Source organism: Balaenoptera ricei, chromosome 16 (assembly GCF_028023285.1).
Source record: "Balaenoptera ricei isolate mBalRic1 chromosome 16, mBalRic1.hap2, whole genome shotgun sequence".
NCBI classification, from domain to species: Eukaryota; Metazoa; Chordata; class Mammalia; order Artiodactyla; family Balaenopteridae; genus Balaenoptera; species Balaenoptera ricei.
In genome coordinates, this window is record NC_082654.1 from 111,815,515 (window position 1) to 111,885,354 (window position 69,840).

The 69,840-nt window shown below is 43.9% G+C and overlaps 1 protein-coding gene across 4 annotated transcripts; it reads left to right on the plus strand.

Moving 5' to 3' along the window:
- The first annotated feature begins 4,188 nt into the window (after window positions 1-4,188).
- On the plus strand, window positions 4,189-56,847 carry EDARADD (EDAR associated via death domain). Of its 4 annotated transcripts, none has more exons than XM_059900225.1 (6): window positions 4,189-4,329; window positions 14,836-14,894; window positions 18,219-18,258; window positions 23,897-23,955; window positions 44,462-44,507; window positions 56,138-56,847. In XM_059900225.1, the coding sequence occupies exons 1-6, from the start codon at window positions 4,266-4,268 to the stop codon at window positions 56,518-56,520; spliced, it is 651 nt and encodes a 216-aa protein (XP_059756208.1). In that variant the 5' UTR covers window positions 4,189-4,265; the 3' UTR covers window positions 56,521-56,847. The 4 variants fall into 4 exon arrangements, with proteins under 4 accessions (XP_059756208.1, XP_059756209.1, XP_059756210.1 ...); XM_059900226.1 differs by having other exon boundaries at window positions 23,900-23,955; XM_059900227.1 differs by lacking the exon at window positions 4,189-4,329 and adding an exon at window positions 5,080-5,427.
- Window positions 56,848-69,840: the final 12,993 nt, after the last annotated feature.

The following is a 69,840-nucleotide window of genomic DNA, read 5'->3' on the forward strand; positions in this document are numbered from 1 at the left end:
CTATGGAGAACAGCATGGAGGTTGCTTAAAAACCTCAAAATAGAGTTACCATATGATCCAGCAATCCCACTCCTGGGCATATATCCAGGCAAAGCTATAATTCAAAAAGATACATGCACCCCTACATTCATAGCAGCACTATTCATAATAGCCAAGACATGGAAACAACCTAAATGTCCATCGACAGATGAATGAATAAAGAAGATGTGGTACATATATACCATGGAATACTACTCAGCCATAAAAAAGAATGAAATAATGCCATTTGCAGCAATACGGATGCAACTAGAGATTATTACACTAAGTGAAGTAAGTCAGAAAGAGAAAGACAAATACCATATGATATCACTTATAAGTGGAATCTAAAATATGATACAAATGAACTTATCTATGAAACAGAAACACACTCACAGACAGAGAACAGACTTGTGGTTGTCAAGGGGGAGGGGGGTTGGGGAGGATGGACTGGGAGTTTGGGGTTGGTAGATGCAAACGATTACATATAGAATGGATAAACAACAAGGTCCTACTGTATAGCACAGTTAACAATATTCAATATCCTGAGATAAACCATAATGGAAAAGAATATTTTAAAAAATGTATAAGCCTGCACACCACAACTACTGAAGCCTGGACGCCTAGAGCCCAAGATCCGCAACAAGAGAAGCCACTGCAATGAGAAGTCTGTGCACCGCAACGAAGAGTAGCCCCCGCTTGCTGCAACTAGAGAAAGCCCACACACAGCAACGAAGACCCAATGCAGCCAAAAATAAATAAAATTTAAAAAAAAAAAAGAATATATAGGGACTTTCTTGGCAGTCCAGTGGTTAAGACTCCATGCTACCAATGCAGGGGGCGCAGGTACGATCCCTGGTTGGGGAACGAAGATAGATCCCGCATCCCACGTGCCACATGGCGTGGCCAAAAAAAAAAAAAGAATGTATATGTGTGTATAACTGAGTCACTTTGCTGTACAGCAGAAATTAACACATTGTAAATCAACTATACTTCAATTAAAAAAAGAACTATTTCTGCTTAAACAAATGCACCAGAATGTTGTGCTCCTGTCAAACAGTATTCAAAGCAGCAAAAATGATAATATTTTCCTTAAGTTTTTCAGTCTCTCTATTAATGTTTTTGAATATATCATTTTTTGTGCATATATGCAAATCTACAAGGCAATCAATTTGTGTGAGACGGTGAATGCTTAAAAAGGCCACAAAAAGACATTTTAAAAGTTCCGATTTGAGTTTCCCTCACATTTGGACAAGGATGTAAATTCAACCCTGAAGTAAATTACAGTGTATTGTAAAGATGAAATGGTCTCTTGGCCTGCATTCTCTCCTCGCCACATCCTATCCTACACACAGCTGCCATACTAATCCTCCAAAAACACCAATTTTCATATGCCACTTTTCAAAAACTAGCTTCCTGGCTTCCTGTTGCTGAAAAATAGTTTCACATGCTTTTGTATGGCATTCAAGGCTCTCCAGGATATGGACCCTCCCCAACATTTCAGTCCTGCTCATTTCTTTCACCATGCACAGGCCCATCTCCCAGCCATCCCAGCAAAGGTACCATGCATCTCCTAGGCTTGTTGGCTCATTCAGCGGTATCTGGAAAGGCTACTCCTGGGTCGCTTGCCAACCCCTAGAGTCAGGAGGCAGGGGTGATGGTGCCACGGCCTGATCACATGGATTGAGAGCGGAACGATGGTTCTCCGGGAGTACACTGGGGCATTACTATGAGAAGTTATGTGGCAAAACAGCAGAGACCCACTACCACTGCCTTAACATACTCTAGACAAACGTTCGCAAATATCTGTTCCAAAAAGGAGACAAATGAACTTACTAACTCTCATTTGCGCCTCTTCCACAACACAATTCCCCAAGGGTATATCAAGCCAGTTCAACTGAGGGACTGTCCCATTCTGGAACATAAGGAGTCTCCTATAATCCTAAATCCATACGCTATCATTGCAGGTCTAACCAGTTTGCTGGGTTCATTTACACACAATGTACAACAACCCTTTGAAATAAGGAAGTATGTGGTTCAACAATATAACTTTTTATCTCAGGTTGCATAAATTTAAGGAACACCCAAAATGATGTAAAATGAACAAAAACAACATACTTCAATGATGAATCAAATAAACTATGTTTTGAGTTGCTGTTTTCCCCATTTGAAGATAACATTTCTGATCACCGTCATTGTCTGTGAAAAGACACGAGACCAACAGTTTTCCCCCCACTTAAGGCTTTAGCCATAGTATCATAAACGAACGTCTCAAAATTTGCATGAAAACTTCCATGGCAAACTGTCAGTCTGAGGGTGGTCACCACCAAGCCACTTGGCTTCCAGAGGTCTTTAGTCCCTTTCTTCCACACATACCCCTTCCTGTTTTAAACTTTCATTATCTTGGTTCTACGGTGAAAGAGTATCTGCAAATCTCTCTTGACCACACACTCCTAAAAGTCAGGGACTTCTCACTTTGGTTTCCCAGGGCTTGGCATTTTGTTTGGGGCATGAGGGGGCTATCAATCAATCCACTGATCCATGCTGTGCACAAACCCTATAATAAATACTGGTTCATTTCTTATAACAAAGGCAATAGGAGCTTCTCATAATAGACTAAATTCCAAGGAAAGAATGAAGGCAGGAAAGTAGTTGGTTTATTTGTACCTACTATAAGCCAGGCACTTTTAGGTAATTTTATATATGCAATATTTCATTTAACTTTCACAATCCTACAAATTCTTACCGACTCAAGAGTTTTGAGTAACAAAACTTTGTGTGCTAAAGTGTGCACACAAAGTAGCACACTAGTAACTTTGTGTGCTAAAGTAACACAAACTCATGGTGACAGGCCTGTGAGTCAAATCCAGCACATCTGACTCTTTGGTTACCAATCCCCATTTATTGTGATTCCGAGATTCATGAGTTAATTTAGGTGCTATCAGGAAAAGTCAAAAATGTCTATTTTAAAGAGTGTTTTAAAACCCTCTTTGGGTAGCAGTAGAAGGAAAAGCAGAAGGACACAGTATGACAGCAAATAGATTGTATGGTAGCCCTTTGGCAACTCCAGTGGATGATAATTGTTTTTAAGTGTCCATCAACAGATGAATGGATAAAGAAGATGTAGCAATATATACAATGGAATATTACTCAGCCATAAAAAGAAACGAAATCGAATTATTTGTAGTGAGGTGGATGGACCTAGAGTCTGTCATACAGAGTGAAGTAAGTCAGAAAGAGAAAAACAAAACTGTATGCTAACACATATATATGGAATCTAAAAAACAAACAAACAAAATGGTCATGAAGAACCTAGGGGCAAGATGGGAATAAAGGCGCAGACCTACTAGAGAATGGACTCGAGGACACGGGGAGGGGGAAGGGTAAGCTGAGACAAAGTGAGACAGTGGCATGGACATATATACACTACCAAATGTAAAATAGATAGCTAGTGGGAAGCAGCCACATAGCACAGGAAGATCAGCTCGGTGCTTTGTGACCATCTAGAGGGGTGGGATAGGGAGGGTGGGAGGGAGGGAGACACAAGAGGGAAGAGATATGGGGATATATGTATATGTATAACTGATTCACTTTATTATAAAGCCGAAACTAACACACCATTGTAAAGCAATTATACTCCAATAAAGATGTTTAAAAAAATAATTGTTTTTAAATTAGTTTTTTGTAAATTAAAAAAAAAATTCCACTTGCATTACACTTTAGAGTTCACAAAGCACATGGGAAAAATAAGGTAATGAGGGCTTATGGTTGCAATTCAAAAGTAGGTACAAGGAAAGGGAATGAAAGGGAATAATATATATAGTCAATTTTCTTTTAAAAAATTAACGTTGAAGTGTGTTTCTGCCACCCATCTTCTATTTGATATAATAAGAGTGGGAGTGATAAGACAATTAATTCAGGGTTTTGAAAAGCAAACCAGCTTCAGAGCAACGCTTGAGCTTGTGTTGCCGACTTGCTATGTGGTTCCTGACAACCAACCTCAGAAATAATTCCATCATCATGGGAAGTACAGAAAGAACCACAAACCAAACCTCAAAATGGATGCTAAGAGAAAACACCGTTTAAAAAAATTTCCCTTCCTATCAGAAGGCAGACCAAAAGGAAGTTCATCCTCCCACCCACAAATTCCCCAGAGAGCTTTCCACCAGAAGGTCGACATCCAGCCGGACCCTCTTCTCTGAGCCTCTAGTTTCTTTCATGGCATATTAAGTGCCGATCTGGAGAGTGCCATGGGCCTCAGGACTACTAAACAGAGGGGGAGAGGCACAAAGCACGCCCGTGGTCGCCAAGAGGGTATGTACACACTTGCTGCTTTCCCGCATTTTTCGGAGCTGAGTTTTTAGCCAGAGGCTGCTCCTTCACGATAAATTGACTAAAAGCTATGTTATCTCTTTCAAATCAATTCCTCTCTTTCAATTCTTATGTGTGAAGACAAAGGTTATTTTAAACCCTTAAGAGATTACTATTAAATTTAAATTGCCTGTAACCATCGTATAGTAATAGATTTATGACTGATGATAGGTTTAGTTAAAATATAACAATCTTAAAAATATTCTTAGTGAAAGATTCCAATCTGTGCGCACGTAATTGGTATAAAATTAAAAAAATTAGACCTTGGCATTTCCGAGGGAGCCCTAAGCTATTTTTCTAGCGCGGCTGTGCGAGTGTGTATCAGGCTTCCTCTTTTCACTCCCTTTGTGTTGTAAGTACCCTGGAGGTCATGTAATAACCAATGCCAAAGAAAAATCAAAATAGAAATTATTAGCGTGTGCCATCATGCAGCGGCGTACTCTGCCTAAAGAGCAGGAAATGGTCTAACATCAGATCTCCGCCAGGCATCTCCGCCCAGGCCTGTGCGCGGAGGAGAGTTGCGGCCGGACTCAGGGCGAAAGGAGGGAGCCAGGAGAGCGACCCGCGACCGGCTTTTAAGGCTAATAATCGCTTCGCAGCAGGTCCCGGGCAGCACTCGCGCGAGCTCCGCGGCGGGACCTGCCGTGGGAGACCTGGGCGCAGGACTGGAAGGGCGCTCGCGGCGGTAGTTGGGGACCCCGGGGCACCCGGGGACTCTCCCCGCGCCCTGGCCCGCTGCACCCGGGCTCCGGCTTGCGCGTCTGGGGGCGGGGGGTGGAACCCGGACGCGCACGGCAGGGGCTTTGCTAATTGCCAAGCAGGAAGTGAGCGCCGGGAAGAGCGGCGGAGACAGGGGAGGAGCGGGCGGAGGAGGGGCGCGCGGAGCCGCCGAGGTTCGCTCCCCGCGCGTCCGAAAGGCAGGGCAACCCAGCCCTGCAACCCGGCTCTCCTCCCCTGTCCCGCCGGCCGCCCGGCCCCACTCGGGCGCCCGTCGGCCCCACCCCGTCCCCATGGCTTCTCCGGAGGACCCTGTGCGCGCGGGTAAGTTGACACCGCGCCGCACCCTCACCCGGAGCGCGGACCGCGGGTCGCTAGATCGCGAGGCGTCCGCGTCTGGGGCGGGGCTGTCGGGGCCGAACTCCCCGCGAGCCCCAAGGGGCGACCTGGGACCACCCTGGACCCTGGCGCCCGACTCGGGGCCGGACGGGGGACAGCGGCGGCGCCCGGTCCCGGAGGGCGAGGTGCGAGGCTCCCCCCGCGAGCGGCTACTGGTGGCGCCCGCCTCCGGCGGCCCCCTGGCCCCAGTCGCCCCCAAGCGTGTCTGAGACGCCCCTTCTCTCCTCTCGCTCTCTCGCCCCAGCCTCTTTGTTCTGCACCGGGGATGCCAGGTTGAAACAAGCCCCTCAAACCTCTCTGGCAGAAAAGAGCGCAAGGGGTGGATTTCTTTTTTCCTCCCGAGCTCTCCCTTTCTCCCCATTCAACGTGCCTTCTCATTTCTCCCCTTCTCTCCTCGTTTCACTTTTATTAAATGGTTTTGTTCTAAATATTGGCCCTCGGAGCTATTTCATAAACTAGTATCCACAAAACCAGGTGGCTGATCCCACCTGTAGAGGCCTTTGGTTAGAATGGCCCCTAGTTCTGTCGTTATCGTTAAATATTGTGTTTGCACCTGAAGCCAGAATCTAGAGTTTTCTTTAATCTCACTTGAATTGAAAAACCGTAAAATACTGTGTCTGTACCTGAGACCAGGCTCTCGATTTTTCTTTAATTTCACTTGAATTGAAAATCTTCCTCAGATTTCACCTTTCAGGAATTCGCTGTCCTTGCTCTCCCATACCCTAGGCTGATCCTCAGCGAATGTTTGTCGAACACGCGAATGAATGAATGATGTATCCCCCAGAGCACACTGGGGCTTTTTCTAGTTTTGTTGAGGCTGGAAAGGCTAGGGAGAGAACCAGATATCCAGAACCATAGATACCTGCTTAGAGACACGTGTTCCCTATTTTATTTCTTGGGCTTGGGCAGGGCCGGAGCTTGAATGTTTTATTGTTCATTTGAGGCTTGAGCAGTTAGGAGAATGAGAAAGTATCTGGAGGTGGGTCAGAAGATTGCTAACTTGGCATTGTGATGTTCTGCGTCTGGGAGAGTTTCCTGGAGATTTTAAGAAAGATCTAAATTCTTCTTCAAGTGGTGGTTCTTTTTTTTATTTATTTTATACTTATTTTTGGCTGTGTTGGGTCTTCGTTTTTGTGCGAGGGCTTTCTCCAGTTGCGGCGAGTGGGGGCCACTCTTCATTGTGGTGCGCGGGCCTCTCACCGTCGCGGCCTCTCCTGTTGCGGAGCACGGGCTCCAGACGCGCAGGCTCAGCAGTTGTGGCTCACGGGCTCAGTTGCTCCGCGGCATGTGGGATCTTCCCAGACCAGGGCTCGAACCCGTGTCCCCTGCATTGGCAGGCGGACTCTCAACCACTGCGCCACCAGGGAAGCCCCAAGTGGTGGTTCTTTAAGTGAGGAACGGTAAACATTTTATCCATGGGAGCTGGAAGATAAATAAATGGTTTGGATATCCTTCTCCTCCCCCACATTCATTGTTTGGAAAAACAGAAGGGGAAATTAAGGGAGAAATCCTACCCCTGCCCCCCAACTCTCACCTCCACATCCACTTCCTCTTCTGAAAATGTAATTGGCAAGACGCCAAGAGGTGTTAAGCTAGATTTTAGTAACAGTGGTTTTGCATCTCATTCAATGATGATGGTGAAGGAGATTCAAAAAGATCTTGATCGGGATCCACTGAATGGGGATACATATAAGGTCTGCTTGGGACCCCCAAAATCAATGGCACCAGAGGAGGTGGGTGCTGGGAAACACAGCTTCATGTATAAAAAGCCTCAGTGAGTCAAGAGTGTGATCAGGCCACCAGGGCAGCTAATAGGATCTTAGATGACAGTAATAGTACCACAGGATCTAGAAGTCCAGTGATGCTACTTAGCCTGTTTGGCCCAGCCAAGATGGAAGCTCACAACCTGGGACAAAGGGACTTGGAAATCCCAGCACATGTGGTGGCATGGGAGACCTGAGGATATGATGATAGGAGGGTGTCATTCAGAAAGAACCTGTCTCCTTGACTTTGAGAGGTAGAACCCAAACTTGTAGGTGGACTTTTGTTGGCTTCCTCCAAAGAGGGGAGAGACCTCCTGAGTAGAGATCTGCCTGTCACTTACAGGGATGTTGAAGAACATCTCCAGGCATCTGAAAGAAACACTCATGTCCATTCCCACTCTGGAATTCTATCCATTAGATGAGGGTTCTTCCAGTTTAAAAAAAGATATATAGTATCTCCACACTTGCATATAGAAACAAAGGGTTGGACAGAAATATAACCCAAAAAATGAGTTCCTCTTTCTAACATCTCATATCATTTCTGTAACCTCCAGGACACATCCCTTCCATTTCTGTAATGAAGCCACAAGTGGTGATAATGTGTAAAACTCGTTAACGTGGCATTTTCATGTCTCCACCCCAGACCCAGTTACCATGCTGTCTCACCAGATTTCCTGCACTCACCTCCCAACTGGTATTTCCACACACACTGTCACCTTCCACCAACCTGTTCACCTAAAAGTGGCCAGAGTGACCTTTTAAAAACAAATCAGATCTCGCCATTCCTCTACTCAGAAACCTGCGCTGACTTTCCAGTAAACCGTCAGTCCTTCAGTGGTGTCCGTGCTCTGTACGTGGGCCTGTAGCTCTCCCTTCAGTCGGCAAGCCTGCTCTGTCTCTTCGTCTGCACTGCAGCAACCCTGCCTGCTCTGTTTCCTTGAGAGCCCTGGACCACCCGCCTCCTGGCCTTTGCACAAGTTGTCTCTGCCGCCTGGAAGCCTCCCTTCCCCTCCCCTCAACCCCCGCCCGTCCAGTTACCTCCTGCCCACCCTTCAGATTTCCGATCAAAACTGATGTAGATTCAGCTCCATGTCACACAACCTTGGTGCACCCTTCCAGCACCTGTCACCCTTTCTAGCTGTGAAGATTTCACCATTGTCTCTCTCCCCCGTTAGACTCTAAGTTCTTGGACAGAGGGCACGTCTGTTTTGCTCGACCGTTTTTCTCCCAACGCCTGGCCCAGTACCCAGCACATAGTAAGCCCTGGTTAAATACTTATCATCTCAGTAAATGAATGAAAGATATAAAATGTAACCACGTGTGCATCAAACTGGGGGCAGAAAAAGCTCTTCCCATATTGGCATCTTAGGAACTGATTCAGTTAGATATGTTAACTGGGTTTACCTTGTAAAGTGAAAAAAAAAAAGATGTTTGTATATCCACGTGCACATAACAAAGGTGGGTATCTATTATTATACCTTATGAACTTAATTAAAAAAACAACTCTTTGCCCTGAGAAAATTTACAGTGGCAGGAAAATAGTCATGCTGGTTACAGTGTAGCCATCTCATTCCGTCTCTACCACTAATAAACCATCCATCGTGGAATGAGTCAGAATTGCCTGTTGAAAGTGAATAAAATCTGGTTCGTGTTCATACAGATATTAAGGACAGAAACAAAGAAAGAGGCTTTGAAAGTCGGGAGAGTTGGGGAGATGGTACAGTTCATTGCTTCGTCGCAGTGAGCTAAGTGCCCTTGGCCACGGAGCGCATCAGCGTATGTTCTGCCTTTGTTCATCCTCGGGGTATTGTTTGCACTGCACACAGGGCTGCTCCCTGGGAGCCCTGGCCCAGGACAGCCGCTTAGGTGGCATCTCACCCCTCATGCACCCCTCTGCGCCCTCCTCCGCGCTGGGATGGGACTGAGGTGGCACCCTCTCCTTCTTGCAAACTCCAGTAGCACCGGGAGCAGAAACGAGGACTAAAGGGGGAACCACTTCGAGCAGCACCCTTATTTGAAAGGCTGGACCGGCCAGTTGGTTCACCACATCCACCAGAGAGTGCTGACAGGCTGCGGTTTTCCTTTCTTCCTTCCTTCTTCCCTTTCTCCTTCCCCGTCCCGTGGGTTTTTCCAATGCCCACTTCATTTCTTTTCCTTTCTTACAATGCCTCTAAGTTTTCTTCTCTCTACCCAAGTATTTCCCCCTTGTCTGCATTCCTCTTTCATCCCTTGGTTCATCTCTTCCCTCCCCTCCCCTCTCCCTCAGCTTGGCCATCATCCAGAGAAGTCGCTCTAGAGGTGCACCTTCTTGATCCCTGGTCCTTTCTCAGCTTGTTCAGCCCCTGCTCTGAGGTGCAGGGATGACAGAGCAGGGCTGCTGCCAAAGACAGAGAAGAAGGTAAACTTAGCAGCGTGTCAGCGCTGCTTGCCCTGAGAGCTTCTGTAATCCTGAATACGGTTAGGACTCTAGGGCTTCCTTAGAATCAGTAGTGAAAACAGCTGTAGGTCAAAAGAAAAGCTAGGGCACAAAAAATAATAACAGAGGAAAAATAAATGAACTCTGAAATCACCGAGTTCAAAGAATTGCCTTTACTTTTTCACTAAGAAGCACAAAAGGCCCCACTCTTCTGACTCCTGATGATCGGGAAAGCCAGGAAGCTCTGACACGCTTCCCTCTTTGTTTCTCTGAAAGGACATCTTTAGAGGAGATCTTTAAACTTCCTTTGAGGAACTGTCTTGAGGAGCTATTGGCCCTTATCTAATGTGATTCATAAAGGGAGATGTCCGGACGTGACCGCGCTGCTCTTGGGCAGCTCACCCGCGTCTGTGTTGGACAATCCGAGATCGTTCCTGGTGGAGAGGCTGCTGGGTGCAGCCCACGGTCTCCAGGGCTCCTGGGGATTCTGATTCAGGAGCTGACGAGAGCTGGGTCTTTGAGTGGATGATGGGTAGGTGAGATTTTGCATTTAGAGTTGATGCCGGAATGATGAAAGCTTTGGGGGATGTCGGGTGAATGTGTTTTGCGCATGGGAAGGACATGAATTTGGGGGCCAGAGAGTGGACTGTTATGGGTTGAACTGTGCTCCCCACCCAAAAAAAATTTGTTGGCATCCTAACCCCCAGTACCTCAGAACGTGACCTGATTTGGGAATAAAGCCTTTACAGAAGCAGTCAAGTTAAAATGAGGTCATCAGAGTGAGCTCTCATCCACTGTGACTGGTGCCCTTATAGGAAGGGAAAATTTGGACACAGAGATCCCCCCAGGACAGTCTGTTCCCCCCAGGACAGTCTGTTATCAGGTGGTCAACGCAGGAACCACTTCAAGCAACCCGAAGGTAGTGGAAAACGGGTAGATTTTGAAGTCAGAAAGTCCCAGATCCAAATTCTGCTGCTTCCTTTGCCCTATGACCTTGGGCACTCAGTATGGATAAAGGAGACACTTGGCCCTCTCTCAGAGTTACTGTGAGGATGAAACGGGGCTGTGTGTAAACCAGGTAGCATGGGGCGGTGGGGTGGGTGGGCGGGGAGGGGTACTGGGTAAGTGGGAGCTCTAATTGTTAACTGGGCTTCCTGTGTCGGAGTGACCTTCACCTGAAGATGCTCTTTTCACCTTTGGGGCCCCTACTTCTCACCACTCGTGGACTTTTAAAGCTGGAAGGGCATGTGGAGGCTCTCTGTCCCCCTGCCCCCTGAATATTACAGATGAGGCACTTGAGGCCCAGAGAAGCAAGTAACTGCAGCTGGCCTCGCTAGCTCTCACCTGGGGCCTCCGGGAGCCAGGCCGGGTGCCCTTCCAGCAGCTGAGTGGCATCAACTCACCATGAGTTTCACTCAGGCCTTTTGAGGACCTCCCCAGAAGATGCTCATGTGAATTAAACATCATTCTCATTGCCATCGGTGAGACCCCCCTTTGGTCAATTACCAGCTAATTTGGGGTGATCTCTGCCTTCTTTAGAGTCACCAATCCAGGAGAATGGAGGCAGCTTTGGGACAGTAGAGCGACAGCCAGGAGCAAGAGGAAGGTCCCCACCCACCCCTGGCTGAGCTGCTGGCCTTGCCACCTCGGAGCTCGCACGATCCCACTTTCTGTTTCGGCTTCTTCGTGCCCCATCTAATACCAGAGCCTTGCCTAGAGGCCCAGCCTGCTGTTACCTGGGGCCTGTAAAAATAAACATTTTAAAGCTTCTGAGTAAACTATTTGATTTTATACTAATAATACTGTAAACATGTGGCTCCAAGAACTCTCAGAAATACTTTAGGACAACTGCTTACTTCTAGACTAGTCTCAAATAACCAGGATCAGCCCTCCTCCAAATAATCTGTCGGTACACATCACGGGCCTGTGAGAACAAAGGTGTTTCTGCGTGAACTACAGCAAGGGCCAGGGGGAAGGCCCGGGATCAGGTAGAACAAGTGGAGCGACACCGTGGGCCTGGGTCTGTGAGCGGATTTGGCAATAACACGTAAGGAAGAACTTCATCCCCAGCCTGGTCTACATCAGAAGCTGATACAGTCACAACCATGCGAATGAAAATAATAAAAGACCTGAAAGTGCCTCTAAGACTGGTCCTAAACCTTTCCTGATTGCCTAAGCCTTTCCTGATTGCCCTCTCACTTTGCTGTTGTGCTTCAGAAAAAAAAAAAAAAAAAACCCCTAAATTCTCTGTGCCCTTCCCATCTTAAATTCCATCTATTCTCAGAGGTTTCAGACCAAAGCAAGAGACTTTGGGCCTCCAAACACTTGTCCTGTTCACCCCATCACCCTCTGAGGTACAGATTCTCAGGGGAATTCGTTCCCAAACCTGACCTGACCAGAATGATGATGATCAGCTGGGCGTGGGAACCAGCCACGTGGACCCCCTCCTGTTGGCTGGGAACACTTAACGTGAGTCATCAAAGGTCATACCGCTAGACTCATTCAAGGTCAGGCCACTAGGTCTCAGCGGTGTGGCGGTGAGGACCCAAGCCTTCTCCTCCCAAGCCCTGTGTGCCTTCCCTTTAACTGTCCTGTTTGCATTCTCACTGCTGCTTTTGGGGTAATTCTGCCTTTCCCAGCTGTCTCCTCCATTTTCTTCCTCTTCGTCTTTTTCCTTCCTCGCGTACTAATGTCTCTGTAGGAAACAGGCCTAACTTGTCATAGACTTGGTGGGCAATAGCTGCACAGGATACCTATTAAAATTCCACCCCCCTAGTGGAGGTAAACTTTTAAAGTATTATCATCCAGGGAATGCCGTGGCGGTCCAGTGGTTAGGACAACACGCTCTCACTGCTGAAGGCCCAGGTCCGATCCCTGGTTGGGGAACTAAGATCCCACAAGGCCGCGTGGCCAGAAAAAAAGTTTTATCATCCAGATACACTTTGGTGAAAATGAAGTGGTTGAGACTAGGCTGTGATAGGAGGGAAAGAAAGGACTGGAGGCTACTCACGGTGGCTTCTACTACCCGCTCCCCAGCCAGGAGCTAGACATGACAAGGATAGAAAGGAAAAACTGGAAAACCGAATGCAGGTGTCCGGCTGGACCTATTTGAAGTATGCTCACGTGTCCCGTTCTTTTTCATCTCTAGGCCTTCGCCTATGCTGTTCCCTCTGCCTAGAATGCTTTTCCCTCCCTGACTTCTCCTGGCAGCTTCAACTCATCCTTCTGGACTCAAGTGTCATCTCCTCTATGGGCTCCTCTCTACCCACTCTTCACTCCCCACCAGACACCCCGGGCTGGGCTTGTGTTCCTCCTGTGTTTCCATATCCTTCTGCATTTCTACTGTCTTAACACCAAGTGCTCTGTATGATAATTGCCTTTTCCTTGGGCAGCAGTAGTTCTGTAAACTCAGGGTGGAGTTAGCAACACAACTTGTTCTTATTGTTCTTTACATTGACTTAAATCCAGGTCTGAGTCCGTAATCTACTGGGCTGGCAGGAAATTCCATTTCAGTCCAAACTGGGGCCTGGCCCCTTCCTTAGGGTCATATAGGAATCTAAGAGGATCATGTGGTGCTTGGAAAAGGAGGGGCCTTGAATTTTTAGTGCATCCGGGTGGGCTTGATGTCCTTGTTATCCAAGCCTGAGAAGACTCTTGAGGTCCAGGAGCCCTGTGTTTCTCTTGCAGACCCAAATCACGGGTTGGTTTCTCTGTGGGGCTGGGAACCCTGGGACCCAGGGGTTAGCCCCCTCCGTGCATTCCCTGATGTGGTCTTGCCACCTCTGGGCTCTGCTAAGGACCACGGCACAGTCCCCGCTCGTGGAGCTGCAGTGTCTGTCCCCTGCTCCATGGGGGGACACTGGCAAAAACTCTCTCCTTTTGCCCCCGCTCCTCTGGGCCACCTCCTTTAATCTCTCCAGTGACTGTAGCCTGTCATAAAACAAAGAGATGTTCCCTTCACACTGCTTCTCCTTCGGGCATTGTCAACACCTGCGCGGAGAGAAACGTGAGAAGTCTGGACACATTCTCGGATGGGAAACATCTAGGGAGAACAAACAAATGATCTCCATAAGTTGTCCTGTTTTGTTTGTTTGGATCCCCCAAGGCATTCCCAGGACCTAGTGCCTGGGCCACAGTATGTACTTAGTGAAGATTTGGGAGAAAAATGAACGATGAGTCTTGACTGGCCCAAGGCTGGCCACTTAGGGTTTTGCAGGTCGTGTAGTGACTGCACAAAATACCGAGGATCCCATTCAGACAGATGTGGTTATCAAGCAAGATAGTTTTCTGGCAGATGTTTCGTAAAGTGTCTTGGAAAGGGGGAGCTTTTTTTCCTAATTTTCTTGCTCAAAGTTATAATCAGATTGTTGCCGACCTGGGTCCTTGGACTCTTTAATCAATAGAAATTGATAAGAGACCAGACGAGAAACTCAGGCAATGCTTTATTGGGACTCGTGCTGCAGCATGAGGGGTAAAAACAAGAAACAGGTGCCCTTGCTTGCTGTCCTAGGGGGGCGCGGTGAGCTGGTCCCTTAAATGGGGTGAGGGTGGGAGCGGATTGGTGGGTCGGGCCTGAGGTGTGGCTTAGGTGGCCTGACCACCCCCTTGGTGGTGCTGTGTGCAGGGGTCACTTGCAGTACCCTGCTTTTGCTCCCGGCACCTCAGGAATGGCGGTTGGTTTGTGCCCTTTTTGTATTCTTTTCTGTATGTTGTTCATAATTTGCCCAACGGCACTTGCATGCAGTTATTTTTAGTCTTTTATAGTTTCTTTGTACTCTGTTGCTTGAGGAGATGTTTGTCCAGGTGCAAGCGCTCCAGTAAAGGGTCCCAGGTCCCAGCCTGTCTCAAAATCCAATATGCAAAAGAGTCATTAATATCACATTCACCTAATTTGTAGTTATTTGTATCTCTGAGTATTTGTAGATATCTGTAAGTAAACTGTTCCAAAATATTTTTTTAATGTAGTTTATTAGTCATAATCACTTTCTTGATGCAGCCTGAACTCATTCTTTCTTATTTTGTCTCCACTAATGACTGAAAGTAAGCTTTTCTCCAAACTGATTGGGGTAGCTTGTGTCTATATGAAGACAGTTATCAAAGGACACACTGTGCTTCTAAGTTAAAGAAAATGCTCTCCATTTGTTCTCTTTACAGATCATTTGACAAAGGAGCCAGTGGAAGACACAGACCCTAGCACTATATCCCTTAATATGGTAGGTTACAACTTTTACATTAATGGTGATGACTCCTGTTTTTCCTTTTTCCCCTTTATTATTTCTTTATATTTTTTATTACTTAGTACTTACACGAAATTTGAAACCCTAAAATAAGGTTTTCCAAGATAAATTTCTTTTTCATGATATTTCTCTGTGACATAATAAACTTGGGGTTTCTCCAGGTTAAAAATGGTGTTAGACTGTGTTCTCATTTTGCACATATCAGAAGTGGTCTTCTTAGGTTACATGAGGTCTTTATCTGCTTGTCTACTTTTAATACTATCTATTTTTAATTACCAGTTCTTCAGAAATCAAAATATCTAACTTGAGATTGAAAGAAAAAATAGGACAACCTTAAAGTAAAGGCGGGCTGCCCATGTGTCAGATGGGCATACAGTGTTGATTTACCTCTGTTACCACTTTTTTTTCTTTTAATTTTTCAAATTTATTTTTGGCTGTGTTGGGTCTTTGTTGCTTCGCGTGGGGTTTCTCTACTTGTGGCGAGCGGGGGCTGCTCTTTGTTGCGGTGCGCGGGCTTCTCGTTGTGGTGGCTTCTCTTGTTGCAGAGCACGGGCTCTAGGCACACGGGCTTCAGTAGTTGTGGCACGTAGGCTCAGTAGTTGTGGCTCATGGGCCCTAGAGCACAGGCTCAGTAGTTGTGGCGCATGGGCTTAGTTGCTTCGCGGCATGTGGGATCTTCCCGGACCAGGGCTCAAACCCTTGTCCCCTGCATTGGCAGGCAGATTCTCAACCACTGCGCCACCAGGGAATCCCCTCTTCTGGCTTCTGATGGTCGTCGGCAGTTCTTGGTGTCCCCTGGCTTGTAGCTGCTTCGCTCCGTTCTCTCCCTTTGGTGGCACGTGGCCGTCTTCTCCCTGTGTGTCTGTGTCTTGTTATCTCTTCTCCTCTTACAAGGACGTCTGTCCTGTTGGATTAAGGGCGTACCCTACACCAGTATGACCTCACCTTAAGTAATTCTATCTACAGTGACCCTGTTTCCAATGAGGTCGCAGTCTGAGGTACTAGGGGTTAGGACTTCGAGGTATTTTTGGAGGGGACACATTTCAACTATAACATTCCTTCCAGGATTGAATACATGGTCCTTGACATGGCAGATGAGGTCCTCCGTGACCGTGTCTCAGCATCCCCCTGATGAGCCAGTTGTGTGTAGCTGTTTGCTGCTCCTCAAGTGCCCCATGCCCTCCCCCTGTCCTGGGATACCCAGAGTGCTGGTCCCTCCCTGCTTCCTCACATACTGAACTCCTGTGCCTCGTGCCACGCAGCTCAAGTGTTATCTGGGAAGGCTTCTCGGCCTTGGGGCCTTCGGGTGCTGCCTTATCCATAGTCCCTACTTTTTATCGCATTGTGTGGGAATTACTTGCTTGCCTGACTTCCTGCGAGGCTGTGCCGACCGTCTTCCCATATGCAGAGTGGGGCACGAAGCAGGCAGCAGTGTTAAATGAGCCAAGCTTCCCGCGATCCTAGAACGGCACCCTTCCTAAATCCCTTCGCTTCCTTTCCAGGGTCTTCCATGGAAACTGGCTCCATTATTTCATGTCCAACCCTGTCTTCCTTTTCCACCTCCAGCATGCATCTCTCCTACAGGCTGGCCCGTCTTCCAACCACCTGGCCTTGCTCCTCCGTGCCCACCATCTGCAATCACCATGCTCCTTTCTCTCGGTCATCTGAGTCCTGGGCGTTCTCTAGGCCCATCTCAACTGTCAGTCTCTCCAGGAAACCTGCGCTTGTTCATTCATGTAGTGTGAACAGAGTCAAAATCTGGGGATGCAAAGATCATGGTCCCTTCTCTTGAAACACTCACAGTCTGTCTGAGGAAATAGACAAATACTTTGAAAAGAGCCTGATAAGCAGTATAGTACAGATGTGTTTTCCATGCTCTGGGGAGCAGAGTATGGAGAAGGATTTAATCTGGGGGAAAAGTATTTGATTTTTAAGTTCTCTGTGATTGATGATTGAGTGATTGATTGATTTCTTTTTTCACTCAGGATTGTGGTTTATTACAGCAAAAGTATTCAGATTAAAGTCAGCCAAAGGAAGTGGGGCATAGGACAGGGCCCAGGAGAGTTGCAAGCATGGAGCTTTCAGCTGCCCTCTGTCAGTGACGTTGTGTGGACAGTGTTTACTTGTCTCAGTAACGATGTGTGATGATACACACAGAGTATTGACAACCAGGGAAGCTCACCCCGCCCTTGGGGTCCAGAGTGTTATTGGGGCTCAGTCATGTAGACACGCTAGACCACCAGTGTGTCTGACCTTAGACTCCAGCCCCTTCAAAGGTTGAACTGATACCGTAAAGATGATTGATTGATTTCTTTTGTGGAAAGGGGTTGGAGGCTTCTAGAAGGTTCTGAAACTTTACTGCCTAGCTCCAAAGAAACTCCAAGGAAAGGCGTTTAAAACAGAATCCCTGGTTCCACATTTGTTTCTTTTCCTCCTCTGTCCAAGGAAGATAGCGATGAGACTTACAGGAGAGTTGGGAGGTACAGCTTTTTTTTTTTTTTTAAGGCTGGAGGACTGTGGACCCAAAGACCCAGATGCAGATGATGGTGGGAACTGAGCCTGGGTCAGAGGACAGGCTAGGGAGATTGGGTGCATTCCCACTCCTCTCATGGAAGTCTTTAGAAAATGACTACATTGTATAATCTGCAGTAGAAGCTTCCAGAAGCTTAGATACCTGCATATTTGTCAGTACCAACAAAGAAATAATGTGATTGTAAGAGCATTTGCTATTTTGAATTCCCTGCAACAGTACTGCCCTCAACTAAAGCATTGGGGAATTGTGCATAATTGTGCATAATGGGTAACTAACTCGTAGATCTTCGTGCAATTAATGGGATAGTTACCTTTTGACTCCTGTCCTAGTCAACCCGTGACAGAGCTCTCCAGTTGTGAGTACTGCCCAGAACACACGCATATTGGCCCCAATGAATGTCACAGAAATGGTGAGAAGAGATGGGTCTGTCCCCATAATTCACTAACAGAAATGTCCCTCAATTTTGAGCTGCAGGAAATAGAAGAGCACTGCAGAAAAGAGAGGAAGTGTGGGTTAGTGGTCAGAGCTGAAGGCTTCTTCTGTTTCATGTTCCAACATTAACTTCTCATCCACCTTGGTTTCATTTCTATAAAATTGAGAATGAAAACAAGCAATGGGTCAGGCGTATTGATAAATCCAAGGCTAAAAACTTGCAAGGATTTAAATTAAAATCATGACTTTCCCAAGACAAAGCTTTCTCTTCACTTTGATCTTATAATTGACTACGGTGTTTAAAAGTAACACTCCTCTTTTGTTGGTTTCTACAGTCAGACAAATATCCCATTCAAGACACGGGACTCCCTAAAGGTATGTACAGTTAATGTAACAATTTAAACTTGTGATTACTTTCATATCTTGAACAAAGCACTAGTCAAAGTAATTTTTCATTTTTTAAAATTGTAAAACAGAAACATACTGATAATTTAGTGCATGATTTGACCTTCTCTGGTATGAATTTTCTTATTAAAAGGTAGAAATTATTTTATAGCAAATTATACATCAAATTCCTATGGTGTTTTTAACATGCATAAAATGAAGAAAGCCAGGACTGTGGGTTGCAAGTGTCAGAAATGTAGCTCAAAGTAGTTTAAAATGACGGGGGGGGGGACTTGGTGGCTTAGAGTCTCTGGGTGCTGCTAAATCCAAGCATTTAAATGATGTCTCAGGCTCAGTCCCCCACCACCCCCATGGCTCTGTCTTCTGTGTTGGCTGCATACTCGAGCAGGCTTTCCCCACGTGGTGGGAAAGATAGTCTCGACACCTCCAGCTTTACTTGGTGCAGCTAAAGATGCCGGGGCAAGAGGGAGCCTTTTCCCCAGAACACATGGCACAATTTTAGGAGCACATCGTGAAAGGAGCAGTTTGGTCGTGTAGCCATCGCTGTATCAGTTGCTGTCGTCGGAGGATGGAGGGGTGACCAGGTCTGAGCCTCGAGGTTGGAGGGCATGAAGTCAGTTCTACTCAAACCACAGGAAAGAGGGTTCTGTTACCAGACAAGGGGCAAGGGATGCTGGCAGTCCCCAAAGCAAAAAGAGCTTGCTTTTATGATCCACAGGCTAATGTGTCAGGCGTGGTGCAGACCATAAAGGCCTGAGCCTTTCCTAATTTCCCCTGGGGCAGCCTGCAAGGCTGTATCCAGTATGGAGGCCGAGCTGCCGCTTATCACACTGGAGCGTTCACCTTGTGCTCTGCTGACCGGCCAGAGAGGAGGGGTGGGGAACAATCAGATCTGAGCAGCTTCAGAGATGGCAGGGGCCCCCCGGCTTCCTGGAGAGGAGGACTTCCCAGCACAGCCTGCTGTGGGGTTCCCGAGCAGCCCCTGTGGTGATGGGTATTACGGGGTTACTGGGCTGCGGGGTTGGGAGCTCCCTGGCAGGGCCCACCTGTGGTTAAGTCTGTAGTTCTGCCAGGTCCCCCTCCCTCATTCTCTACTCACCAGACTCTTCTTCCTGCTCCCTGAAATGACATCATTAGAGTTTCTTTCCTTTTGCCTCCTGTGCACGTCCCAGGAGCGGCAGTGGTGTAGGGAAACGAGGCTGAAGGCCAGGTTTGAGCCCAAATCCTGGCTGTACTAGGGGAGGCTTCTCCCAAGCACACTTTGCCCTTTCCCCTCTCCATGAATGACTTCTCAGTGTCCTGAATTCCCCAAGCTGTGAGTGCTTAGTTCAGCAAGAAAGTGGAAGGTGCAAGCCAGGCCACCAGGACGAATCAGAGGCCGTCTTGGGCCGTGTTCCTTGGATTTTTAGGGTGCAGTGAAGAATTACCTGGGGAGCTAGTTTAAAATGCAGATTCTGGGCCCCGCTACTCCAAAATCATGATGTGGTGGGTCTGGGGTCAGGCCCAGAAACCTGTGTTTTTAATGCAAACCTGAGTGGGTGGGACACAGACCTCCCTTTGAGAGCCTGCCTAAGAAGCTTCAAGAATGTGGCGTGCCACATGTAGGAGACATGTAGGAGAGACCCGAGCTACAGCCAGACCGCCAACTCTGAGAGGACTCAGCAGGTGACCTCATGGCTCAGGGTCCCAGTGTCCAGTCTGCAGTGCAGAGAGGACAGTATTACATCGACCTCCCAGGGGGCTTGTGAGAATTTAATGAAACAAGCCTGGAACAGCACCTGACTCCCAACGAGCATCCGACAGGGGTGGAGGGAAATCTGGCAAAAGAATTGTGAGCAGTCAGGGTAGAGGACTGTTGAAAGCTTTCGTAGCGGAGAGGCAAGAGTGGAACCACCGTTTTAGGTAGACTTGGCTGCAGCAACTATCCAAAGACCTTTTCTATCACTCTTGAACATAATTTCCTGTTTTAAGAGAAAAAGATTGTTGCTTAGCAGCCTGATAATACAGTAACTGTACCGTTGGGTTTCTCCTAGAATTTGAGTTTTACAAAACCTTAATTAAAATGGTGGTGAGTTGACAAGTAACTCCAGATCTTTCCTCTGTCCTTATTCATGAGGGGGGGCGGCGAAGTGTTATTAAGCACATAATTTCTTATCTCCAAGAAATACATCGTCTTCTATGTAATATCCAACATTTGCATTTAATAACAATTTAATGTCTGCAGTATTTTTTTCAAACATACCATAATGGAGCCGATATCATCGTTAAATGCTTATGGTAATTTTCTCATTGAAGTTGTTTTTAGGGAAACAAAGCCCGTATATAACTAGTGAAGAGACTAATTTACAGCTTAAAAGTAAATGTAGGGCTTCCCTGGTGGCTCAGTGGTTAAGAATCCACCTGCCAGTGCAGGGGACATGGGTTCGAGCCCTGGTCCGGGAAAATCCCACATGCCGCGGAGCAACTAAGCCCGTATGCCATAACTACTGAGCCTGTGCTCTAGAGCCCATGAGCCACAACTACTGAGCCTGCGCTCCACAACTACTGAAGCCCTCGTGCCTAGAGCCCGTGCTCCGCAACAAGAGAAGCCACCACAATGAGAAGCCCGTGCACCGCAATGAAGAGTAGCCCCCGCTCGCCGCAACTAGAGAAAGCCCATGCGCAGCAACGAAGACCCATCGCAGCCAAAAATAAAAATAAATAAATAAATTTATTTTTTAAAAAAGTAAATGTAATCTAATTATATTAAGAACAATTCAGACTCTGACACAAGTGAATTCTAGGGGGGCTACTATATTTAATAGAGGAGTCGTTTGTAATTAGCTTGAACCATTTCCATATGATTGAAAAAGTCCTCAAAATGTATTTTCTTAAGAAAATTAGCATGTTTCACAAAATCTTCATTATAATTCTAGTATATTCCTGCTTTTCCCCTGGACAGTACAACATAGTCCCTTAACATGGTCCACACTAGAGTGGTTCTGAATAATGTGCTTTTACCATAAACCAACTGTGGGAATCTAGTGTGATTTCGATAATCAGCACGTTTTTGAGGTGAAACGTGTTATTATACCTGTTTTCTTGTCGGGAACAAATGTGTAGCTTCTGCCTCCCCTGATTTTAGAGATTTCGGGAGATTCATTCTGTCAGGCTTCTGTTATGATAGGTGCTCTGTGAGAATCTGTAGGCACCAAACTCAGGACTAATTTAAGATTGGGGTTTATTTTATATCACAGAATTCCTGTATCTTGTAGAAACTGCTGGCTTGAGGGTTCTGAAGGGAATGTGACTCTTCATATTTTGAGAGAAAAATGTCTTTGGAAAAAGAATTCTGATTTTTGAGGCACTATTCCTAGTGAGGGGAAATTGCACATAACTACCTCATAAAGCAATCAAGATTTTATCATCTTCGTCTTCTCTGGCATTACTGCCCTTTCATTGTTCAAAAAAAATTAAATAGCGGATGTAAAGTTAAAGAGAAGTAGACTGATTTTATTGTTAATTATTTTGAGAAATTTGAACTTAAGCATGGATGATATTTGCAATAATTCGTTAACTAAATGGAGAAGTAGTAGTTCAGTTTGAAAAGGGAGAAAATAAACAAGTACTCAGGAGATCACCAAAATAATTCCTACGTAAAAATGTCTGCCTGAAAACTAGCAGGCCAATGTGTTGTATTTTAGACGATTTCTCATCTTGCCGATTGACTGACAGTATCTCGCTAATAGGTTTCCTTGTTGTAACATGAAACTTAAAAACCCCTCCTTCCCGCACGAGTTACCACGACCTGGTCCCGCTCGTTCCACAAGTTCACTGCCTTCCACCCAGCCATGATGCTGACAGTCTCCTGTTTTAGCAAACCAACCCCTCCCCCAATTACGACACACATACAAAGGTGGCCATTCTGAGAAAGTGTTTTCTTTTATGGAGGGTAGAGGGGTGGGAGAGGGGTACAACCACAGGCGTGCTTGGGGGACCATGTAAGAAAAGTTGCTTTTTAATTTCAAGCTAACATTGCGTTGGGAAATAAAAAGCCCCACTTGTCCAAAAATGCTGGGTGAACAATTATGACACCGGCCATTGTGAGAATTAGTATGACTGAAGTCACATGTCTGTTACTTTTTGCTGTGAAAAATTAGCGTGCATCCGAATTCTGTGGGGTGCTTGTTAGGTGTCAGATTTCTGGGGTCCCTGAGATTCCAATTCAGAAGGTCTGGAGTGGAGCCCAGGAATCTGCATTGTTAACAGGCAGCCCGGGTGATTCTGGTGCAAGAGAGCTGGGACTGTTTTGAGAAACAGAAGGCTAGGTAAGATCTCTACTGCTCCAGCTTAAAAAGATACCATATGGAATCTTAATAAAAGACCGTGCTTTTAGTTTAAATTTTGCAGATAATAATGTTAAGGAAAAAATGACCTTTAGTCAGAATTGTGTAGGCAGCAATAAATATAGCCCCTTATATGAATAAATCTATCAGCCCAGCCTATAATAGGTCAATGAATGTTAAGAAATGTAAAAATAAATAGATGAATTAATCAATCTGTCACTCAGCCCTAACTTTTGAACCTTGAATTAAATGATTCTCTATTAAGGGCTTTACTAACTCTAAAATTTTACATGCCACTAAACATTTCTTTCATAACATAATATATTACTGGCGATTTTCAAGGTTAGAGTGCGATGTTGAATTCTGTGGTTAAAGATTAAAATCTGATGGAACAAAATCAGTTTTTAATGCATTTGTACAATCTTCACCACAAGTTGGGAACTGTGAAGTTAACACATATGTAAGACAACCTAAGGGTGGAATTTCCTTCCTACCAGTTAATTACGAAAGGTGTTAGACATTTCACATGCCTATCATGTTCCTTTGACTTTCACTGGCAATCCGCACTTTAACCATAGAACTGAAGTGGTTTCGGTTTGCTTTTAGGAGGGTGAGCTATCAAGACGAGTATAATCCCACTCTGCTCTCTGAGAGATTTAGTGAACTGTCAAACAGTGAACACCGTGGAATCTGTTGTAAGGTTATCAGAGGGGAACGTGTTTGGACTACCTCCTGTTCACCCTGTTGGTGAGGGAGGGATCCTGCCCTGGGGTTATGGGGATGGCCACACACAGGACACCTGACACTGGGCAGATGAGATTGACAGTAGCTTGTGAGTCACGGATATTCACAGCCTGGGGAGGGAGGACGCTACACGCCATGCAGGGTCGCATGGGGGTTGCACTTGGGAACAGAGTGAACAAACAGGGGCTGTGGGTGACAAGCGCTGTCCTGTCAAGAGGGTGTGTGACCCCTGGTTCCCAGGGAAGGATGTGATGACTTGTCTGAATAATTCAGTCGTCTGGCAGGAAACTGAAACCCACTGCTCAGGGATAAGCAGGGACTGTGCCTGGTCCCCTTGAGAAGGAGCGTTGTTTAGCTGGCGGTCTTATCCACAGGAGCAGAGCAGGGAGGGGGACTTGCAGCTGGGCCATTCGAGGTCCTCCTGGTTTTACCAGATGTAAACAGCACATAATACTGAGTCTTAATTTTAGGCCTTACAACCACAGAGTATGTGCTTTCTTGGTCAAGCTTGCATCTCTTTTTTTTTTTTTAATCCCTAGCAGAGGAGTGTGATCCAATTAGTTTGAACTGCCCAACAAATTCTGATGTGCAACACCAGGTAAGAATAATTTCAGTTATATTTTTACCCTTAAGTACATGCTAATCCAACTAGAATTTATTTAGGAATTGTCTTCTAGAGCTTTAAAAATAAAGAAAGAACAGGATTTTTAGATAATAAGTTTGGAAATGATCTTTAAGCATCCCAGTAATGTAGCATATCTATACAACTTCTGTTACTTTCAGTAACTGGGGTAGCTTTAATCCATTTTTTGGAAATAAATATTTATCCATATGCCAAAAACCATCAGTGTTACTGAGGTAGAAAGGAGAGTTGCTTTCTTTCGTGTGTAGTTGGTATGCTGTGGATAGGAACTTTTTTTAAAAGCCTCAACAAAACTGGGTAGTTTAAAAACATTTTTGTAATGTTTTATAAAACTTTTACTTTGTTCAGATATCAGATGTCAAATTTTAACATATTATTTTAATTGTCGTTTTCCAAAATACATCTATTGTTTTCTGATTATAAAAGACTGTTTGTTATTTTAAACTTCAGATACAACAAAAATGTACCAAAAGGTTGAGAATCTCTTGTCACATTCCATTGTTCACCTTTTGAGGTACATCCTTCCAGAAGCTTCCTTGGGTCACCGTGTGCTTCAGTTACTACTTGTACTTTCCAGCCCATCTCTGTTCACTCACTCAAAGCTCATTAGCAAAACTGCACAATACCTCACATCTGTTAAACTATAGTTAGAACATTAAATGTCTCAAAAAGGATGTCTTGCCTCAAGATAGACTGGTTGGGTCCTGCTCTCTTTATAATATTGATACCAAGTTAATTTTTAGCAAGACAAATTTGAAGCTTTGTTTAGTCTTGCTTTTAAAACATCAGTCAGTAATAAATCATTAATAGTGATATTCTTGGACAATCAAATCATTTTTGTAGTGAAGCAGAGTTATACAATAGTTGATAAAACAAGCAATTTTAATCATAAACACGGTTCTCTTGAAAATTGTCAATGGTGCTACTTTTAACTTTGACTTGGGGGTCTTCAGTCGCCCACTGAGAATATTATTTTCTTATTTATTAATCCTGATACTCAGCATTTTTCTTGGAATTACAGTCTAATGATTGACTTTGACATTGACTGAATTTGAACTATTTTAGTGAACCTAAAGTATAAATTTTTCCTTTCTTGCAATCCTTAATTTGTTTAATAAAGTTTTGCTCCCCACATTTTTTGCAATACGATACAGACTCCTTTGAAGATACAAGAATGTTACATTGTTTGTTTAGTTTTAGGGATTTTCCAAAATCATTTAAGATTAGGTACAGAATATGCATTAGGACACGTTCAGTATTTTTTTCTAATTTCAGTGTTATAGTTCTGGCTTTATCAAGTGGACTGTCTTTAAAGATGAAAAAAGATTTATCAACTAAAAAAAGCGGGAAAAACCTATTTGAGATTTTAATTTAAATTCTGTTTTAAAACAGGGTGTCTTACATTCCTATAAAAAGTAGCACTGTACCTACCTACTGCAGTTGGCTGTTTCTTTGCATAATCTATAGGATTTGTTCTAACTGCTAGATATCCAGAAAGAGTCTTTGAAACCAACTTGGCAGAACAAAGAAAACTCACTAGGGGAGAAATGTTTAAAAAAAACAAAAACAAAAACATCTGCACGCTTCATTTTCTATAGCTCAGACATTAAAAGCAAGTTGAAAATACATTCTTTAGAATATTAACATTTGCTGTTTCATTGATTTTTATAATTTAAAAACTAAAATCCACTTCACTTAAGACTTAATTTTAGCCACCTGTTTTGAATGATGCCACGGAAAAACATTGTGGTGTCCTGGCATCAAAATGGAAATCTGACATGTCATAAAATTTCATAAATGACCCTTTACTTTTAGTAATTTAAAATCAATACCCCATCTATTAGAGCTATCCTACTTCTACAGTTTGTTACAGCTGGTACTTGTCAAGCATATGCTCTGAGACCCGGTATTCTTGGACATGAAATATACCAGGGGGAGTGGGGGGAGGAGACCAGACCCCAGGCAGAGCTTCCAGACCTGGAGAAGCAGTGTACACAGCATTAGATTCTAAATGTGGATATGGTTCAGCTGTTTAAAATTTTTTCATGGTTCTTTTTTTAAAAAATATTTATTTATTTATATATTTATTTGGTTGCGCTGAGTCTTAGTTGTGGCAGGTGGGCTCCTTAGTTGCGGCTCGTGGGTTCCTTAGTTGTGGCATGCGAATTCCTAGTTGCAGCATGCATGCGGGATCCAGTTCCCTAACCAGGGATCGAACCCGGGCCCCCTGCATTGGGAGTGAAGAGTCTCATTCACCCTCATGGTCCTTTATGTTATAGAAAATGTTTCCCAGAACCTTTGTCAAACAATAAAATTTTAACTACAGGCACACATGTATGGCAAATGATAGTAAAGCAAAATTTATTCCAGTTTGTAGCCAAGAATCCATGCCAAGAGGACACTGAGGTAATAAGAAAAACAGTAAATATTAGGAAGCTAAGTTGGAGTTAGAAGTTATGAAAAAAATAACATTTTCTTCTATTTATGCTGTTTTTTTGGTTTTACCAAACTGTAATTTTTTTTTACGGTTTAAAAACCACATTAAATTATTGGTATGATATGGTATTATTAGTGTGATACTAATTTATGGTGTTGGTAATAAGGGAAACCGGTGTAGGGTGTGCAGGAATGCTCTATACTATCTTCTCAAATTTTCTGTAAATCTAAAACTATTTTGAAGTATACATATATTTTAAAAACCACACTAAATGGAATTTAGAATCTAGAAAAACAAAAAAAACTCATCCAAAATCCCACCACTCTAATACTCTATTTTTGTCATTTTTATGTATTTATTCCCTTATACATTTTTTTCATAAGGATAATTATAAAAACTGTTTGCAGATAATTTCATGTCTTGCTTTTGTTATATAATATTATCTCACAAACATTTCATCCAGTTTGCTACATGGCCTTACCATCCGTCTGAATGGCTGCATGATACTGTCACCTCTGATATTTACTGATAGCAGAAATAGATTCGAGGATGTGTGTCTGAGGGCAGGATGAGAGCACTCCTGGTAGAAGTAATGCTGTAAGCAAAGGCTCTGAGAAGAGTCAGGGACAAATACTTTGCCTGGAGCTGAAGTATTGGGAGATTGTAGGCAGTGAGGCTGGAAGATCTGTTGGATCCGGGGTCCCAGAGCCTTGAACGCCAGACAGAGGAAGAAGGAAGGTATTGGTGGTTTTAAGGGATGGTCCCATGACCGTATCTGGGACCCTGGGAGACTGGAGAGACGATGAGACCAGGTCTTAGGCCTGTGGTTGGGAGAGGGATGCTGCCGACAATATCAATAGAGAATTCAGGAGGACAATAAGATTTGTGTGTTTTTAGGATTGAGAGTTGTTTGTTTGTGGGCTGTGGAAAAAGGAGATAATGGTCTATAGAGTTTGGAGTATGTGAGATGTGTGATAGGAAGGGCTGCATTGGGGGTTGGTTTAGGATTCCTGCATCAGGAGGTTACACTTGAAGCCCAAGGGGAGGATGGGACTGTCGATGAGAGAGTCCTTGTGGAAAAGCAGAGAGGAGAGCCCAGGATGGAGCCTTGAGGGACAATCTGGAGGCCAGAGGAAGAAAAGGAGCTCAGAGGCAGACAGAGGAGTGGCCAGAGAAGAACGCTGTCAGTGGTCGAGGCATCTGTACTTTCCTTTGCAGCACTTTCCCAGTTTATAGTTACATGTTTGCTGATGGCTTCATTGTCTTTCCCCACGAGGGCAGGGACTGCTGTGTTTTTTGGCTTGTAAGTGTATCCTCCATCCTTAGCACGCAGTAAAGTCTCAATAAATACATGTTGAATAAGGAGAGAAAAAGGCCAGGATTGGGCATTGCTTCACGTGCCAAGGAAAGGGCTGTCAACATCATCCTGTGGTCAAGGGCGAGGCCTACAAAGACACCTTTGGATTTATCCTTTCAGATGTTACTGGGGCCTTTCAGGAAGGAACTCGATCATAGGGACAAAAACATAATTGCAAAAGGCTGAAGGAGTGAGTGGGTGATAAGAAAGTTTATGTAGTTCTGTCAAATTCATTAAGGTAGCAAGGAAAAAATAGTAAACTTTTATTTGAAGGTGTTGGAAGATACAGGAAAAGCTTCTTTTTTTTTTAAGGTTGGGAAACAACAGATTTTAAAGGATAAGTTATCACCAGGAGTGGAGAGATTAAAAATTAAGAGGGAGAAGAAATAGAAGTGGAATAATTAATGGGATTTGTTTTCCCTATGGAAGGTAGAGAGGATTAATTTTCTTAGCAACTGTTTATTGATAACATCCTTAGCAATATCTTGTGGAGAAGACACAGCACATTGATTTCCCTCAAGGAATTTGTAATCTGGAAGGTGAGATATATGTGCCCCTATGTAAGATAAATAAAGTTATCAAAGGTACAGAGAGATGAGTTAGCATTTTAAAAGTAAGAACCTCAACTCTTTTTCAGAGGCAAGACTAGAAGAAGGGTTGGATGGGGAAAGATAGAAACTTCTTTTTTAGATGTAAAGGCAAGAAGTTGAGTTAGTTGATGGCAAATTTGAATTGTGCCTTGAATGATGACATTTGGATGGGGCAGGAAGGGAAGAAATCCATCGAAGTGGGATTGACTCTACACACTACTATATTTAAAATAGATAATCAACAAGGACCTACTGTATAGTGCAGGAAGCTCTGCTCAGGATTCTGTAATAACCTAAATGGGAAAAGAATTTGAAAAAGAACAGATACATATATATGTATAACTGAATCACTTTGCTGTACACCTGAAACTAACACAACACTGTTAATCAACTATACTCCAATATGAAATAAAATTTTAAATAAATAAAAAGAAATCCAGCCAAGATATTAGGGGACTAAAGAGTTTGTTCTGTTCATACAGCAGGGAGGCCATAGGCCTTGGTGAACTAGGTGGTGGTATGACAGTGTTTGGTAATTTGGAAATAGACTGCAAGCGAATAGATGATGACCCATCCGTCCATCCATCCATCCATCCACCCACCCACCCACCCATCCATCCATCCATCCATCCATCCATCCCTCCCTCCACCCATCCACCCATCCACCCACCCATCCATCCATCCATCCATCCATCCATCCACCCACCCATCCATCCATCCATCCATCCATCCACCCATCCACCCATCCATCCACCCATCCATCCATCCATCCATCCATCCATCCATCCATCCATCCAGTATTTGAGTCCAAGAATGTCTCACCACTACTCTCCTAGGTGCTGGGGGGACATTGATGCACACTTAGAGCTTTCAGTGAAATTGGGCGTTTTTAAATCTCCGGCAAGGAAAGCTGAGTCGGAATGTTTAAGCTAAGAGACTCTCCCTTCGGTTCTCAGAGAGTCTCAGCACAGAAACAGAGGGAAAAGACAGAGAGAAGACATTTACTGAGCTCATTCAACAGGTAAGCAAGCTTCTTCGATCAGAGAAAGGCTTGTTTCTCCCACCCCCGGCATACCTGTACCCCAACAGCCAACGTTTTCTCTAACTGCCACTGAGGGAGGTGCTGCTCTAGAGGAATCTTGAGGGCCACGTTTGAAGTACGGGCTTCATCTTCCAGGCCCTGGGAAATGATGGGATAAAAACAGAGTCTTAGAAAGGTTATCCTTGTAGTGGCTCGTCAAGGGGATGGGTAGGAAGAAAGACTGAGGCCAGGAGACCCCAAGTGGCTGTTATAGGAAGCTCATCCCAGGGGCCCCGGTGCAGCTGTGGAAGGAAGATTGAAGAGCGGGGATTGTAATTCCAAGACGTTAGTGTTCACTCGCTGTGACTGCTGTAACGAAGCACCACACAGAGGGTGCCTTAAGCAGCAGAAATGCATTGTTTCACAGCGTGGAGCCTGTGAGTCTGAAAGCGAGGTGTGGGCAGGGTTGGTTCCTCCCGAGGGCCGTGAGGGAAAGATCTGTGCCATGTTTCTCTCCTGGGTGTGTAGACGGCCATCTGCTCCCTGTGTCTCTTCACATCATCTTCCTTCTGTGTGTGCCTGTCTCTGTGCAAATTTCCCCTTTTTCTAAGGACACCAGTCATATTGGTTTAGCGCCCACCCTCTTGGCCTCATTTAACTTGATCACCTTTGTAAAGAGCCTCTCTCCAAATAACAGTCTCACTCTGAGGTACTGGGGGTTTGGACTCCAATGTGTGTCTTTGGAGGGACACCATCCAACCCCTAATGATGCCTGGAAAAAAAAGAAAAAGAAGAACCAAGTAATAACACATTTTGAGGGAGAGATGTCAGGGATTCAGTGTCTGACACGACTTGGGACTGAGGAGAAGGGAGGGTTGGAGATCTGCTTCAGAGAGTTCCAGCTGGTGACCAGGTGCATAGTGGGGCTACTGTCGAAAAATAAGAAAATAGTTTATCTGGGCAGTGGGGAAAAAGTGAGTTCATCTTTTTTTAAGGTGAACCCAACAAGTGGTGGTCTTGAGGCCCCCTTCACTTGGCTTGGGGGGTGGAGCCGAGAGCTGCCCCTTCCTCCTTATAGACAGAGGAAGGAAAGCAGCCCCCGCTCTCACTTCTTCCACTGAGTCCTTCACAGAAATCTCTTCCTCTTCTACAAGCTGAGGGTGGGGCTCATACCACTATTCTTGGCCCTTCTCAGCTGGTCCTTTGGGGTTTACCTGGCACCTCTCCATGGGGTGTATGCATACCACTGTCCTCAGCTTGGGACCCCAATTAAAACTCTTAAGACAGTGGGAAAACATCCCATCCCCTATCCTGTTATATTCTATGCCATAGCGTTACTTGAGTTTCCCAATTATGGGACTTCGAGATTCTTTCAACTGTTTTACTGTTCTCAATACTGCTATGGTGGATGTCCAAGTGTCAGTCCCCGCCATATAAGGCTATGTATTTCCTTAGACTACATTTACATCTCTATTTACAGGCTAGACCTAATAGGCCACACTGACAGTTTGTTCTTCCACTAAGCAAGCTGTAAGGACTCAAAGTCACTTCCTAGTCATAAATACGACCAAATTTTTAAAAACATGTTGTCTTATCTATCGAAAGCCTATCAACAGCTAATTGATGTCTTCGAAATTAAACAACCCTTTTAAAGTTCCACGTTATACTACCCAGAGTAAATGGCTGGCAGGGGACATACATCCAGTTTTAAACCACAGAAACTCCAAGCATGCTGGTCCTGTTGATAGTATTATACAAAGTATAACATGATAGCCAAGACAGAAAAGTGTCTTTAACAACTGATGCTAAAGTAGCAGCCCAAGAGATTAATTTTGTATCTTATTTATTCACCGAAGAAACAGAAGTCTTTTATTTCCAAGGACACATATTTTTTATCTCAGCCGGGACTCTCCCCTGTAGCCTTGGCCCTTCACATACCGTCTGGGCTCTCACCTTCCTCCCAGCTCTCCCGCACACCCTCTGTTCCGACAGAGGCCGGAGCCCTGTCTATATTATACCTTATCTCCTGAGTTTGGTGCCTCCTGGTACTAAATCAGAGGGGAGGCTTGGCATTGCTAATCCTGACCATTCAGAAAGTGAGTTTGGGCCCAGATGCCCAAATTGACAACTTGGCATCTTTAGAGCTGAAGGGGACTATAGAAATCATGTTGTCTCACAGAGGGGACCTGAGCCAGTGGTTGAGTGGCTGAGTTGGGACCTGGGGCCTTGTCCATCATCCCTCCACCCCCATCCACCCCCTCATGCCTAGCATTTCTGAATCGGTAGCACTTGGTGTTACCAGTTGCTGCTGGGCCTCTTGCCTGGCCTAAATCTAGGGAGACAGGCTTTTCCACAGTTCTCAGTGCTATCAGTCTGGCAGACTAGCACTAGGGTAAACACTACTGGAACAAAATTGGTAAATGGAGGGGTTGCTCTTGTCTTTAAAGTGGACTGAGAGGAGGGTGGCAAAATCCCGTCCAGCAGCCTCATTGCCTTGGCAGAGACCATCTGCAAACCTAAAGCAGTTACGTGTGTTTTAATAACAGGGAATGGACCCCACCAGCACTTGCCGTAGATGGTATCTTCTGTGAGTCAGCCCAGCAGGCCCCTACCTGCCCTTCTGGATATGCAGCAATCCTTTCAAGCTCCAACAAGATCTGTTTGATAGATTGGCGAGTCCTTTCGTTTGTTCTCTAAGGGAAAATCAGATTGTTCTGCTTTTAGGAAATACTTGGTCATTCCTTACTTCGCCCCTGATGTGAAGTTTAGAGATGGGGAACCAGATAAAACTAGAGAACTTTGCCCAGAACCTGCACTTGGTATTTTTAAGGTTTTTTTTTTTTTTTAAATTGACATATTTTCTCCTAGTTATTAATCAGATTTTCCTCCTTCTTTGTATGTTTATTAATTTTTTATTGGATGGCAAACGTTGTGAATTTTACATTATTGATCTGGATTTTATGAAGTTCCTTTATTTTATTTTATTTATTTTTTGGCCGTGCCATGCGGCTTGCAGGGTCTTAGCTCCCCGACTAGGGATCGAACCTGGGCCCCCTGCAATGGAAGTGCATTAGGACCGCCAGGGAATTTCCTTACACTTGGCATTTTTAACTCTGGTGAGAGGGACTCCCTTTAGCCTTGCAGTCACCATCTCCCAGTCCAAACAGGCTGCACTTTCTTTAAACAGGCTGTCAGAAGGTTGATTCTTGAGACAGAGCTGTCTGGGCATTTAGAGGAGGGAGAAGGAATTTCGAGGGGTTGGTTTTGCTAGAATGGAAATCACCTGTTCGATTCTGTGAATTTCAGTCTCTAATCTCTCTTGCCGTGTGCTCCTTAGTCTCCCTGCTCCCTTTGTGCTCCATTTATCTACCTTCCCATCAGTCTACAGAGTTGACTATCTCTCCTCTAACATGGTGATGGAAGGTGCTACGTTAGAATCAATGAACAGATGCACTAACCATTAGAAAGTGAAACCTACGTGAATAATACCAGGTGAACTTGACTAGGGTCTTTAAGAACTGTGGATCTTTTCTTTCTGCCTTTTAATACCTTAGACAGTTTTGCCTAAAACAGATAATGATCTGTCTCCCATTTGGTGTTTAAGTGCCTCAAGTTGTGTCACCTTACTTTTTCTAGCCTACATTTATTTATTCTGGGTTGTATCTTCCAGTGACCTGCCTGCCTTCTCACTGTGCTCTGCCATCCATTGAACCATCACATCTTATCCCTGGGGACAGTCCCTCCCACATCGGTGACCTAACCTGGTCTGTTTTCTTGCTTCCTCCCCCTCACTCCCTCTGCCCATAAGTTTAGCTGCTAACAGCCTCCCCTCATCAGGCATTTTGGTGATGCTCTTGCTGATTCTGGGTGGAAGCTGCCTTGCCCAGCCCCAGGTTAGGTGGACCAGGACCACCTCCTTTCTCTGTTTTTGATTCCTGGAGAAAATGATGAAATGCAAACTGCTCTTCCCACTACAAATTCATGCCACCCAACCACAGTCGTCATTTCAGGACCTTGAGTCCCTTTTTTCTATAATGAACTTCCCAGAAATGAGATTTTATTTATTTTTTCTTTTTAACATCTTTATTGGAGTATAATTGCTTTACAATGTTGTGTTAGTTTCTGCTGTATAACAAAGTGAATCAGCTATATGTATACATATATCCCCATATCTCCTCCCTCTTGCATCTCCCTCCCACCCTCCCTATCCCACCCCTCTAGGTGGTCGCAAAGCACTAAGCTGGTCTCCCTGTGCTATGCGGCTGCTTCCCACTAGCTATTTTACATTTGGTAGTGTATATATGTCAGTGCCACTCTCTCACTTCGTCCCAGCTTACCCTTCCCCCTCTGCATGTCCTCAAGTCCATTCTCTACGTCTGTGTCTTTATTCCTGTCCTGCCCCTAGGTTCTTCAGAACCTTTTTTTTTTTCTTTTTTTAGATTCCACGTATGTGTGTTAGCATACAGTATTTGTTTTTCTCTTTGACTTACTTCACTCTGTATGACAGACTCTAGGTCCATCCACCTCACTACAAATAACTCAATTTCATTTTTTTTATGGCTGAGTAATATTCCATTGTATATATTGCTACATCTTCTTTATCCATTCATCTGTCGATGGACACTTAGGTTGCTTCCCTGTCCTGACTATTGTAAATAGTGCTGCAGTGAACATGGTGGTACATGACTCTCTTTGAATTATGGTTTTCTTAGGGTATATGCCCAGTAGTGGGATTGCTGGGTCATATGGTAGTTCTATTTTTAGTTTTTTAAGGAACCTCCATACTGTTCTCCATAGTGGCTGTATCAATTTACATTCCCACCAACAGTGCAAGAGGATTCCCTTTTCTCCACACCCTCTCCGGCATTTACTGTTTGTAGATTTTTTGATGATGGCCATTCTGACCGGTATGAGGTGATACCTCATTGTAGTTTTGATTTGCATTTCTTTAATGATTAGTGATGTTGAGCATCCTTTCATGTGTTTGTTGGCAATCTGTATATCTTCTTTGGAGAAATGTCTGTTTAAGTCTTCTGTCCATTTTCAGATTGGGTTCTTTGTTTGTTTGGGGTTTTTCCAATTAATTAATTAATTAATTTTTGTCTGTTGGGTCTTCGTTGCTGCACGTGGGCTTTCTCTAGTTGCGGCAAGCGGCGGCTACTCTTCATTGTGGTGCATGGGCTTCTCAATGTTGGGGCTTCTCTTGTTGTGGAACAGGGCTCTGGGGTGTGCAGGCTTCAGTAGTTGTGGCACACAGGCTTAGTTGCTCTGCGGCATGTGGGATCTTCCCGGACCAGGGCTCGGACCTGTGTGTCCTGCATTGGCAGGCAGATTCTTAACCACTGCGCCACCAGGAAGTCCTGTTTGTTTTTTTGATATTGAGCTGCATGAGGTGCTTGTAGATTTTGGAGATTAATCCTTTGTCAGTTGCTTCATTTGAAAATATTTTCTCCCATTCTGAGGGTTGTCTTTTCATCTTGTTTATGGTTTCCTTTGCTGTGCAAAAGTTTTTAGGTTTCATTAGGTCCCATTTGTTTATTTTTGTTTTTATTTCCATTTCTCTAGGAGCTGGGTCAAAAAGGATCTTGCTGTGATTTATGTCATAGAGTGTTCTGCCTATGTTTTCCTCTAAGAGTTTTATAGTGCCTGGCCTTCCATTTAGGTCTTTAATCCATTTTGAGTTTATTTTTGTGTATGGTGTTAGGGATTGTTCTAATTTCATTCTTTTACATGTATCTGTCCAGTTTTCCCAGCACCACTTATTGAAGAGGCTGTCTTTTCTCCATTGTATATTCTTGCCTCCTTTATCAAAGATAAGGTGACCGTATGTGCATGGGTTTATCTCTGGGCTTTCTATCCTGTTCCATTGATCTATATTTCTGTTTTTGTGGCAGTACCATACTGTCTTGATTACTGTAGCTTTGTAGTATAGTCTGACGTCAGGGAGCCTGATTCCTCCAGCTCCGTTTTTCTTTCTCAAGATTGCTTTGGCAATTTGGGGTCTTTTGTGTTTCTATACAAATTGTGAAATTTTTTGTTCTAGTTCTGTGAAAAATGCCATTGGTAGTTTGATAGGGATTGTGTTGAATCTGTAGATTGCTTTCCAGAAATGAAATTTTAAAAGAAAAATCATAGTACTCTAATTTGATAGAGTCTATTCATGCCTGTGTCTTTGACTTATTTCTACTTTGGGACCAAGTCAAAAGAAAATGTGGTAAGACAGGTACAAGCTAAAGGGCAAAAATGCCTGCTTCCTAGCACTTGGTAGTTATTTCCCTGAGAGCAGCATAAAGAGAAGTTTGTTTATTAATCATTAAATTGCACGGGGGTCCTTTACTTTATCTGCTCTAATTGACCTAACAACTTCTATTCTCATTATTGTTCAGTGCCCTGTGGACTGTAATGCCTTTGAATTTCACAAGTGGGCTAGAATTTCACTTAAAGTTCCGGTTGGTGTGGGTTTCAGGGTGCAGCTGCCCTTATACACGGTTGAGAGTGTAAATTGATACAACTTTCAGGAAATTATTTGGCAGCCATCTATTACCCATTGATCCAGTGGTCCCACTTTAAGGACTTGATCTCACAGACATCACAGCAGAGTGTGTTTGAAACAGAGGAGAGTTGTGGGTATCTTACATGCACATAGGTAGGAAGTGGTTGAATGAATTTTGGTACTTTGACATGTGTAATACTATTAAGCCATTGAAAAGAGGAGAGACCACTGACCTTAAAAGATACTCAGAATATATTGTTAAACAAATAAACCAAGTTGTAGACTAGTATGGTTTGGGGCTAAACAACATCTCTATATAGGTTGCGAGTGTGCTGTCAGTAAGGACCGAGGAAGCATGTGCCTCAGGTTGTAACCTCTGGGGAGGGAGCTGGGATGAGAGATTAGGAGAAAAATGTTTTTGTATCTCTTACTGCTTTTTTGAAAAACAGTATGATTTTGAATACTTGTTATTTTGTGTATGTGTTTGGTATTTTCTTCAAAGAAAAGTGATGGACTAAATCAGCCAGACATTTAGGTGGTATTTCGGCTCAGTAAACTTTTCATATATTGGCCCTTGAAGCCAGGTGGTCTTTCTTCAACTAGCACACAATTATGCAGCACAGGAAAATCATAGACTGAAATAAAGAGTTCACGAATGCACTTCCTCATCTCGAACCTTCGATTGGTCTGTGCTCCAGCATCGCTTGTATCCTCCGGCCCAGGATTTGTGAATGACAGAAACATAGGCAGAAACATAGGCCATAATCTCCTGTAAAATACTTTGTGATATTTCTTAACAATAACCAACTATACTTCACCCCCATAGGGAAAACCCCTCCCTCTTTCATCTTTGCAACCATAGCCAAGGTATGAAATTACACCTGAGCGTCCCTGCCTTGAAGTCACAGGAGCAGCCACTGCAGTCTTTGACCTTCACTTCAACTCCAAAAGTAGCAGGTCTTCCTTGTAATTGGATAGAAAACTCGTTGAAGAGAAGAAAGAACTAAATGTACACAAACCCACAGGTTTGCTCTCATCCTAGCAAAGCACCATAACATTCATTTCAAATTCCCATTCTTCCAGATTTAATTCTTTCATCCTCAGTGAAAGTTGCCCTGTTTCTGAGGTCTCACTCGAGTTCCTGCCCACCTTTGTGCTCCCTTGGCACTCGGTCTGTGCCTTTTTCACACATTATTCCTTGTGGTATCGATGTTTATGTGCGTGTCTTTGTCCCATTACTGGATCGTAACCTTGCAGTATCAGGGGTCTGCATTGTTGCCAACACTGAATAGGTGCTTCATGAATGTATCCTGACTGAAACACATTTCTAAAAGCCAGTTGCTGGAATACAGGCAGACCTTGTTTTATTGCTCTTGGCTTTATTGCGCTTTGCAGATATTGTGTTTTTTACAAATTGGGGCAACCCTGCATCCAGTAAGTCTGTTAGCGCCATTTTTCCAACCACATTTGCTCACTTCGTGTCTCTCAGTCACATTTTGTAATTCTTGCAATATTTCAGACTTTTTCATTATTATCATATGTGTGATGGTGATCTGGGAGCAGTGACCTTTGACGTTACTACTGCAAAAAGATTATGACTCGCTGACGTCTCAGATGATGGTTAACATTTTTTAGCAGTAAAGTATTTTTAAATTAAGGTATGTAGATTGTTTTCTAGACAGAGTGCAATTGTACACTTAATACTACAGGATGGTGTAAGCATAACTTTTATATGCACTGGGAAACCAAAAAATTCGTGTGACTTGCCTGATTGAGATACTTGCTTTATTGTGGTGGTCTGGAAATAAACCTGCAATATCTCCAGGCTATGCCTGTATACTTTCAAATAAATAGATATGTCCAGTTTTCTATATGTATATTATACTTCAGTAAAAAATAAAAATGAAAGTAAACAGTTACTACAATAGTAATTAATTTGCAGGAAAAGAATTGAGTATAGGGCTTCCCTGGTGGTGCGGTGGTTAAGAATCCACCTGCCAGTGCAGGGGACACGGGTTTGAGCCCTCGTCCGGGAAGATCCCACATGCCGCGGAGCAGCTGAGCCCGTGCACCACAACTACTGAGCCTGCACTCTAGAGCCCGCGAGCCGCAACTACTGAAGCCCATGCGCCTAGAGCCCGTGCTCTGCAACAAGAGCGGCCACCGCAATGAGAAGCCTGCGCACTGCAACGAAGAGTAGACCATGCTCGCCGCAACTAAAAGAAAGCCCACGCGCAACAATGAAGCAGCCAAAAAACAAACAAACAAAAAAATATCGAGTATAAATTGCTTAGAAAAACCCTACACTAGACATAGTCTAGTCCTAACGTTTAGAAGTGGATAATCAGTAAACACATTCAGAAGAGTTACACAGATGTTGGGTCTGTCTTGGGAATTCATAGCGTTGAAAGGTGCTTGAGTTGCACTGGCTGAGTGATGGGAGAAGATTTAGAACGGTCTAAATCCATGCTATATAAGCCCTGTTACTCTGGCACACTCAGGCATTTAAAATCTTATTTTGAAAGCCATTTACTAAAATATTTTCATAAAGCAGAGACATTAAGCTTTAGCATTGGTTGTTCTCCCAAAGCAGCTAGTTAAGTAATTCGGTGTTAAGTCATTTGCAAGGGAGGCATTTCTTCTCAGGCTCTTTGTCTGTCGTATAGGTTGCTGCCACCCGGTGGGCAGTGATAACTTTGGTCTTCATGGTGGTTTCCAACCAGATTTAGGCTACAGTCAGATTAACCAACCTGTTGAGTGCTTTCCCACTGTAATCCTCCCCTTAGTTTGCAAAATTATAAAGATGGGGCTCTTTATTAGTTAGCTAAGCATAGACATTTTTAAAATAAATTTATTTATTTTATTTTTGGCTGCGTTGGGTCTTCGTTGCTGTGCGCGGGCTTTCTCTAGTATGCGGTGAGCGGGGCTACTGTTCGTTGCGGTGCGCGGGCTTCTCATTGCAGTGGCTTCTCTTGTTGCGGAGCACGGGCTCTAGGCATGCGGACTTCAATAGCTGTGGCACACTGGCTCAGCAGTTGTGGCTCGCGGGCTCTAGAGCGCAGGCTCAGTAGTTGTGGCGCACGGGCTTAGTTGCTCCGTGGCATGTGGGATCTTTCCGGACCAGGGATCAAACCTGTGTCCCCTGCATCAGCAGGTGGATTCTTAACTGCTGCACCACCAGGGAAGTCCCTAAGCATAGACATTTAAAGATGAACCGAACAGTCCAGAAGAGCACATTTCCCAGAAACCTGGTACCTGGCCCCATCAATCTGGTGCTGGTTAGTACCCTCCCCATCAGTCTGTCAGCATGTTCGGCCCATCAGTCCATCCCCCGTGTGGACGGCACACGGAGTACATGTTCATCTCTGAGTTGAGAGCTTTCCCCCGAGTGTCTTCTTGGCCCTGGGGTTGCTGCTGCTCGGAGCCTGGTGTGAAATCACCACGTGTAAGTCTCCACAGGGGACTCTTGCTCAGCACCTGGTTCCTGCAGCCCCCTAAGCAGAAATGGGACCCGACGGCCAGGTTATTAACTCACCAAAGTGCAAAATTAGTGTCACCTAGCCAACTTTCTACTCAAAGAATTCTCAGCAGTGGTTAACAAATTTGCCCAAATACAAGGCAATTCCCCTGTATTCACAATGGAAAGGTTTTACAAAATGGGGATTTTCTTTAGCCTACTTGGATATATAAACCATTGGTGTTCAACTTTGTGATTACCTTCAGATTTCCTAAGGCGATTTTTAAAAATTTTTATGTGGTAAAACAGTGGTCCCCAACCTTTTTGGGACCAGGGACCAGTTTCGTGGCAGACAATTTTTCCACTGATTGGGGGGGAAGGGGGGGATGGTTCAGGCCGTAATGCGAGAGATGGGGAGCGGCAGATGAAGCTTTGCTCACTCGCCCACTGCCCACCTCCTGCCACGTGGACCGGTTCCTAACAGTCTGCAGACCAGTACCGTTCCGCGGCCCGGGGGTTGGGGACCCCTGTGGTAAGATACACATGCAGTATTTACCATCTTGACCGTTTTTAGGTATACAGTTCAGAGGCATTAGGTACCTTCACATTGTTGTGCATCCATCTCCAGAACTTCTTCATCTTCCCAAACTGAAATTCTATCCCCATTAAACACTAACTCCCCATTCTCCCTTGCCCCACTCCCTGGTAATCATTATTTTACTTTCTGTCTCTTTGAATTTGACTCCTCTAGGTAACTCATATAAATGGAATCATATAGTATTTGTATGTCTGTGACTGGTTTATTTCACTTAACATAATGTCCTAAAGGTTCATCCTTATTGTAGCATGTGTCAGAATTTCCTTCCTTTTTAAGGGTGACTAGTATTCCACGTTTTGTTAATCCATTCATCTGTTGATGGACATTTAGGTTGTTTCCAAAAAAACCAACAGATTGCACTTGAACTTCACTCAGAATTAAAACGAGTCCTCTGAACAGAAATCTCTGAACAGAAGAGCTTTGGAACAGGACCTAACAGGGCCTTGATGAGGACAATTTGAAAGGAAACCAAGAATGACCAAAAAGCAGCTGGGACCCAGCTGAGATCAGATTTGTGAGCTCATGAATGTGTGAGGCTTGTCATTTCTTTTTCCCCGGCAATACTGAGCATTTAGAGCAAGTCTGGTGGAGTAGAATCATGCAGAGCTAAGGACTGGCAAGGCCCACAGCTGACGGACACATCTAGGGTGTTTTTAAACATATCACTAAGATGGTTGACAGTGACTAAGTGACAGGAGCCAGGTGAGAAGGATGGATTGGGGGTGGAGGCGCACACTGGTGACCAAAGAGATGAGGCCAGAGAGCAGGGTGGGAGGGAATGGGGGAGGGGTAAGGACCGCAGCGTGAAGAGCAACATCCTCGGGTCTGGAGAACTCAGAGCCTGGGCTGGATTTAAGTCTTCTTTCCTCCCTCCCTCCCACATTTTCCTCCCTTCCTCCCTCACTTCCCCTCCTGCACATCTTCTGTGTTATCTGTCTCAGACGTGTGTTAATCACTACTGGACAGCATGGACGAGACCCTTTGCCTCGTAATCTAGAGTCTAGTGCAGAAGAGATACTGCAAACCTCCCCACCCAGTGTAACAAGCGCCCTGGGGGGTGGCAGGTCCAGGATGCTGTGGGAGCACCCAGGGCCCGTCACCCAGACTGAGAGTTTGGAGAAGCTTCCTAGAGCTGGTGATGTCTAAGCTGAGACTTCAAAGACAGGAGAAAATGAAGCAGCTAGAAGCCGTGCGTTGGCTCCCACCGCTCTGCTAGAGCTGCTTTCAGAAACCACTCTTCTCCTCACCAAACCGTATCTTCACGTGGCCCTTGGAGCCCTGACCTTTTCTCTCCTCCTCTCCGACCTGCCTCCTCTGCTTTCCTTTCTCATTCCCTCCCTCGCCCCCGAAATGTAGGCCGTTGGGTGCTCCTCGAGGTTGTGACCTCACTGTATGCCCTCCGCGGCCTGTCTCTTCTCCTGTGACCATGTCAGCATCCATGTCTCTGTCTCCTGCCCCGGCCTCTCCCAAGGACCAGAGACATCCTCAGCTCCTGCCGAGATCTTGTCTCATCCATCTCATCTTCCAGACTCGCTCTTCGTCTCACCTCCGCTCACTTGCCCACGTCCTGGCTGTATCCCTGCCGTGGCTCTAGCTTTATCCCTTCCTCTCGCAAAGGAGTGGTTTGGGGGCCTCATAATCCTTGCCTTTGAGTCAGTCGTGCTTCCCCCGCCTCCATCAAATCGCCTGGCCGCCCCACTGTCCCTGGCCACCCGTGTATCCCTCCACCGCGCAGCTGGGCGCGTGTTCCCGCTCTGATCCTCTACAGCTGCGAGGATGCCCTGCTTCTGGTGAGAGCCCCTTAGTGACTCCCATCGCCTGAGACTGACGTTCAGGCCTCAGCCCATTTTTCCCACCTCATCTCCCTCCATCACCCCCTCACTGCCTTTGCTTCAGACAAAACACCCTACAGGGGCCCCATCTGTTTCCATTCTTTTTGGGCTCACATGAACCTCCGGCTAAATGCCCTTTCCTCCCCGTCCCCACTCTCCAGACCCTCATCAAGGCTCATCTCAGATGCCTCTGATTTGAAGAAAGCTCCTCTGGGTGGTTTTGTTGGAAGAAACCTCTGCCCTCTGACTTGATCTATTCCTTCCTATTGAAATGCACCGTCTTCTGCCTTGTATTTTAGTTACTCGTGTGCGACTCTGTTCCCCCAGCATATCTGAGGGCAGGCCTTGAGGTCAAGGGTTCAGGTCCTTTTATCTTTGTAGGTGGATTCCCCTGAAGGAGCTTGTACCTATTAGCTACTCAGAAAAGAGTTGATGAATGAGGTTTCAGTAAGACCCTAAAAACCACAAAAATCAGTCTTTTCTGATTTTGCTCTTACAAAACTAACCTAAAAAGTAGCATAACATAATAATCAGAGCAAGAATAGAGATTGCAGATCTAAATTCTGTCCCCATCAACCTTCACAAGTAATTCTGAGTCATGTCCCTCGTCTGTATCAGGGGGATGAGTCTGGCCAGACACTGATTTTGGTAACATTTTCTCCAGATGATGAGAAATCAAGTCAGATATGCCGTGTAACATGTTCTTTACTTAAAGGATAGTTCATGTTTTAGCAGGACCTCGTTAGTACCACAAAAATCCATCAAGTGCTCACATTTGTGTGTCTCGACACTGAAGGTCCTGTTTTTGCTTCTTCCGCGCAAGTTTCCAACTCAGTGAGCAGAACTGTGACTGTGTTGATGGGAAGGCAAGCCTGCCTGGTCCTGCTGGAGCCGCGCAGATGCGAAAAGGCAGGTCTCCACACGACCGGGTGAATAATGAATAGTGGCCTTAACATCTCGGAGCTTCTGGGTTTCGCCTTGCAGAAGTAAAAAGTTGCAGAGAGGAATTTTTGTTCTTTTAGAAACTGCCCAAACTCTTACAAACTGTATATACCTATGGTGAGCAGTTTGCTTTTTGTACTAGTGAGGACAGTGGGAAGGAACAGGACTCAAACAAAAACAGTATTGAGATGAGTTAGGGGACAAAATCTAGCTGGTAAGACATAGGAATACTTCTTGTGTGAAAAAAAATAGGATTGTAATTAGACCAGTGTCTGTGCACTGCTGAGACGTGGGAATTTATGAGCTCGGAGCGAGGAGAAAGGCTTCTTAGGGGATTAAGAGGAAGAGACTGTCTAAAATGTTTGATATACCAGGGAGTTAACACATCATTAAGGGTGAAACTTTCAGAGACCTGAGAATGTGGAGCATCTTAGCGATAAGCGAATCTATCAGCCACCTCAATATACAAATAGGGAATCAGAAGCCGGTGCTGGTGAGTGATGTGCCTGAGGTTATGAGTGCAGCTGGACTTACACCCAGGGCTTTGACCCAACTCTTAGTGCTTCTTCTGCAATACTAGGGATGGAGGGGGTACTGTTAGCTGCTGAGAGATTTTAGTTTTATAAAGGTGGAGTTAACATAGACATATACTAGGGTCGGTCTCCTCTGCTGACTTCATTGAAAACCCTTACACACACACACACACACACACACACACACACACCCTACAAGAAGATCAGGTAAATCCCTCCAGGTAGTGTATCCTGTAACATGGCCTTGGTTGTAAAAATGGAACCTCAGGCAGGCAGAAACACAATTACCTCTCAAGGGAATTGGTCGCTGCTTTTTAACGGTTTCTCTTTGCTGCTTTGTAATATGTACTTAAAAAGTATAATAGATACAGGAAAGAATTATAACCTGGACTGAACAAACAACAAGCCCAACAAAAAGTAAATAGGAAATAAAATAAGGGAAATAGTCCATAATGTGAAATTAAAAAAACCCAAAACAGTAGCATGTTGTTAGGTGCACTTATACTTTTTTTAAAAATAAGGACCGTAATTCGTTTAACAAACATGTGTTGAGTGTCTCCTGTGCGCTGGGCATTGTTCTGGCCACTGAGGATCCAGCATGGAGAGCAAATAGGCAAGCGCCCCCGCCCTCCAGGAGCTTATATTCTAGGGAGAGACACACCATTCACTACCCATCTTAAAAATGTTTTTATTGGAGTATGGTTGATTTACAATGTTGTATTAGTTTCAAGTGTACAGCAAAGTGAATCTGTTATACATATATCCACTCTTCTTAAGATTCTTTTCCCATATAGGTAAGTACAGAGTATTGAGTAGACTTCCCTGTGCTATACAGTAGGTCCTTATTAGTTATCTATTTTATATATAGTAGTGTGTATATGTCAATCGTAATCTCCTAATTTATCCCTCCCACTGCTTTCCCCCCGGTAAACATAAGTTTGTTTTCTACATCTGTGACTCTGTTTCTCTTTTGTAAATAACTTCATTTGTACCATTTTTTTAGATTCCACATATAAGTGATACCATATGATATTTGTCTTTCTCTGTCTGCCTTACTACCCATTAAAATACCATTCTTAAGATCCATCCTCCTTCCCCCACCCACAGTTTTTGGTGGAAATTTAACTAACTTGGAAAATTGATAACATCTCCAATCACGTATGGGTATGGTTTTAACGAAGATGGCTTTTTGTTTTTTAAGGGAGAAGAAAATGGCTTTCCAGACAGTACTGGAGATCCCCTTTCAGGTAAATGATTGACTCTAAAGGTATCTGGGCTTCAGTGATAGCTAGTGTGGCTAAATTCGAGATCATTTGAGACGTTTATCATTAACTTTCAAAATCTGTATTACACACTAGAGAAGCTTTCCAACCGCACACCACAGTGAAGTGCAAAGAAATCTTACAGGATTTCACAAAAGCCTTCAGAGAGTATTTTCTCTGTGTTAATAACCCTCCTTTGCTTGGGCGGGGTACAGCAGGCTGCTCAAGTGGACGGGTTTAGGATCAGGTGAGGGTCGAACTGACCCTCCCTCCCTCTGAGTTCTGGGAGCCACAGTGTTGGTGGAGAGCTTTGCCAGGTGGAAACGAACAATGGGATGTAGGCAAACTGAGTCGGCGTGGGAAGGGCTGCTCAGCCACCTGCTGCCCTCTTCCCTCCTCCGGCACTTAGGGAGCCAAAGGGGCCCCTCCTGACGTTAGACCATGTGCTGGTGCCCACCGTTTTCTGCTTCTAGTGTGTTTAACCAAGAAACATTTAAAGTTTGTCTCCCCTGCCTCATCCCCTCCTGCCTTTTTTATTCTTTATTGTAAAATAGAAACTCTGGCAATGTTTAGATTCCTCATTAATTAATCATGGGGAAAATATGGAGTGAGCATTAAAATAAGCTACCAGAATAATAATCAGGAAAAAAAAAAACTCACCAACATTTTAAAATGTCTTTCAAAAATCGGGCCATTCAATAGGTGTTTTACCTATTGAATGGCCCGATTCATCAGGGGTTTGTTTGTTTCTTTTTTAAGGAAGGGTTGGTGACTCATAAAAGCCTTAGGATAATCTGTCATCAATCCCAGGCTGTGCCCAGGTAACAATGCTGAAAATCAGAACTTGTGGTGCATAATCAACTTTTTCCCCTTAGAAACATGATGTTAGCAGCAGTTTTATCTCTGGGTGGTGAGATTCCAGGTGGTTTTTTGTCATGCGACAGATTTTTATTTCTTGAAGACCCACTGTGTGCCAGGCTCTCTAAGGAGGCCAAATGGCAAAGGTATAGTTCTGGAAGACAGAATTTGGGATTCTGGTTCCAGTTCAGCTCCTGTCCTTCTGTGATTAGAGAAATCCAGGAGAAATTGGGCCAGGAGAACTTCCGGTGGCGCTTACCTACCAGGTTTCATGGGACAGGCCCAATGTCTGGGGTCCCATCCAGGCACCCAATGGAACTCACCTTCTCTGGACCAGAATCTACCCCTACTAGAGGTTAAGGCCACGGGCTAATAATTTTCCCTCTTCCACAAATACTGCAGCAGACACAGGCTCAAATTAGAAGCACCTAGCTGAGTGAGGTGGAGGAGGGGAAAGCATCTTTGCATACAGGCAGAGGCAATTTTATTAATCTTTTCACTATCCTATATTTTAAAAATTTCTAACATGAGTGGGTATCAGAAAAATCTACCCCCAGAACTTTAATCTGTATATACAACTGTATATATAACAAATGATCCAGTGTAGGCAAATACATACAATACGTGGTAAAATAACCAAGGAAATCCCTAAAAGGCTAACTGTGATGGGCCTGGGTGATGAGAACATGAAATTTTTTTTCCACATGCTCATCTGAGTTTTTAGATTTTCTGTGACAAGTGCGTATTTCTTTTCTAAATGAAAAAAATCTACATTTAAACTTTTTAAAGACTAACACCCTGCACTCTAATGTGAAACGTCAGCTAAAATGAGAATGAATCAAGTAAGTTGTTCAGGAATATCTATAAACCGTTCAAAGACTCTTATGAGTTAAGGTCATTAATAGAGTAATCAAATTTCGGGTTGTCTCTAAAAATTTTTACCTGTGTCAAAATGAAATGGAAGATTTTCAAAGAGAATAAACTTTTCACAGTGATAGCAGGTAATATTACTGAGAGCAGAAATTGTACTGCTGAAGTCAACAGCTGTACCACCCAGCACGATGCTTTGCCCAGAGGAGTGTACAGGTGTTTGGTTGGGTTTGGGGTTTTTTTTCCCATAAACAAGCAAATGAGAGACATTGACTTATTGGCTTTGCTCTTGGAAGAAAGGGCAAAATCAGATCCCTATATTTCCTCTTTGAATGAGAGTAGCCACCTAAGTAATAGTTATCTTATTGTTTTACTTACACTAATTTAGCATTTGCCATGTACCAGGCCCCCTTCAAGCACTTTTAGAGATATACTCAGAAAAAAAAGCGTTCATGACAACGCTGTGGGTCCAGTTATTTTCTTCACCAGGTGGATGCAACACAAGTAGCCCTGGGTCCCGTGGCTGGTGCCCCATCACATAGGTCCTAAGTGGGAGTCAAGCCCCAGGCCAGACCCAGCACTCCCGTCCCCACCAGCTACCAGACCAGGCTGCCTCTCTATTGGTCAGACGCATCGCCTGAGTAGCACACGCGTTGAATATCTGAGTGTCACACATGGGGGTGAAGGTCAGGCTTCCAGCTCAGAGTTTCCATCTGGAACAAAGCCAAGGTCCACCCCGACTCCCACAGAGTCAGCCTCCGAGCCGCTGAAACACCTTTCCCAGAAGCTTGCTGCTTTCCCCGCATCAGGCCCTTGGTCAAGCCTTAACTCAGAGCCTGGCTTTTATTTAATTCTTGCAATTTGAAAACCTTAGTTACCTGCAATCCAGTTTATATCTGGTTAAAATAAGGAATATGGGGAGAACGGAGGGCTCTAGGATAGAAGGAGGGAATTGACCAGAGTGAGAAATGACAGTTTGTAATCAAGGAGAGAATAAGAGTACAATTCAGAATCAGCTACTACTAGAAAAGCAAAGCCCCCTGGGTGGAACCATTGAATACAGAAGCAAGCCCCCAGGAGACATTAAAGTTTTACAATGTTTTCAGGCAATTTTTCAAAGTGAAAACATTTGGGCATTAAAGGAATAAGCCTCAGTTATAAAAACAAACAAAAAATGCAAAACTCCCAAATAGTAAAGTTAAAAACCTCTTCTTGCTCTCCCTTCTGGTGGCGGTATTTATCACCTGGACCATGACCCGCCTCCCCACCTATTCTCCACAGTTACCTGTTTTTCAAGACTGACTTTTCTGACGACCTTGTATAATTCAGCACTTGCTTAATCTAAACCTAATTTCCCCATAGAAGTGAATGTACAATAGGATTTTCATTTTTTTCAAATTAGGTCCATAAAGTGACACTTAGTAAATATGTTTGTGTCACATAATTTCAGAATTCATGTAAAATTCTATGTTGAATTTTAACCTGTGTCCTTTCTTATGTGTGTTTCTTTTTTTTTAAACGTGCCTTCTACACTCCAGTTTTGTTTGATGACAGAATGGCCCTGCGTGGTTTACTAGCCAAGATCCATCCAGTTTGTCAATTAGCCTCCCCAGTGACGTTAGCAACTTGATGTCTTCTTAAAAGGGTATTTCAGAGAGGGAAAATGAAACCATATTGTTTTTCCCTTTGGTTAAGAGATCAAACACCCACCAAAAGCCCTTGGGTCAGTTTCTTAATAGATAAAAATAATTCTTCATCATTTTCCAGCTCATAGCAAATAACTACCTCTGATGAGTCGTGTGGTGTGTGGGCACCCCAGTGATTTCTCAAAGCCGTAAACTGGCATTTTAAATATATTTATTTCCAACCACATCGGACACCATACACAGAAAAAAGCATGAATTTACACCCTTAACAAACATAACTGCAGAAGTATTTGACCGTACTTTTGACACTTGTTGGTATTTTCCAAATCTCATAATTAATAGACACCTAGGAGACAGTTATTTTATTTTAGAACCACAATGTTTTGCTGTTTGCAAAGCTGCCAGTATAAAATGTTTACTATTTAATTGTTTGAGCTAACTCAAGACCTAGTTATCGTGAGGAGCATTATTATAAACGATCTGAGCCAGCAGTGGCACTGAGCACTTTGGAGGAAAACACCAGTGTGGTAATCGCTCTTGAAAAGCCAGGACGTACAAGATAAAACGGCATGTCCCCTGCAGGGAGATACATTAAGTCAATCTGTGATCCACTGCTGACATCCTGACTGAAGCCATTTTCTAGGCTCAACCAATCATGACCCTTGTGAATTCTGCATCTTGTTCCAATTAACTGTTAATTGACCAGCATTTTATAACCTGCCAGCCTCAAACTTGAGAGTTAGACACTGCATCATTGGACACGAACTGTTTCTTACTTTGCTTTAAATGACATAGACATACCTTGTCGATGAACATGCTTGATTTCTGAACTCTTCTTTAAGGTTTGATGAAAAATGTGTGTGAGAGAGAGGATGAAGAATAGTGGGAGAGGGGCAAAAAAAGCCCCGTAGGAAAATCCATTCTTCGGCTTGTGAGTGTAGGGAAGTATTATCTATCCACAGACTCCTAATCACCAAGCAGACACGGTATCTTTCAAAGAGAAGTAGCTGTCATTCCAAAATCTACTCTTGGCAGGCCCTTCTGACTAAGAACTTACTCTGTAGATGTCTTTAAGGCAATGGTTTTCAACCCTGACTGCACATTAGAATTGTCAGGAGAGCTTAAAAAAAATTCCCATGTCCTGCCTGTACCCTAGACCAAATAAATAAGGATCTCGTGGGTGGCACCAGACATCAGGATTTTGTAAATCTTTGCAGGAGGGGCAGGGTAAGGGGGGTCAGAGAGTTCCATTTTTTGGCCAGGGTTGAGAACCACTGCTTTAAAAAAGGCTGTTGGTTATGGTTCCTTACCCGCAGTTACTAATTCTTTGTTGCATACTTATCATGCACTAGGATGAGGCTTTAAGGGATGATATCATTTAATCCTCTCAACAACCTTATGAAATAGGTATCGCTCTCCCTGTTCAGAGAGGGAGGCCATGGCATTAGCAAGCTCACTAACCTGTCCAAGCTGCACACCTGCACAGTGTCAATTGTATTGACAGTCGGTCAGCACGCCTCTAAAGCTCATGTGGATAATCTCTGTGGTACTCAGTGTACTCTGTCTCCATAGCAACCAGTCATCTTTCTTCTGCCTTGTATATACTCAGCACTAAAAAACTTTCAGTTCGGGCTTCCCTGGTGGTGCAGTGGTTGGGAATCTGCCTGCCAAGGCAGGGGACACGGGTTCGAGCCCTGGTCTGGGAAGATCCCACATGCCGTGGAGCGGCTGGGCCCGTGAGCCACAATTGCTGAGCCTGCGCGTCTGGAGCCTGTGCTCCGCAACAAGAGAGGCCGCGATGGTGAGAGGCCCGCGCACCGCGGTGGGGAGCGGCCCCCACTTGCCGCGGCTAGAGAGGGCCCTCGTACAGAGGCGAGGACCCAACACAGCCATAAATAAATAAATAAATAAAATAGCAGTGATTCAATTTATAAAAAAAAAAAACTTTCAGTTCGTCTGAAAATCTCCAGATAGTTCTTCATAGGCTGCCCAGAAGTTTCTAATTTGACTCTTTCTCTGTGTCCCATTCTTCATTCATTTGATTTACTCAGCAGACATTATTGAGTGCCTACTATGTGCCTGGAATGAAGTGGTGACATCAGACATCTACATCCCTTTCCTCTTGGAGCTTATATACTAGTTGGGAGTGACAGACAATAAACACAAATAAGTAATTTCATGTGGTGGTAGGTGCCTTGAGGAAAATAAATGAGTACAGTGGGTTTTGCCTGCAGGGAAAGGATGCTGCTTTAGCTAAGAAGGTGCACCAAGGTCTAAATAATGCAAAGAAGCCAGCCATGTGGAGATCTGAGGAAGGAGGACTCCAGGAGACAGAACTAGCTGGTGCAAAGGTCCTGAGGCGGCATTGAGTTTAGTGTTCTAGGGACAAGTGCGGGCAGTGAGGAGCAGTAGAAAAGGTGGTGAGCTAGGAGGTGTCAACAGAGGCCAGATGACATGGGGATTCTTTTTTTTCCAGTCTACTTAAAAAAAAGTAAAACCTAACATCATTAAATAACATTTACATAAGACTTGACAAAAATGCTTTCACATCGTTTATCTCATTTAATTCATGAGCTGTAGGAATTATTATCTCCATGTGATAGATGAGGAATCTAAAGTCCATGGATGTTCAGTGCCATGAGCAGTCAAGCTCTGGGAAGCTGGAGCACCAGGGTTTGACGGGCCCCATCTGATACACATGCAGAATCGGATGCTTCAGGATTATGTGTGTAAAGGACTCAGTGCAGGGCCGGTTATACGTTAGGCATTTGATAAATGACAGTTACTGTGGTGATGAAAATCGCTGAGAAATTTGGCCCTTTCTCCGCTGACAAATTCTTCCTTAGTTTAAGCCAGTACTCAAACTGAACTTACAGAGGGCAAGTCCTTCCAGGGTTTTGACCGCTACAATAAGAAGTCATCATAAATTAATGGTGTAATACATTCTTGTTTTGCATCGGTGGAAAATACCCAAGTCAAGTGTCAAAATATGACAAGTGAGGACCCTACTTGTTAGAGAATCTAAGTGAATTTTTATACATAATTAACTTCTCTTTTCTCAATAACACTCTCCTTTCCTTCCCCCAAATCTAGAGTCAATCCGTCTTCTTGTATTTGAAGGCCAATTCTGTTCTATTTTCCACTGTATCTGTTAACTGCCAGCAGACATCAGCAACATTCTCTTCCCTTTACTAGTAATTCTCTTTTCAGGTCCTAAAATTCATCAAACAGTAGTAAGAAACCTACCTTGTCTCCTGAGGAGAAAGCACAGTTCTCATTCATTCATTTAGTAAACAGTTTTTGAGTTTCTGCTCTACAGCCATCCTGTGCTTGCTATTGAGAAGCATCAAATAATAATCCCATTTTTCCCCATTTCTGATGAAAACTTCTTTGGTCCTAAGTCTGTCTCTCTCCACGATTGTTTCTTCCCCAAGGCATCACCCAATCTTTCCTTTCATGTGCACTGTTACATGATAGGTGTTTATAGCAGGGCAGGACAAGATGTATTTCATAGGAAAAGAAACACGTTTCTCTGTTTAAGTCCTCAGAGAGCTAATTATAGTTTATGATTCTAAAAGGCAACTTTAAATTCACGACTGTTGGTGGTTTCGGTAGATTCCAGTTCACTAAATGGCTTAGCATTTGTGTCATTGAAAATACAAAAGGAAAACATCAATAGACTTTTTGACACATCATATATTTTAAAACAAACTGATAATTTTGTGGTCTATGTAGTTGTTCCAAGAAATAGAAGCTTCTTATACACTAGAAGGCTTAGAGGAGCTTCACAGAATCCTTAATGATGTTTTCATTCTTCTTCTTGACAGTAAAGGAGAAAACATTGCCAACCCTGAGTCTTATGGAGGTAATACAGAGCAGACTTTCAGACACTAATACATTTAATTCTGGACTTAGAGGTGTAAATCCTACTTTATTTTTCTGTGACATTTAAAAAATATTTTTAAGTACCCAAATAAACGCAGTAACTATAGAAAATTAGGAAATATCCATTGTTAACATTGTTGTTATATGTACTTCCAGATTTTTTCTATGCCCATGAATGTGTGCATAACATATACTTTATGTGGATATAAATGACTGTATTACTTTGTTTTTACAAAAACTGAATTATACATACCCTTTGGTAAGCTGCTTTCTTTTCCACTTGACAGAATATTATTTTGACCCTACCTTTAAATAGGCACAAAGAAAATTGCAGTTTCCCCCTTTTACTGCAAAACCACCTTCACCATTAGACAGTTCTTTTTTTTTTAAATAAATAAACTTCTGTCCCACCATGTAGCTAAAGTCTTATTTCTTTGTACACCGTTATTAATGAAGCTGAAGAATAACTCTCACTATATTACATGTAAATGTAATTGAACATTTTAGAGCTGTAAGATGTGGGACATACTACAGAAGGATATGGATCTGTTCTCAGGGCATTTAAGGTAAATGAGGAACAAAAACAACAACAAAAACCATACAGAGTATCTCACTGCAAGGCAGAGTCAGGAGATGCAAACAAAATGATGGGATTCTGGGTGAGACAGCATTCTAGGCAGGAGCTGGGGGATTTCATGAAGGGGTGTATCTGAGGTGGGTTTTATAGAATGGATGAAGTTCAGTAGCTGAAGGGATGTCCAGTTAGAGGAAGTTCAGTGAAAGGGCGAGAGAAAGAAGAGAGATAGATAACTGATCAGAGAGAAAATACCAGAAAAGGCATGGAGGAAATCTTTGTTAATTTCCACCTATGCAACTGACAAAGATTTTTTAAAGTAATATTTGGTGCTGACAAAAGTGAAGTGAGATAAGCACCGTCACTATACTCTGTTTGGAGTATAAATTGGTGCAGCATTTATTTCTGGAAAGCAATTTAGTGTATATGCGTTGATAGCCTAAAAATGCTCATAACTTTTGGCCTAATGATCCCATTTCTGGTGAGATGGTTAAAGATGTGCCCAAAATTTTTATATGTAAGGATCTGCATCGAATTGTTACTCATAGTCTTGAAAATATGGGAAAACCCTAAATGTTCAAGTTTATACAGAATTCACAATTGTATATAATTTTTAAATGTTCTACACTGAGCTTATATTAGTTTTTTTCTTTTTGTTTAATTAAACTTTGAAAAAAAAAGAAAATACAGGTGGTCTGTTCAGGGAACTGAGTAGTCCCCCTTCTCTGGAGCCCAGATTATATTCAAGGAATTCACGGGGAATAGTAAGAGAGGTGTGGAGAGCTTCCAGGGGAGGCTGGGACCCTGGTAACTGGTTGGATAGAGTGAAGAAGTCTGTAAGGATGCTGGGAAACTGCAAGTGTAAATAGGGGACTTGAGGTGCTTTGGGTGCACAGCAGGAGAAATTTAAGTGCTGTTTTGGGTCCTTTGAGTTGGAGATGTCTTCTGAACATCAAGAGGAGCTTTCCAGTAGTCAGTTCTGGAGCCCAAGTGAGTGGGCAGGGCTGACCATTCATATATTCACTCACTCATTCAGTCCACGTTGGTTAAGCATTTACTGTATGCCAAGGGCTGTACTGGGTCCTGCAGATGCAAAAAGAAAGGGTCTTCTGTTCTAGTGGGAGAGTTTTGTAGAGGTTGTTGGGAGTGGAGAAGGTGACCAAAGAGAGAGAACGTGGAAGGGGAAAACTTTGGGCTGAGAACAGGGCTGGAGCGCTTCCTTGGAACTCCCAAGGACTCAGCAATGAGACCGGCTGGGATCTTAGCATATCAAGCTGACAAGAGAAGGCATGTGTCCAGGACATGGTAGGGTATGCCTGGGGATATGGGGCTTGGCTTTCAGAAGGAACCTTCAGGGAAAACACAGCCTGCAGTGCAATAGACAGTGTCCAAAGGGGCAAAAGAGTCTTGGGCCCAGTTCCAGAGGCAGCCAGATCCAAGGGGAGCTGGTGTGATGGGGGCGTTAGCAGCAGCAGGAGGTCTGGGTGATCCTCAAAGTCAGGTGGGGATCTGCTTCTCTGGACTCTTCTACCCCGTCAGAACTGGACTCTGGCCCACAGTTGTGGTGTAGGGAACTGGGTCCAGTCTCTACAGGGTTTGGCAAGAACTAGGCTGGGTCAGATGCTGCTCAAAGCCAAAGAAGGTGAAGATTAAGAACCTGATGAGGCATTGGAAGCAACAGGTTTTGAATTCTCCTTCTAGAAGTTTAATAGTAAATTGGGGTTTCCCTGGCGGGTGGTTAAGACTCCACGCTTCCACTGCAGGGGCCACGGGTTCGATCCCTGCTCAGGGAACTAAGATCCCACGTGCCGTGTGGTGCTGCCAAAAAAAAAATAATAAATAAATACATTTTATAAAAACAGTAAATAAGAGTTAAGAGAAAGTCACTTCAGTGAGTTATGAAGCCAGAGGAGGGCAATTTGAGGTTCTTATTTTTTATGATAGAGGAGCCCTGTACATATTTGTAGATGAAGGAAAGAGAATCAGTAGAGTTGGGTGGCTGGAGATGAGGGGAAGGAAAGGAGATATTTGATGAAACAAATCATGGGGAAAGAAGTAAGGGGTGGGCTCAAAGGCCTAAGTAAAGCTTGGCAAAGAGGAGACTCACTCCACTGCTAACCCTTCTCTGTGCTAAACAATATATTTATTAATGTAATACATTGTTTTAGTTATCATAGAAATACACCACCACTAGAGAAAGTTTGGAAAATAGAAACATAATCCTACCACATTAACCACAACAGCTATTATTATTTTTGTACATTTCCTTCCATAGTAATATTAACAGAAACTTTTTCCATAGTTTTAATGAGTACGTAAATTCCTCACATCTTGCGTTTTCCACTTAATGTGAGAGCACAAACATTTTCTAGGTTGCTACGTAGTCTTCATAATTACTTAAATAATATCCCATCAAGTAGTACTATAATTTATTCCACTAGTCCCCTAACTTTTTACACTGTTTTTTAAAAAATGGGTACTATGAATAAACTGTAATTAAAATGTTCGTGTATATACATATTCTAGATGATCTCCTTAGGCTGGATTCCCAGAAGTTACATTAGTAGGTCAAAGAGAATGAACATAACTTTCACGGCTCTTGTTATCTTTTACTTTGTGCTTGCCTCAAAATTGCTGGTTCTCAATTTTACAGTCACCAAAGTGAGTCCCTTTTTCTGAATTCTTTACTTTCCGAAGTTGGGAAGTCCACACGGCTCAGTGTAGAAAAGGTCATCATAACCTCCCAGAATTCTCCAAGCCAGTGATCTCTAGTGTCACCTTTGGCTGTTAATGTCCCTGGTCAGAGGGCTCAGGAGACCCAGTGCTGTTGCATATTTTAAGTCGCTTGGGTTGCCATGCTGTATAGACCCTGCTTACAATTTTACTATAACTGGTTTGCCTCTTACCTGCTAACCTCTTACCTCTGACCTACTCACCGCTTACCTACTAACCTCACCCTCCTGCTAACATGCTGCCGGGTACTGCATGAGGCCAAAGATGACTGATGGGGAAGGTTGTCCTTCCTCCGTGCTGGGGCTGCTCTTGCTGAGGCTGAGCTCAAAGCCACCCACTCGTCCCACCTGCTGCGCACCTCAGGGTGTTGGCTTCACTTCAAAGGCAACCCCATGGGTGAAGAAAACAGAGATAAAGGCAAAGGCATGATAAGGTGGCCATAAATCTAAAAAGTAAGTTTTCTGGCATTATCAATTATCACTCATTTTCAAATAACGCATATGGAGTGGATATTCCAGTTTTGGGTGTGTGTGTATTTTTTTTTTCTTTTTTTAAAGACCTTTTAAAGAATTGTGCAATCCTTTACACCCTAACATGCTGTGCTTGGCATTAAGAAGCTGTCAGGGCTGACTTGTAAGTTGAAAGGGGTGAGGGTTGAGGATGGGCTGGTTTCTCGTGAGATGGCAGAGTCCGACACCCCTGGACTGCCGGTTTGCCCACGGAGAAAGCTCTGCTCCTTGGAGCCCTCGTTCTGGCCAGCAGTCTCACAAATGCACAGCCTGGGCGACAGAGAGTCTCAGAAAGAAAGGAAAACTGGCTTTATAAAATCTTGCCACCGCTTCCGGCAAAGCAGCCATCCTTGGCCATAAAGAAGAACACATTATTGGTGAGTATGTAGAAATGAGTATCCTGAAATAATCTCTGTAAGATGCGCTGTGGTACTTACACTGACGCTATGAACCATTCAGCGGGAAAGTAAAGGACGGAAGAGATGAGCGCGCCTCTTGGGCCTCTTGCTGACACATGGACCGTATCGTTTGTCCCCGCAGATACAAGCAAGGACGCGTCCTGCGCAGAAAACTGTACCTGTTCCTCCTGCTCGCTCCTGGCCCCCACCATCAGCGACTTGCTCAATGACCAGGACTTACTAGACGTGATCAGGATAAAGCTGGATCCCTGTCACCCAACAGTCAAAAACTGGAGGAATTTCGCAAGCAAGTGGGGCATGCCCTACGATGAACTGTGTTTCCTGGAGCAGCGGCCCCACAGCCCCACCCTGGAGTTCTTACTCCGGAACAGTCAGAGGACGGTGGGCCAGCTGATGGAGCTCTGCCGGCTCTACCACAGGGCCGACGTGGAGAAGGTCCTGCGCAGGTGGGTGGACGAAGAATGGCCCAGGAGGGGGCGTGGAGAGCACCCCAGGAACTTCTAGACCTCGGCTTCTTCTCATCGGCCTCTTCGGACATTGAGACGAGCCCAGGTTAAGGAGCAATGTGAATCTGTTCTTTTTTAAGTTTAGGCGAAGGACGTGGGACAGCGGACCTTGGTTTTCCCCAAAGCTGGTGGTTTTGTGGAGGGTAGGGTATGTTTTTGGTGGCGGATTTTCCTTTAGTTTTGCACATCTGTTTTTATTTAATATTTGAATCTGGAGTTGGGAAAAATATGTTGTAGGCTCCTATAGGGACCAGGGCCAAAGCTACAATCAGAGTGGATTCATGCCATGATGAAAATAAAAGTATCCTCTCCCTTAAAAACTGAAGACTGAAGTCAGAACTAAAAGTCCTCATCCACAAGATCCTTTATGATTAATGACACTCCCACAGCTTAGAAGAAAACCACGGAGAGAAGTTTCCCTTTAGTCTGTTACTCTTTTTGTTGTAGAGTACTTAGGTGAATTCACAGGCTGCTGGCATTGCGTGGTGATACTCTTCAGGACACATGCCATCTTTCTTATTCAAATACTTGTATAATCTGTGCACTATCAAAGAGGACTTTGCTTGAGTATTTTTGAAAGAAATGCAAAAACCGATGGTGATTGGGAGGACAGAGTCAGGAGTTAGCAGGGTAATAAGGACCATGGGAAAGGTGTTGACAAAGAGTAGCCCCTTTTGGTACCCTTACCTTTTTAAAAACTAATTTAATATTTACTTTTATGTCTTGTATATCAGGCTGAGTGTTTCACCCCCGAGAGAAAGCTCAGTTAAGAAAAATTACCTGGCCTGTGGGTGAAATGCAACCCCGTCTAGCACCTACTACCCCACCTTAAAACAGGGCCCAATAATACTACACAGCACTTAAGCGAAGAAAGAGAAATCTTTACTGGTGATACTGGGAAGGAAGCTATGCATTAAAACCTAAATTTCAAAGGATTTTAAACCAAATGAAAAATTGGGTCCAAAGAATATACCATGTTCTTGTTTGATGGTTTACTGTGGAAGGTGGGGTGGATGGGAGGGTTTGTTATTAGAGAGAATTTTCTAGGTTTGAGGGGTGGGCAGGGGGAGGGAGAGAGAAGCCTTGGTTTACTTGACGATTTCATAGAAGTGCTCTTTGGTTTTGGCTATAGGTTTAGAAAATTAAGGCACTTTGTCCAATTTGGGAGGATTCTGTTTAAATCCCTGACTAAAGTAAGCAAAAATGATGAATGACATTGATTGGAGTACAAGGGAGATTAGGATTAACTCAAAAGAAAGTTGTTTCCTAAACCACTGACATTTTTTCCCGCTAGCAGTTAGAGCAGTTCTTATGAGGTTGCTGGTATATAGTCAGCCTCACCGTCAAATGTAAACTCTAAACTTGCAAAATTACTATAGAGACTCACTTATCACTTCTGATTCAGTCAGTGCTAGTCACACCTAGCTCGTCTTGTCAGATTTAGCAGATAAATGTCAGGTTTATCAAAAGATGTACTCAAAGTAACAGCCAGGAATAAAATGTAGAGATTTTTAAAAAATGGGGTCTTTTGCAACTTGACGTCTAGGGAGTGGTTGCTGTGTATTGATTGTCAGCCGTGTTCCAGGCACCGTACAGAGCTTGTAAGGGCGCTCTTATCTTCTAGGAGTTTGATTTTATGTACCGTGTTCTCATTAGGCTGCGTGTGACATGTTCTCATGTGTTAGCCCAGAATGTACTGTGGGAAAGTATAGATGAGCCTTTGGCATTTGTTATGGACATTTTAGGGAAATGGAGCTGAAAGGTTGTGATTATTTAGTGTTTTGTGGTACCAGACCCGCCTTTCATCCTGACACCACCTTGGGATAGAAGGAGCGGGTCCTAGCCTGCCAGACGTCCTGCTCACTGCTGCCTGGCCAGGAGCCTCCCGAAGGTCCCTTCCCTCCCCTTGCAGCTGGGGACTCCCTTCACGCCTCCCTTCACAGTCCTCTCCACCCAGACAGACTTGTCACCTCAGCTCGACCCCAGCCTGCGGGGTCTGTGACCACCCTAGAGGCAGTGGGGGAGGGGAGAGGGCAGAGAATGGGAGCGAAAACCCCTTTCTGCTCCTCTCCCCAGCCACCTGCAGTAATGAAGGGCAGCCTGGGAGGAGGCGATGGAAGGGCCACTCTTGGTGGTCAGAACAGCAGCTGAAGGAGATGGGCTTCTAACTCCCTCCAGTAGGGCCACAGCTGCAAATAAAATCAAGAACCAGTTCCTAACATCCCCGAGTTGAAATCCGGAAAATGATGAAAATTTTCTCACGGAAACACTGTTGGTGGTCAGGCTCTGTAGAACGGACAGTTCTGTGCTTCACAAGTTCCTGAATTAACAGCTTTTTGTGGGCCGACTTGGGAACACTGGTCCCTACTGGCACTGCCTCTGTGGGACATGTTTCCAAAATTCCAGACTTCGGATTTCAATCTCAAAACTGACTTTAGGCAGAATTTATCCTCATAGATGTCTTGAACATGGCTCTTGTTCATAAGTGTCGGCTGAACTTATCTTTGAGTTGGATCAAAACGTTAAGACATAGAATTCAGGTGGATTAGCTATGGGCAGAGCTAAGCACGCTCCTTATCTTTTTTTTTTTTTTTTTTTTTTGGCTGCATTGGGTCTTCATTGCGGTGCGCGGGCTTCTCATTGCGGTGGCTTCTCTTGCTGCGGAGCGCGGGCCCTAGGGCATGTGGGCTTCAGTAGTTCCAGCGTGTGGGCTCAGTAGTTGTGGCTCGCGGGTTCTACAGTGCAGGCTCAGTAGTTGTGGCACACGGGCTTAGTTGCTCCGTGGCATGTGGGATCTTCCTGGACCAGGGCTCGAACCCATGTCCCCTGCCTTGGCAGGCGGATTTTAACCACTGCGCCACCAGGGAAGTCCTGTCCTTTATATTCAGGAATTACAGGAAAACTGTGAGACCACAGAGCACCACCCACTCACCTCTCCATTTGGCGGCATTAGTTTGAAAGCCCTGATGGCTAATAATTTCCATCACTGGCTATGAAAGCTTAAATTTCTATTATAATTGCATAGGGGACATGCCAGGGTAGAAGGGATTTTTTTTAAATATGGGATTTGATAAAAATGTGTTGTTTTAATTTCACTCTACCATTATTTGCTCACATTGACATCTGTATCTGTTCGCATTTACCTTATGAAAAGTTTTAATTATTAAGAGTATGATATTAGCAGAGAGAGATTTAACCACACATTGTTTTTAATTAAAGTTCATTTGGATTCTAGACCTTGACCAAATGGAGGATGACTTTTATTTGTGTTACATACAAAAATATCAAAAGTAAATCTCAACTAAAGTAGAACTATAATTCAATTGTGAAATAATCCCAAATAACTTTCTTTAAAGTTAATTTTTAGCAAATAAATACTGTAAAAGCATAAATATACTGATATTGGGTTGGCCAAAGAGTGCCTTTGGTTTTTAAGTAAAAATAAAGGACACATTTTTCATTTTCACCAAAAACTTTATTGAACAACATATTCACCCTTTTGTTTCACTACCTTCTGCCATTTTTCAGGCAACTTCATAATTCCATCTTCCCAAAACTTTTTATCTTTTTGAGCAAAGAACTGTTCCAGGTGCCTTTTACAGTCTTTCAGGGGATTGAAGTTTTTTCCATTAAGAGAATTTTGTAAAGACCTAAATAAATGGGGCTTCCCTGGTGGCGCAGTGGTTAAGAATCCGCCTGCCAATGCAGGGGACACGGGTTTGAGCCCTGGTCCGGGAAGATCCCACATGCTGTGGAGCAACTAAGCCCGTGCGCCACAACTGCTGAGCCTGCGCTCTAGGCCCCGTGAGCCACAACTACTGAGCCCACATGCCACAACTACTGAAGCCCGTGCGCCTGGAGCCCATGCTTCGCAACGGGAGAGGCCACCGCAATGAGAAGCCCACGCATCACGACAAAGAGTAGCCCCCGCTCCCCACAACTAAAGAAAGCCCACACGCAGCAATGAAGACCCAATGCAGCCAAAAATAAATAAATAAATATATGAATTAAAAAAAAAAAAAAAGACCTAAATAAATGGAAATCAGAAGGTGCATTTCTGGTGAATGCATGGCTGGTGAATACGGCGGATGAATCAGAACTTCCCAGCCAAGCTGTAACAGTTTTTGCCTGGTCATCAAAGAAACATGCGGTCTTGCTTTATCCTGATGGAAGATTATGCATTTTTTGTTGACTAATTCTGGATGCTTTTCGTCGAGTGCTGCTTTCATTTGGTCTAATTGGGAGCAGTACTTGTTGGAATTAATCGTTTGGCTTTCCGGAAGGAGCTAATAATAGAGGACTCCCTTCCAATCCCACCATATACACACCATCACCTTCTTTGGATGAAGACCGGCCTTTGGTGTGGTTGGTGGTGGTTCGTTTCACTTGCCCCACGATCTCTTCCGTTCCACATTATTGTACAGTATCCACTTTTGATCACCCATCACAATTTGTTTTAAAAATGGAACGTTCTCATTACTTTAAGTAGAGAATCGCATGCAGAAATACGGTCAAGAAGGTTTTTTTCACTTATGTGGAACCCAAACATCAAAGCGATTAATATAACCGAGCTGGTGCAAAGGATTTTCAGCGCTTGATTTGGATATTTTGAGTATGTCGACTAGCTCCCGCGTGGTATAACGTTGATTGTTCTCAATTAATGTCTCGATTTGATCGCTATCAACTTCAATTGGTCTACCTGACTGTGGAGCATCGTCCAGCAAGAAATCTCCAGCATGAAACTTCTCAAACCACTTTTGACATGTTCGATCAGTCGCAGCACCTTTTCCCTACACTGCACAAATCTTTTTGTGCATTTCCGTGCATTTTTACTTTTCTTGAAATAGTAAAGCATAGTATGCTGAAAATGTTGCTTTTTTTCTTCCATCTTCAATATTAAAATGGCTACACAAAAATTCACCAATTTTGATAAGTCTTTTTTAAATGCACGCTGATATGACAGCTGTCACATACAATCTAACAGAATTGTTTCGAATGAAGTTAAAGACAACTAAGTGCTACTAGAGCCATCTTACGGAAAAAACTGAATGAATCTTTTGGCCAACCCAATACTTGACAAAGGCAAAAGTGGAAAGAAAGGAAATTATTTAAGTTCATTAATACTTAAGAGCTTTGGGCTTCCCTGGTGGTGCAGTGGTTAAGAATCCTCCTGCCAATGCAGGGGACACGGGTTCTAGCCCTGGTCTGGGAAGATCCCACATGCCGTGGAGCAGCTAAGCCCGTGCACCATAACTACTGAGCCTGCGCTCTAGAGCCTGCGAGCCACAACTACTGAGCCCACATGCCACAACTACTGAAGCCCGCACGCCTAGATCCCGTGCTCCACAAGAGAAGCCACCGCAATGAGAAGCCCGAGCACCGCAACGAAGAGTAGCCCCCTCTCGCTGCAACTAGAGAAAGCCTGCGCGCAGCAACGAAGACCCAGTGCAGCCAAAAATAAATAAATAAAATAAATAAATTTATATTTAAAAAATACTTAAAGCTTTGCTTATTATACTGTCTGTAGGGATCCATGTTAAATTGACCACATTATGAACTAAACTGCTTCTGATGAGGTCCTTTTGCTATTAGAAAGATGAAATCTCTTTTGCTATTAGAAGGATGAAATCTCTTTAGCTAAATTCCGAGATACACTCTTCTAAACAAAACTCCCATCTGCAATGTTATGATGTTATGTGATGAGGTTCTATGTAATAAGCATTTTATTTGGTTGCAATAGAAAATTTCTACTTGCAAGGGAATGGAAAGCAAAGCTGTTTTAGACACCACACACCCCCAGGACATATACACACAGAGGAAGACTCAAGTGGAAGGTAGACAAAAATAAAGCACAGGGTTATTTAAAATTATAAGATTTAAAATTGTTAGGGCTTCAACTGTATGCCAGGTTTGCCCATCAATATTTCAGATAACTTGTATGAACGAGTCTTCCACTTTTGTGACACTAAATAATAAGTACTCAATAATATAGAGGGAATTCCCTGCTGGTCCAGTTGCCAGGACGCTGTGCTTCCACTTCAGGGGCCCCGGGTTCAATCCCTGGTTGGGGAACTAAGATCCTGCAAGCCACCTGGCGAGGCAAAAAAGAAAAAAAAATAATAATATAGGAAATGCATGGTAATAGACAAAAGATGCTGCACCTCTGTTTTTTTCTGAATAGTAATTTTAATGTGGTACTGCCCTCTGCTGGAGGATGAAATCTATTCCCATCCTTTCAGGCTTGTTTAAGACCAGCCTAGAACCAACCTTCTATTGATTATTGGTTTTATGTTAGAACCCTTAAAAGTTGCCCCACTAAAAGGTAGGAAGAGTGCAGTTATTTTACAAATTGACAAATATTAGAAGTGGAATGGGGCCGGCATGATTGAGATGAGGGTTCCATTCCCCTGAAGGTCCCCATCATGACATCACCCGTCATTCAGATGAAATGTGTAACAGGCAACTCTAATAACAGTTCCTCACTCTGGGGATTCTTCCTAAACACTCAGAAGGACTTTTCTTCTGTGGAGATTTAAGGTTAGCCGTCTGTGGATAGTTAGTCTCTTTGGCTTTCAATTTAATGATGCTCCGTCTTTAACATCATGAGAACAGTGGCTTCTATGCAAAAAGGCAAAGGGATCAGTCTCCCTCAGTTACAGCAGACTTCAACCAGGAGCACTAGACTTTCCTCTTCCTCTATGATATATGATAGAAAAACACATTATTTTAAATACAGTCCTAATAACTAAGGTCTAGCAAATTTTCTTTCCCTTTTTCAGATGAATGAATATGTTTCATTTAGTTTTGAGCCACGACTATCCTCCTTATAACATTTTTCCACATCTGCCTTCTCTGTTTTAGAATTTTCCTCTCCTCCAGGTCCATGTTTCTGCTCTGTGTGTTGCTTGTTTTAGGGCCATTTCCTCACTCCTTGAATCAGATTTCTTCTATATGCCTGTGGCCTTCTCTCTCCCCGCTACGGGCTAACATCGGCTTCCTTTTTTCACTTAGACACTCAGAAGCAATTTGTTGGATTGTCTTTCATACTTAATGACACTTTGGCCCTAAGAACGTTGAAACTGTTTTCTGCCCTTGTAACTGAAACATACGGAACTGCGTGCACCCAAGGAATTGACTGAGAAACAGTTTCCCTCTTTGTTCTATGATTTCCTACCTGGGAATTCCGACTCCACCTTCTGAACCGTGTGCACTTGGGTATAGATGGATGAGAGGGTAAGTCTTGCTTCCCTCATGTTTAGAGGGTCACGGCCGTGACGCTGATCCAAGTGCCGGGTGCGTGGGGGGCCACACCTGGGGGTCCAGTTCACCAAGAGGAAGACCCACAGCAGAGGAGGAGAGGCTCTTCTCTCTCTCCCCGTGGCCATGTTTAGCCGAGGATGCCTCCTGGAAATCACTCCACAGCTGAATCGAAGAGATCAGAGCAGTCAACGGTGCAACTCGAAACGAAATGATTGAGTTTATCAACCCTTTTGGAAACGTAGAGGGTAGCTTCTCGTGGCTTCCTGAGCTGAGCCGTGCTCTTCTGTTTGATGTGACCGCCGGTGACCATTTTCCTTTGAGGCATACCCTTGGAAGCTCTATGGGGGACACTTCTTCAGCTATGCTTCTAAACGACTGAATTTTTGTGATCCTTTCTGTATCTTCGTGCTGTACTTTTTAAGCTGCCTTCAGTTTGATGTCCTGCATGATATTATGTTTTCTTTATAAATAGAAATTATTTTAAATTGTAATACTGGGTGCTACAAAATTAAATTGATGTCAACCATCTCTCTAATTGGTGCTTTTATGCAGATTCTAACACAATCGTTGATTCATGTGTTCTCTTGGTCAGTCGTCAGTCAGAAACCTAGTGACTTTCTAAAACGCATCCCGGGGATGCAAAGATAAACAACACCTTCCTACCCTCCAGGAACCTTAGACAAGGGAGAGTCATTGTACACGATGAGAGACGGTTCCTGGAGAAAATGCCACACCCGTCCAGGAACGGGCAGAACAAAGTGAGAATCACTGACGTAGAAAGAAAGACAAGTAAATAAGCAGTCTGATGAAGTGCTTCAAACGCTGTGATATCTATATGTGAAGGGCGGTTTCTTGGTTACTTTCTGCCTCTCCTAACTTTATCTCTCTGGTCCAGGCTTGTCCTCTGAGCTGCCAGACACCCACAACTACCAGCGTGACATCGCCACGCACGCAGATGTTTCCCAGGCACCTCAAACCCAACCCGTCCTAAAGGGAACCCATGACTCTTCCGTCCAAACTTTTTCCTCACCAGAGTTCCCTGTCGTACCATCCACCTTGTTTCTAAGTCATCATCAAATCCCCCTCTCCATCCCTCTCTCTTCCACCTCATAAATGTCTCTTAAGTCTCTTCCCTCCCCTCCATCCTCATGACCGTTCTCACCCAAGCAGGCACCCTTTCTCACCCGATAACGGTCTCCCAAGTGGCCTCCCTGCTGTGGACGGAGCCTGCCATCCCCACGTGAACGCCTTCGAGGGGTTCCCATTGAAGATCAAGTCCCATATTGGCAGCGTGGCCTCCAAGGCCCTGTGACTTGCCTGTGTGGCATGTCATCGTGCTCTACTCGCCCGCAGCTCCTGATGCTTCAGCCACACTGAACTGCGAGGTCCCCTTGGCCGTCGTTCCCTTCCCACCCAAGACTTCACCGCGAGCTGCCTCATCTGCCCCGTCCACACCCTGGCTACACTCAGACCTGGACACACCAGCCTTCCCTAGCTCAGCCTCCTCAGCCCCCAGGTCTCACCATTAACACCACTTTCTCAGGGAAAGGGCACCTGGCTCCCAGACTTGGTTGCCTTCCTATTATTCACCCCGTAGCACTCACCCGAATAGTAATAACTTGATTACTGGTCTCACCCCTGCCCGACTGCAAACCCCAGAGGACAGGGGCCTTGTTCGCTGTTCACTCTGTATCGTCAGCATCCAGAAGCAATTGGAAATATGCTGAGAAAATGAAATGGAACTAATGAATTAATAGAGACTCTAAATAAAGCAAAAACTTTTTTTTTTTTTTTTACAATATCATGGTCCTTGAGGAGGAAAAAGGTTATAAATATAAATACAAAATGAGGGGGTTTACATACCAAACCATGAATTCTTCTCGGACATGGGGAGCTTTTATTTTAATGAGGTTCAACCCCTTTCGTTCATTTTCTGGGCTTCAAAGATCAAAGCAAAAATGTTCCAGAATTAGATGGTAGTGAATCTTGCACAACGTTGTGAATATACTAAAAAGCACCTGAATTGTACACCTTAAAATGCTTAACGGGGTGAATTTTATGTTATGTGAATTGTATCTCAGTTGGGGAAAAAAAAAACAACAAACATATAAAATCACCAAAGTAGGCTTCCCTGGAGGCGCAGTGGTTGAGAATCTGCCTGCTAATGCAGGGGACACGGGTTCGCGCCCTGGTCTGGGAAGATCCCACATGCTGCGGAGCAACTAAGCCCGTGAGCCACAACTACTGAGCCTGCGCGTCTGGAGCCTGTGCTTGGCAACAAGAGAGGCCACGATAGTGAGAGGCCCACGCACCGCGATGAAGAGTGGCCCCCGCTTGCCGCAACTAGAGAAAGCCCTAGCACAGAAAAAAAAACGAAGACCCAACATAGCAATCAATCAATCAATCAATCAATCTTTAAAAAAAAATAAATAAATAACCAAAGCAAGGGAGGGAGATGCAGGAGGGAAGAGATATGGGGATATATGTATATGTATAACTGATTCACTTCGTTATAAAGCAGAAGCTAACACACCCTTGTAAAGCAATTATACTCCAATAAAAACGTTAAAAAAAAAAAAAAAAAAAGTAACCAAAGCTGCCTCCACAGGGGAGAGTAAGGCAGAAACAGCAGCTCCCAGCTCAGAGCCAGGCGTTTGTGGCTGAGGGGAGTGGGGCAAAGGTGGAGGGCTAAGTGAGGAAGAGGCTGGTCTTGAAGCCCGTGAAGACTGTTCAGTGAGTCCAGCCAAACAATGCGCCTTCCGTCTCCTTGGTGACAGCTAGCCGATGAGAGCGCCCTGGACCCCTGCTGTCCCCTGGGGAGCTGAAGATCCTGCTCCTCAGACAGTCTGTGGAGCTAGGGACCCTGCTCCAAGTACCACCATCCATCAAACCTCTTTGCCCTGCCGCCCTCTCCTGGGACAGCAAGGACCAAAACACCGAAGAGGCCAAAGTGATCAGGGCAGTAGCTGTTGGATTGGGCCAAGTTACAGAAAATCATCATACGTTTGCTGTGGACTCAGTAAATAACAACATGGGAGAACCAACCGGACCAGGTAAACGAAGAGAAATAAATGGCAAAAATTGGTTCTTCCTCTACATGTATGTCTCTGAAACAAGCCAGATCAAAAAAAGAGTTAGTTTTCTGGAGTGACCGATTCGGACAGATTTTACCTCTTTTAGATGATTTCTGTTTCTAGTTTTAATGTTAAAAAGACACTAATAGAGGAATTCCCTGGCGGTCCAGTGGTTAAGACTCCGAGCTTCCACTTCAGGGGGCGCGGGTTCGATCCCTGGTGGGGGAACTAAGACCCCGTGTGCGGCGTGGCCAAAAAAATAAAAAAGACACTAATAGAAGAAACCACATTAGTTCAGTCAACAAACATTTACTGAGCGTTTACTGTGGTCAGGCCCTCAGCTCACTTCTGAGAATGCAATGACAGCTCTTGACAGCCCCCAGCCTCAAGGGGCCAACAAGTCCAGGAATGAAGACAGGCAACTGTCGTGTTAGGAAGCTAAAGGTTATCTTTGATAGCTAGAATTTAGAATTTCTAGTTGTTTCAGTCAGTGTCTTTTTGGAGAAGCAAATGGTAAGTTCCATCAGGGAGATTTAATAAAGGAACTAATTACAAGAGTTAAAGGAAACCAGTGAGGAGCTAACAGATGTAGGCATCTTTAGGTCTAAAGGAGGAGGGTGAGGGAGAGGTCAGTGGGAACATGGCTTGGTAGCTCATTTCTGGTTTTTGGGGGGTTTTTTGGCCATGCCACACGGCTTGCATGATCTCAGTCCCCAACGAGGGATCGAACCCTCAACTTCCACAGTGAAAGCGCAGAGTCCTAACCACTGGATCGCCAGGGAATTCCCTGGTAGCTCATTTCTTTTTAGCACTGATTATCTGGTTGTAACACAGTTTATTTAACCACTCACCTACTGAGGGACATCTTGTTTGCTTCCAAGTTTCGGCAGTTATAAATACAGTTATATTATACTGCTGTATAAACATTTATGTGCAGCTTTTTGTGTAGACATAAGGTTTCAGCTTCTTTGAGCAAATACCAGGAAGTGCAATTGCTGGATCATGTGGTAGGAGTATGTTTAGTTTTGTAAGAAACTGCCCAGCTGTCTTCCAAAGAGGCTCTACCATTTTGCATTCCCACCAGCAATATATGAGAGTTCCTGTTGCTCCACACCCTCACCAGCATTTGGGATTGTTAGTGTTCCAGATTTTAGCCATTCTAATAGGTATGTAGTGTTATTTCATTGTTGTTTTAATTTGCATTGTCCTGATGACACACGATGCAGCGCATCTTTTCGTATGCTTATTTGCCATCTGCATGTCCTCTTCTGTGAGGTATCTGCTCAAGTCTTTCGCCTATTTCAAAATCAGGTTGTTCATTTTCTTATTGTTGAGTTTTAATAGTTCTTTGTATATTTTGGTGTCTATTGAGGTCATTGACCCATTTTTAAATTGGGTAGTTTTTTGTTGTTGTTAAGCTTTAAGAGTTCTTTATATATTAATATTTTGGATAACAGTCTTTTATCAGAGGTATCTTTGCCAGCATTTTCTCCCAGTCTAGGGCTTATCCTCTCATTCTCTTGACATTGTCTTTTGCTAGCAGAAGTCTTTAATTTTATTGAGGTCCAGATTATCAATTATTTATTTCATGAATCGTGTCTTTGGTGTTGTATCTAAAAAGGCATCACCATACCCAAGGTCATCTAGGTTTTCTCCAATATTATCTTCTAGGAGTTTTATATAAGTTTTGCATTTAACATTTAGGTCTAAGATCCATTTTGAGCTATTTTTTGTGAAGGGCCTAAGGTTTGTATTTAGATTCATTTTTTTACATGTGGATGTCCAATTGTTCCAGCACCATTTGCTGAAAACACTATCTTTACTCCACTTTTTTCCCTTTGCTCCTTTGTCAAAGACCAGTTGACTATATTTATATGGCTCTATTTCTGGGCTCTCTGTTCTGTTCCATTGATCTATTTGTCTATTCTTTCACCAATACCATGGTATTCTTGATAACTGTAGCTTGAAGTCTTGAATTTGGGTAGTGTCAGTACTTCAATTTTGTTCTCTCCTTCAATATTGTGTTGGCTATTCTGGGTCTTTTATCTCTCCATATAAACTTTAGAATCAGTTTGTCAATATCCATAAAATAGCTTGCTGGAATTTTGATTGGGATTGCATTGAATCTATAGATCAAAGAGGGAAAAACTGACATCTTGATAATATTGTCTTCCTTTCCATAAACATGGAATATCTCTCCATTTATTTAGTTCTTTGATTTCGTTCACCAGAGTTTTGTAGTTTTCCTCATATATATTTTGTTAGATTTATACCTAAGTATTTCATTTTCAGGAGTGCTAATATAAATGATATTGTGGTTTTAATTTCAAATTCCACGTGTTCATTGTTGGTATATTAGAAAGCAATAACTTTTGTACATTAACATTGTATCTTCAGCCTTGAAATAATCACTTATTAGTTCCAGGAAATTTTTTTGCCAGTTCTTTCAGATTTTCCACATAGATGATCATGTCATCTGTGAACAAAGACAGTTTTATGTCTTCCTTCCAAATCTGTATACCTTTTATTTCCCTTTCTTTCCTCATTGCATAAGCAAGGACTTCCAGAACAATGTTAAAGGGAAGGTTACATAGTTTTTCAAAATTCCATTAGAGGTTATGTGAGCAGAAGTGTTTAAAGACCACTTACCTGAACTAGTGTATCGTCGAGCTAGGATTAAATTCCTTGTCTCTCTAAACGCCAAAGCTCAAGATCTCACACATAAAGATCTCTATCATCTCCAGGTATCTCATGGTTTGCTGTTTCTCCTGCTTCTCCTACCTCCAAATAAACAAAAGTACTAACATGCCTCACCTCACATAACCCTAAGGTTTAGCCAGTTGGCTGTTTAACCTGGAAACCATTTTTTTTTAATTAATTAATTAATTTATTTATTTTTGGCTGTGTTGGGTCTTCGTTTCTGTGCAAGGGCTTTCTCCAGTTGCGGCAAGCGGGGGCCACTCTTCATTGCGGTGCGCGGGCCT

Excerpts from the sequence above, each read along its gene's own strand:
- EDARADD (XM_059900225.1), top strand. The coding sequence starts at position 4,266 with ATGGGCCTCAGGACTACTAAACAGAGGGGGAGAGGCACAAAGCACGCC. Across the intron at positions 4,330-14,835 it reads CGCCCGTGGTCGCCAAGAGG|ATCATTTGACAAAGGAGCCA; the intron begins GTATGTACACAC and ends TTCTCTTTACAG. Across the intron at positions 18,259-23,896 it reads AGACACGGGACTCCCTAAAG|CAGAGGAGTGTGATCCAATT; the intron begins GTATGTACAGTT and ends TTTAATCCCTAG.